Source organism: Gossypium arboreum, chromosome 10 (assembly GCF_025698485.1).
Source record: "Gossypium arboreum isolate Shixiya-1 chromosome 10, ASM2569848v2, whole genome shotgun sequence".
Classification (NCBI taxonomy): domain Eukaryota; kingdom Viridiplantae; phylum Streptophyta; class Magnoliopsida; order Malvales; family Malvaceae; genus Gossypium; species Gossypium arboreum.
In genome coordinates this window covers 86,052,418-86,124,506 of record NC_069079.1, presented here as the reverse complement: position 1 = coordinate 86,124,506, position 72,089 = coordinate 86,052,418, and the positions used below count along the sequence as shown (strand labels likewise).

The 72,089-nt window shown below is 36.0% G+C and overlaps 1 protein-coding gene and 1 non-coding gene across 2 annotated transcripts; both read right to left on the bottom strand.

Annotated features, from left to right (window-relative positions):
- Positions 1 to 19,544: 19,544 nt before the first annotated feature.
- On the bottom strand, positions 19,545 to 21,591 carry LOC108487310 (uncharacterized). The gene is made up of 5 exons (XM_017791619.2): positions 21,316 to 21,591; positions 20,309 to 20,423; positions 20,128 to 20,217; positions 19,935 to 20,033; positions 19,545 to 19,846 (listed from the first exon to the last, which is right to left on the bottom strand). The coding sequence occupies exons 1-5, from the start codon at positions 21,381 to 21,383 to the stop codon at positions 19,745 to 19,747; spliced, it is 474 nt and encodes a 157-aa protein (XP_017647108.1). The 5' UTR covers positions 21,384 to 21,591; the 3' UTR covers positions 19,545 to 19,744.
- An 8,036-nt stretch (positions 21,592 to 29,627) lies between these two features.
- Positions 29,628 to 29,734, bottom strand: LOC128283082 (small nucleolar RNA R71). The gene has a single exon (XR_008273424.1). It is a non-coding gene; the product is annotated as a small nucleolar RNA R71 (small nucleolar RNA).
- Positions 29,735 to 72,089: the final 42,355 nt, after the last annotated feature.

Sequence of the window (72,089 nt, the reverse complement as noted above, 5' to 3'; positions counted from 1 at the left end):
GAGCAGGAGTGAAGTAGGCTAAACATACAGATCTTATCTTTACTGAGCAGGAGTAAAGCAGATCAAATTACAGCAGATCACATATCCGTGAAGCAGCAACGGAGCGTTTTGAAACAATAAAGCGCGGTGGGTTGCGGCAAGGAAGACAAGACTCAGCTGGCCCAGGCAAATTTGGCCCTTCTAAAATCTTTGCTCTGTTCTCGTTACACGACAATGAGCAAAGAGGGGCGGCTGTAGGACCAAATACATGCCATGATCCAATACAAGAAAAATAGGCACAAAAATAGACCCAAACAAGGCCCAAACGAACAGAGACTCAAAGTTGTTGCATGAGTCCTCGCGCCGCACGCCTCTCACCAGCGTCCCACTCCGCCACGCCTCGATTTGAGATTTTCGCACTATATCTTCAACAGAAAACAACAAGAAGCATAGTAACAGAGAAGACTTGTTTTTCCTTATTTTATTTCTAGGCTATAAAAAGCCATTGAAAATACTTGTAAAGGGAGTTTTTTTCAGGGAATCAAGAGAAATACAGAGAAATATACCAGATTTCGAGTAAACTTTAATACCATCCAATAGAATCAAAGGTGATTATAGTTTTTTTTTTCCAAGGTTTTTAGCCTTTGTTGTGCATCTACATTTTTTTCCTTTCTCTTTTTTTCCTTATTTTGAAAATAATCAAACAAAGTTTTAAAAGAGAAAGGAGGGCTTACCTGGTCTTGATCCGTGAACCGTGGTGGGGTGGAGGTGCGTGGCACCGATGATCCTCCAGGTGGCGCAAGCTAGATTGAATTCCTAGCAAAGAAAGATGGAAAGGGAGCAGGGAAGAAGAAGCATTCTGCTTCTTTTTGTTTGAAAAACAATAGGAATAAGAAATAAAATGGGTCCTGCAGAACCATTCAATAGCTTTTAAAGTGGCGGGGCCCACGTGTTTTGCCCTTAAGGGGTCAATTTGTGCATCGTGTCCTGTACATTTTCTTGCTGCCCAAATCGCTTCACTTTTGTTTTTGAATTTCACCCAACAATTTTGTGCAACTTTTAATTTGGTCCATATTAAATGCTAGGTTCGAAATTTGGGTAAATTACATTTTAAACCCCTTGTTCCACGCGCCTTCAATGAGGTCCTCCTTTCCCTTTTATTTGTGCTTTATCCTAGAACTTCCGTTTTGATCTCAATTAAGCCCTATTTTGCTTATTTTAAACACTTTTATCACAAAATTAAATTCTTTTGGTACTATTATTATTAATCTATTGCTATTTTATTTAACTATTTTAGGTTATTTTCCTATTATTTATTGTATTATTTTTTACACTATTATTTATTATACTTATTATATTATTTTCGTTATTTTTTCTTTCATTTAATTTAGTCAATTTGAGTTATGTTTCACATTATTATATTATTTATTTATTTTTATATTTGTTATATGCTTTGTATACATTTTTTAAGTAAAACTAATTATTTTATGTATAACTTGTCATTATATGTATTACATTATTTGGCGTATCATTTTTTCTTTTGCTAATAATCATTTTTTTCCTGTTATTTCTTTTTATATATATATTTTATAATAATTTTAAATATAGTTTATTATACTTATTATATTTTATTCATCATATTTTATTTATTTTTTCCTACCGCTTACTACTATTATTTTACTATCATTATTTATAATTTTTATATGTATATATTCTTCGTTAAAGTTTTTTTTTATAATTTTAATAAACCTACTTTATTATTTTATTATTTTTATATACCATAGTTTTTTCATTGATTTTTTATATACTAAATTATTATTATTTATTTATTTATTTTTCTTTTCGCCTTCTTTGTTTGTTTTGAATATCAAAATATCCCTTTATCGGTTCACTCTCAAAATTTTTCAAAACATAGGCAATGTTCGATATTTAAAGAATTCAAAGGATCGTGCCTTAACGTATTGGGTTTCGCTTTCTTGGTCTGCTTTGAATGTTCGAATACCCTCTTAAAGCTAAAAACGCACGTTTTAAAGGCAAGATCACATCCGAGGGTCAAAAATATTGTGTCCTAACGTACTGGATGTAATGTTTTACCTCAAGGTGAGATGGTCTTTAATACACATTTGACTTACCTAAATGTTTTAAAAGCCAATAAAAGGAGGATCGCGTTTGAACTCTGTCCAAATCTTTAATTTTCGACATTGAGATACTAAATAATCAATCAAGTACCAATTTTGGGCGTGTCGAGGGTGCTAATCCTTCCTCGTACGTAACTGACTCCCGAACCAATTTTTTAGTTTCGCAGACCAAAATCGTCGTTTTAAAAAATTTATTTATTTATTAAAAACGACCGTGTTTTGAGGTGAACCAATCACACCCTATTAAAAACGATTGGTGGCGACTCCCAACTTTTCATTTTCAAAGTCAATTTCCCGTTTTCAAAAAATGGTTTCGACAATTATAATACAATTTTTTACATAAAACATACAATGAAAATAAGTTACTTTTTACATAAAATAAAAGTTTCTTTTACACAAAATAAAATTATATCATGTAAAGAAGTCTAAATATACTTTTTCAACGTTTACTCAACATTTACTTACCTAGATTTATTCATATTCTAGACTGAACTCATACTTTTTATTTATCAAAATTTACCTGTATTCTCACCCTTCAAAATTCTTTTTCAACAGAATTTTATACATATCATCATAACATTTATTTCCTCTTTACTATACTCATACACTTATTTTCATAGATACTATCATCCTTTATTTATTTTATGTACTTCTTTTTGAATAGTATACATAAGAGAGTTAGGATAAAGACTCACATGATACTCACCTACTGCATTTCTAAGCTCCAGACTTAGATATCCTTCTCAAACCAACAGCAACATCCAAAGATAAAATAACCACTCATTAGCTAAAAACCATAGCTTCCAACTTAACGAGGAAGAGATACAATTAGACTTGAGAAAAAGAATCAGAAAGTAGCATTGAAGGAAGAAGAAGGGCCCTTTTCAGAACCCTTCTCACACATATACATGACCCATCCTACTTAGTGAAACTTAATAAGTGTTACAACTTTAGAATTTGACCTTCTTAATCGTCTACAGTTTTTTAGAGAAATATAAATGAGAATTATTTATTATACATATCAAACTAGTCATCTAGTTGGTTCCTAACCAGGTTATTTTACTACCTAATTAGAACAGTACTTCAGACAAACAAAGTGTACTATATCTTTGGTGTTAACCAATACCATAATTAACTTTTCACTTAACCAAATATTTCTCTTTAAATAACAGAATAATCTAAAATAAATATATTCACTTACTCATACGGCAGTTACTATACGCCCACACCTATGCGCCAAAAGAAACATATAGGCAGATTACACTTCACGAAACAGATTATTTTGCCACTATACGCCAAAATCTTAGATCCACGGGACTGAGGGTGTGGCAATAGCTGTCCAGATTCAATGTTTGATCAGTCACCTGATCAGCCAAGACATGATTAGTCAAGGCATTGGGACAACCTGGGTATTTTATTGGCTTATTTGACTTGGAATTTTTTCTTGTGATGTTTCCATAACCAGATAGACTTCTAGGATGTGATTTAAGGATGAGATTTATAGCGCATCATAGTCATGCTCAAAATTGGAGTTTTAAATATGTTGAGATCGACTTAGCTTTGTGTATAAGGCTTGTGCTTAACTTTTATCCTTATTTTAGCAAATTTATGGGCTGATTTTAAGGAGATTAATCTTACTTTATCTTGGAATAAGATTGATGGCTATTTATCCTAATTATTATATTGAAGAAGAAGAGTTTATCTTGGACTATGTTGATCAAATATGTTGCCATATTAATCCTATAAATAGGCATCTAATAACACAAGGAAGATGCATCTTTTAAAGGAAGTGTTGTGTTGATTTGATTAAGTTATCTTAGTTATTTTCCCTTGTATTTCTGCACTCTATTGGTGGGCATTCTTTGTGAGAGATTGAACCTTTGTATGTGATGTTTTGGGTGAGTGGTTGTAACAAATTGAGACTAGCTATTAGGGCTATAATTATTTCTTTGTGTAATGGTAGAGTGAGTTTTAGTTAATAGGTGGTTGGATCCATTGTGGAATGAAATCATTTACTGAGTGAGGCTTTGCAGACTGTGGCGGAGCCAAGGGGGCTGGCAAGGACCTGACCCCCCATAAAATAGAAAATTTTCCATTTAGACCCTTTATAATTTATAAAATATTAAATTAGTAATAGTGAATTTGACACTTTGCCCCCAAAAAATAATAAAAAATTAATTTAATCATTTAAAAATTATAAAGATATAGACTATTAAAATGGTGAAATTACATTTTTACTATCGTAAAAATATACAATTTAATTCTGATACCCCAGAAAATTTTCTAACTCTGCCACTATCCGCAGAGTAAGATTATTTCTAAACTGCGTTAAAAACTGATTGTGTGCAAAATCTCTTTACTTTTTTTTTTTTCGTTTATATTTCACTGTATGTTCAATATCGTGACTGAATACGTATCAAATTAAATTTATATCAAACTTACTAGTTTTCTCAAAAAATGGATCAACATTATGAACTAACCTCTGAGTTATTGGAAGGCAGCAAATGGAGGGACAATTGCCCCTACTTGACTGAAGATGGAAGCAATTAATGGAAAGACAAAAAGAAATAATAACAATTAAAGATTAAAAAAAGAAAAGGAAATATTGCAAGCAGTAGCAAACGGTGGTAACGAAGGAATGCCAACAATTAAATGGAATTTAAAAGCTGGTGGTAAGGTTTTGAAACAATTAAAAAGCAAAAAACAAAAGAAGCTGAATTTTTTAAAGGGAATTCTACAACTCAACATGAATTGGTGCTAAAAAAAAGTTCAGAGTAATCGGCTTTTGGGCCTTTGGGCAAATAACAGCATAAAACCTCTCCATTCTTTTCTTGTTCAAATTAATCCCTAAACTATTAAAACTTCTAATTATCCTATTCTTCTGTATTAATCCTTACCTCAAATTAATACCCAACAATATCTAAAAATCCAATAAAATTATTAACACCAAAAATAATTTCTAACTCCAAAATCAGAACTCTAATTATTCCAAAAATACTTCTAACTAATAATAATAATAATAATAATAATAATAATAATAATAATAATAAACCAAACAAGCCATTTTTTCTTTTAAAGAAAAAAAACCAAAAATGATTAATTGCAAGAGTAGTCCCTCATTAGTAGATGAAAATTTAATTTAATCCTTAAAAGAAAATCGAACTTCAATTTAATTTTGAATTTTAAACTAAAAATTCAGATAACCCGATGACTCAAAAATATTAAAAATCTAAATTTTATTCTTTCGTCAAAATTTTCTAAAATAGTTTATTATAAAAAAATTTACCGAACTTATCTCGATTAGAAATGAAATTCGCAACAAAAATTTTTAAAGGGTTGCAGGTTAAGGCCTCCTTTGGTTTGGCTTTTAAGGCCAGTGAGGTGCAGTTGGAATAGGTTTATGCTACCAATCTCATCTTCATGTCTTTGTTTGATTCAAAGATTGCGATTCAAATGAAAATTCATTTCAACCTCATCTTTGTCTTGAAAAGGAACTGGAGGTTTCAGCAGCAATTAAGGGCATTGGGGCAGTGGGTATTTTTAACAGACAAAAATACCCATACTTTTATTTATTATTTTACCATTTTATCCTTCAAAGTTCAACTAATTTCTTTCCCAACCTTATTTGTTTTACCATTCTATGGTGTTTGTGCAGGTTCTTCTCTTTCATCTTTGCGATTTCTTTTTCTTTTTCTCTTCAGTTATCAGCCACCACCGTGTCCACGATTTTTTGCCGGATCTGATTTGTATCCCGTGTCGGAATCCGTCGAAACTGCCGAGTCCAAGTAACAAATTAGTTCTTTCCTCTTTCTTTGAGATTGGTATAATCTATGAGTATAAAATGAAGCCTTTGTAACGAAAGAGATATGTGACTCGGGCTTACCCCACGGTAAAGATAGTCCCATAAGATAACTAGTCTTTTCCGATCAGTGACTTGGGCTTGTCCTTTGTTTCCTTTTTCATCATCGAGCTGTAGTAAGAGAAACTTTAGTTTCTGTACCTCTAACTGCAACTGCCCAATCTTCTCAGACCCTCTTTGAGCTTGTTCTGATACTCTTTGTTTCCTAACACTACCGCTCTCCTCTTCATCTCGACCATGATATCATTGTTTTTTTGTTTTGAATTATTTTCCACTACTTCGATCCATTTCCTCTCCTTCCAGAACAAATTAAATGGAGGTGTCTATGGGGAAGGTCATCATAGGCCAAGCTACTTACCCATCTCCACCTTTTATAAGCTACGACCCCCACAAACCTACACCAACATATTCTGAGCTTGAACCTCATGCTCATTTCTTTGTATGATGACGCCAATCCTACAGTTCTTTTTTTGTAAGATCGCTCATCTGCTCTGCAGCCTTACTACTCCACGATCTCAATTTTCAAACTTTTAGAACCATTCCACCATAATGTTCACAACTGTTAAACCATCACTTAACTTTAGTAAACTATTCTCATCCGTTTTCATTTCAAGTGCAGATTCACAGTAGCTCACCACTATGATTCCATACGTTTGTCTTAAAGATTAAAGAATTTGAAAGAGTATTCCAAATTCATTTGAACTATTACCAGCCACAACATAACTGTTTGTAGCGTAAAAGAAGATGGGGGGTGAGCTAGTATGAGTAGGCCTGGTGGTGAGATAGTCTGCATTAATTTTGAGTATACAAATGTATGACTTTACGGTTACTGGTTTTTCAAGTGAATGCACTGCTGGCTTTTGTTCTGCTAATCTGTTGAGTAGATTTTAGTGTAGGGGTTTGCTGGGATTATGCTACTGTTAGGTTGTGTGTTTGATTTTGGGTATGGTTGGGCTGTTAAAGTTTGTTGCATTAGGCAGTGGCTACTGTTTCTGCATTTTTGTAATACTTTTACTGAGAAAAAAAGAAGAAGATGGAGAGTAATTAAAAAAGAGCTTAAAAGGAATTTACCGTAACTGAAACCGTAAGTAGCCATTAAGGCTTTATTGACAATAATAATTCCAACAGAAGTGACAACATTGAACATCCAAGCAGCCACATCTACAACTGCTTTTCTTTCAGCCTTATTAGTTGGATCCATCTTATATCTTTTTGAAAGTGATAACCCTTTGTCACTCAACGTTATTCAAGTAATCCATCCATGTTGATAGGTTGTCCAAGAGTTTCCAAAAATGTTAGCAACAAATTCTACAAAAAATAATATCAACAAATAAGAAAGAAAAAACCCAAAAAACAACAAATCGATTGAAATCACAAATAAAAATGCTAGTAAAAATGTTCAAAGACATGCTGAAAAGACACTCCTATAAATAACATGAATGTAATAAAAATACGAGTTTGTAACTCAGACCAGCTAATGATTTTTGTGACGATGATGGCTAAACACGAAATCAACTCAACTCCAATTGTTTATTTTTGAGTTATACAATAATATTTGTTTTACTTACCATCTCATATTAATTTCTTGAACTATAAATTCAACTTAGCAAACCCTTTTTTTCTTTTTGCAGAAAATGATAAGTACATGCATGCACATGCAATTCCTTTTTCTAATAAAAATGTTTTTCTTGTACAATATTAACACTGCTTCAACACTACCGAATCTTATTCATGTTTCTCCCTAGCTGAATGCTTAATTTGATTCATCAAGTCTTTTCATGATTTCTCAAACTCATTTATTACCTTCCAAAATTTTTAGAGCTGATCCGATTTAAGTAAGCAAGGAGGAAATTAGAATTAATAAATATTCTTTTGAAAAAAAAGAAACCAAAGAGTATCGTAACTTGTAATTGTAGTGATCATATGTTGCTAAATCTATTATTGTTACATGGTACATCTGTTAGTGATTCTTGTCTCTTCTTTATTTATCCTAATGTTTCCCCTTTTTGATTTTAATGTCTGCAGCGACAAGAGCAACTATCTAAATCCATCCAAAAGCAATAGATAATTTAATGTCTCTAAAAATGCCTTTATTCATTTTAAAAAGATAGTCATAATCAATTATCATTTCTATATCCTCGTTATTGTTTACCATGGATCTTTGAGAATTTTTTCTTTAGTGTTCATCTTATGGCTTTCATCCATTCGTGATGTATTATTCTTATTTTTTATGAAACTATATTATTATATCTAATTATATATTTATGGTTTTATGTCGATTGACGTTTAAAATCAAAATAATAATAATAGATGACAAAGACACGAAATTTTATGGAGGGAGATAGTACCTTAGCAACAAAAGCTATTTGGGATGATGAGCTGGCATTGATATTTTGTGAACTTTGCTTGAATTAAGTCAATGCTGGTAATAGACCGACAACTCATCTAAACTCAAAAGGATGGGAAAATGTCATTACTCTTTTTCAAGCAAAAACACAAAAAAATTATGGAAAACCTCAATTGAAAAATAAGTGGGATACATTAAAAAAGGAATAGAGGTTATGGAGGGAGTTGCTTAAGGAATCTACAGGTATTGGATGGTGTCCATCTAAGAAGACGGTTGATGCTACCGAAGAATGGTGGGCTGAAAAAATACAGGTTAGTATTAAATTTATCATTATTTTAATGCATAAAGTTTATTGAAATTAATAATTTAGAATTTATAAAAATCTTAGTATAACATTTAACATTTAACATGTTATGTAGGAAAATCCTGATTTTAAAGGATTTAAGAAGAAAGGAATTGAACCACGATTGAATGAGTTAATGTGGCAAATGTTTGGTGGCATTGTGGCAAATGTCTGGTATTCTTCCAAGTGGGGTTCCTATGGGAGATGATACACCTAATGAGACATTTGGTGATTCAGATGAACATAGTAATGAGAATGAAGGTATTCATCCTAATGAGGTACCATCAAACCTTTCTCAAGAAACTCCTAATCAAAGAAAGCAAACACTTGGGGTTGTACACGGTAAAGGAAAAAAATCAAGTTCAAGTAGAAAATCATCAAAAAATATATTAACTACTCAGATTGAGAAATTGTGTGACAGTATGGCTAGTCCAAGGAAGTCAGTGAATGAAATTATTTTTCCTCACTCTCAATATACTATTTCAAATGCAATGGATACTTTGCGTGCTTTGAGAGATGAAATTCTAAAAAAAGATGAGCTGTACTATTTTGCCATCAAAATGTTCCAAATACCGGTGAAACAAGAAGTGTTTTTGAACTTAGATCCAGATGTTAGGGTTTGGTGGCTTCGACGTGAGTATGCTGAACAAAATCCTATTGCATCATTATCATCCTTGGTAGCAACATCCTCATTTCCCTTCCAACCATACCATCAACCACCTCCACCATAAGCTCCTTAGAATTATTATTGTAATATAACTATACTACTTTTTTATATGTAAAACTAATGTATGATAATTTTTTATGTTTGGTATTTTTATGCTATGCTTTTATTCAAGTTTCTGTGTTGTATAGAATGTCACAAAATATTAATTTATTTTCATTTGATTACTTTTTCAGGTTATGGATGAATTTAACAATATGTATAATAGTTTTTATATGAATTATGATACCCCTGAATTAAGTGAAGAAGCTCAACGAAGAATAGCCACAGTTCTTACCCAAGTTGAGAACAACAATTATCATGAAGAAGAAGAATATATGTTAAGCAGTGTATTGGTACATCATGAAACTTATTTCACTATGCAACCGCGTATGAATTCAAATTATACAGGTCAAATGTGGGTGGACGAAGTATTAAATGGGCATGATGATCGTTGCATGAATAGTTTTAGGATGCCAAAAAATATATTTCACAACTTGTTGCATGATTTGCAAACAAATTATGGCTTAAAGTATGGGAAAGTATCAGCGACGGAGAAATTAGCATTATCATTGTACATTCTTGGAAATAGAGAATTAAATTCAAATGCAACAGAGCGATTTCAACAATTTGGGAAAACTGTTAGTCGAATTTTTACTGATATGTTACATATATTTGCTCAAATGGGAATAGACACGATTAAACCCACTGAAGATCAATTCAAGGAAGTACCAAACCATATTGACATGATACAAGATATTGGCCTCACTTTAAGGTAAAATTTACACAATCTTTATATATTTAAAATATAAATTATTTCTAACTTTTATCTCATTTTTTAAAGGATTGTATTGGGCCATAGATGGAACACACATAAAAGCATGCATTTCGCCTTCTTGTCAAATACCTTATATCGGACGGAAAGGTGAACCAACTCAAAATATTATGGCAGTTTGTGACTTCAACATGTGCTTTATTTTTGCATTTCCTGGTTGGGAAGGAACAACACATGATAGTAGAATTTTTTTGCAAGTACTTATAAAACAAGAGTTAAAGTTTCTACACCCTCCACCAAGTTGAACTTTAATTTTTTAATTAATCTTTACATAAAAAAATTAAAATTTTTAATTTATTTTTAAACTTGATATTATGTTTTACTTTTTTGTAGGAAAATATTATCTTGTGGATTCAAGATATCCACAAATGGCAGGTTTTCTAGGTCCATATAGGGGGGAACGATATCATTTACCTGATTTTCGTCGAGGTAATCATCAAGTATCTGGAAAAAAAGAAATCTTTAATCATGCCCATTCTTCATTACGCTCTGTGATTGAACGAACATTTGGAGTGTGGAAAAAAAATAGCCAATATTAAGAGATATTTCAAGTTACTCATTCAACAAGCAAGTTTTAATAGTTATTGCAACAATGGTTTTGCATAATTACATTCGAAGACATGCTTGGTCAAATGATGAAGATTTTTGAGAATTTGAGAATATACCCGACATGCCAGTCTCTTCAGGCCATTTTGATAGAGGTGAATCGAGTTCTTCTAACAGTGAAAGTGACCTTGAAATCGCGACGTTAGGGGAAACCATTGCAACAAGTTTAATGAATTCATATTTGTAAAAATATTTTGTATCATAAGCTAATTTCTAGTAATAACGAAACTTGTTATGTCTTATGTTACTATATTTTTTTAATTAAAAATCATCCGTTTAGATACTTCAAAATTTGATCCAAGTATAATGTTACTATTTGTGAAAATGATATTTATCATTGTTATAAAAGAATATTTAACTATAAAAATTAAAAATAATTATCATTTTATCTAATAAATAATTTAAATTGATTATATAATTCATTAAAATATTTATAATAAAATATTAGAAGATACATTTTAATATTTTATTAAATGAATTTATAAATTCACATATTTTAATAATTTTAAAAAAGTAAAATAATTTAAAAAACTTCTATTATATATCAATTCTAATATGATGTCCTTAATAGTCATTTTTTATTCTCATCTCACCGCTACAGCTACGTTTGAATCCAAACACACACTCCACCATTGTTTCTAATCTCACCGCTACAGTAACTAATCTCACCGCCACCGCTGTTTTTAACCTCACCAGAGGTAAACACACCGCCCATCCAAACTAAGCCTAACTCAATAGAATATCTTTTTCAATATTCTAATTGGTATTTATAATTGATAGAAACTCCAATTTTGGTTGTGATCCAACACGTAAATAACAGATTAGTGTTTTCAAATTTTTTTTGAATTATTATTATATTTTTAAAAAATATTTATGTACTTTTATATATATATTGTAGGGCCCAATTTTAGCTCGGGGCCCAATAAACAATAGTCCAAACTTAAAGACCCAAAATATACAAGGCAGCCCAACAGGCTCAAAACACAACCCTAGCCCAAACTAAAACACTAAATGTAAAATAGGAAGCAAGACAACCTTGGACCACTCCGCATGTTCGCTTGGTAGCCTCAAGATCCTGTTGCTCCACGTTCGCACCCACGTATCACGTCAGTGCCCACGTCTACCACGCCACCCATAACTTGCAATGGTTTAAAGTGTCATAATTTAGGCTATATAAAGCCATAGTCAACACTGTAAAAGGGGGACGGATGTTACGAATATACAAACAGATACAAAATCATAAAATATAGAGAAGTTTTTAAAAGGTAAATTTTTTTCCTACATTTGGCTTTTGATTTCTATTTGTTTTATTTTATTTGTTACCCGTACTTAACAAAAATAAGAAAAAGGGAAAAGTCCCTTACCTTAAGCTGAAGAGTTTAATATTGTGGGTCAGAAGAGGACGTCACCGCTGATGAACAGTGACGAAGCCCATTTTCCGTCTTTGTTTTTCAAAAAAATTACAAGGCCCTAAAATACAAATGTTTTTGGTTCGTTTTTGAAAGACTTTCAATTTTTTTTCCAAAATGGACACTAGATCCGGGTTCTAAGTTTAAAAAAGGAGAAAAATAAGGGTTTTGAAACTCCGACCACCTCGCACGGTGGTCGTCGGTGACAGACCAGCGGTGGTCGGTGACTGGCCTTTGGGTTTGTTAGAGAGAAAAGGAGAGAAGGCCATTCTTTTTTTTTTTTTGAAACAAAAGAAAGAAATGAGAGAAAAATAAAAATTTTCAAGTCTTATAATGGGGTAAAACGGTGTGTTTAGCACCCCCCTAAGTGCTCCATACGGCGCCGTTTTACCCCATATACCCCCAATCTGTTTGACCTGATCCGATACCTAGGAGGACCCGCTTGTTTTGTTAAAAGGGGTTATTTGCACAGTCAGTCCCTCCCTTTTGCGTTGCTGTTTGATTAGGCCCATGTGCATTCCTTTTTTCTGTTTTAAATTTTGGCCCAGGGGTTTTGTGTCAGATTTGTTTTGACCCACGATTAAATGTTGCGTTTTGGTAACTGGGGATATTTTCTTTTTGAATCCTCCTTTGTTTACGCGCATTATATTTTAATCCTTGATTATGTTTTAATGGTTTATTTATTTAGGAATTATCTTTTTTATTTTGTTTTTGTTTCAATTGAATCCTTTCTCCTTTTAAATGTCGGCTTTTGTATATATATTTTTTTATTTGAAGTTCTTTGTTATCCTTGTTTTATATTATTCATTTTGTAAATTATTCCATGTTATCCTCCTTTTAGAAAAAGCTTTGATTTAATATATCTTATTTGAATTATTTTATATACATTACTTATTTAACGTGGTTTAAGGTGGTTTTATTTATTTATTTTGAACTCTTTTATATATCTCAGTATATGTTTTTGCCCTCTTTGATTGTTTTATTATTATAAACTTTTATACGCTATTTATTTTTAAACTTTTGTGTACATTTTTTTTACTATTTATTTTGAACCTTTTTGTACTTTCCATTTGTTATTTTCTTTAATTTACTTTACATATTATTAGCTAGATATTTTTGTACATATTATTTATTTGAAATTCATATATATTTTATCTATTTTAAATCTATATATGTATATCCTTTGGTTTATGGGATGGAGGCAGTTTTGCCCATTGAAGTCAAAATTCCTTCTCTCCGAGTTTTATGAAAGTTGAAGTTAGACGAAGCAGAATGGTTCCAATCCTGGTATGATCAACTGAACTTGATTGAAGAAAATAGGCTAACAGCTATCCGTCATGGTCAAATGTACCAGAAGCGAATGATGCGAGCTTAAAATAAAAAAGTTCGCCCTAGAGTATTCCATGAGGGGGACTTGGTATGGAAAAAGATCTTCCCTATGCAAAATGATTTCACAGGGAAATGGATGCCAAACTGGGAATGACCTTATGTGGTAAAGAAGGCTTTTTCTAGAGGAGCGTTGATATTAATTGAAATGGATGGTAAGAGCCTGCCTAACCTAGTAAATTCGGATTCAGTTAAAAGGTAATTCACTTAAAATGTGGTTAAGGTGAAAACCCGCAAAGGGCGCCTAAAAAACAAGAAAAAGGAGAGGCCGAGGTGAAAACCCACAAAGGGCGCATTGAGACCAAAAGGGCTTTGAATTGAAAACCCGAAAAGGGCAATTCAAATTTTGATCGAAGAAGAGGCATGTGGTAGTCTCGCACTGCTTGAATTAACGAAGAGGAAGTATGCTACATCTTGGGGCATCGACAAAGTACTTTAGATCTTCTAGGCACATGATAAGCTCAAAATGGTCCTCGAAGAGTTTGTACAGAGAAGCTCAGGCTGCAATATCTGGGGCATTTATTTGTTTCCTTTACTTATCTTTGTATTACGACAATGTTTGCTTTCTTTGATTAATCCATGCTTTTCAGATTTTGTTCCTAATAAATTTCAATTTTATCCATCTTTATAATCTTTTTTAAGCGTTTCGTATTGAAATAATGATTAACCACTTTCACAAAAGGAGTTTTGCATATTACTCTAGAAGTTTCTAAACAGTGTAAGAACCTGAAACAGGACTATTGTTTAAAACTTACTCGACTTAAAGGTTGGAGATATTTGAGTCCAAATTGAGATTATCTCTTTGAATTTCCGGTCAAAGATATCGGTTGAACAAGAAGACAATATATCACGTCAATAACGGAAACAAGCGATGTCAACCCAAGCATAAGAGAGGATCATTCTCTAGAAAAGAAAAATGATATTCCTCATTCATGTAAATATCAGGTGTACACATCTGGTCATGACACTCGGGGAATGGCTTAATAGACCAAATTGGTGAAAGATTGGTGAAAGATTCAGATCCTATACTCCTGAGTTGCAGAGGAGGGTTTAAAGATGGTACAAACCATAGGTCCCAGAGGTACAGTGAAACGGACCCTTACGTTACAATGGGGCAAACCAGTTGAGCAAAATGGGTTGTATTATGAGTTTTCTACCGTAAAATCCTAGCCGAGCAAAAAGGCAGCATAATACGTCAGTGATAAAACTCTGATGAATAACGAGTGATGAAACTTTAAGCATTTAAAAATGAAACATTCTCATGACATTTCTACATTCATATCATCCATAGCGCCTTTGGTTAGGAACATCTGATTTATTCTGATCATAGCATCCTAATCGTTTGGCATAAACATAGGCATATGAAACTAAGTCTACAGGACATGTCCCTCAGAGGACGGTATAGCAACACTAGTGAATTTACAGATCTTATCTCCCTAAGCAGTAGTGGAGCAAATCGAATACGGCGAATCTTATCTTCATGTAGCGGCAATAGAGCAGATTTAAACTACCAGTCTTATCTCCCTAAAGTTTTAGTGGAGCAGGTTTAAGATACAAGCCTTATCTCCCTGAAGTGGTAGTGGAGTAGACTAAAAATTGTAGATCTTTTCTCCCTAAGCAGTAGTGGAGCAGATCGAAGATAGCGAATCTTATATCTATGTAGCGGCAATGGAGCAGATTTAAGCCACCAGCCTAATCTCCCTGAAGTTGCAGTGGAGTAGGTTCAAGATACAAGTCTTATCTCCCTGAGGTTACAGTGGAGCAGACTGAAAATTACAGATCTTATTTCCCTAAGCAGTAGTGGAGCAGATCGAAGACGACGAATCTTATCTCCGTGTAGCGGCAATGGAGCAGATTTAAGCCACCAGCCTAATCTCCCTGAAGTTGCAGTGAAGCAGGTTCAAGATACAAGTCTTATCTCCCTGAGGTTGCAGTGGAGCAAACTAAAAATTGCAGATCTTATCTCCTTAAGCAGTAGTAGAGCAGATCAAAAACGGCGAATCTTATCTTCATGTAGCAGCAATGGAGCAGATTTAAGCCACCAGCCTAATCTCTCTGAAGTTGCAGTGGAGCAGGTTCAAGATACAAGTCTTATCTCCCTGAGGTTGCAGTGGAGCAGACTGAAAATTGTAGATCTTATCTCCCTAAGCAGCAGTGAAGCAGATCGAAAATGGCGAATTTTATCTTCCCAAGGTAACAGGGAGTAGATTTAAGCCACTAGCCTTATCTCCTTGAGCAATAGTAGAGTAGGCTGAAGATTGCGAATCTTGTCTCTCTAAGTAGTAGTGGAGAAAATCGAAGATGGCAAATCTTATTTTCCAGAGGTAATAGGGAAGCAGATTGAAGCCATCAGCCTTATCCCCCTAAAGTTGCAGCGGAGCAGACTGAAGATAATGACTCTTATTTTCTATAAGTTTCAGTGGAGCAGATTGCAATTACAAATCTTTTTTCCCCGAAATTACATTTGAATGGCTAGAAGCAACAATTTCTATACCCTTGAAGATACAGTAGGTTAAAGCGAGGCTATCTGAAGAAAAGAAGCATCAAGAGGGCAAGACTCAGCAAGATCGGGCAAAATTGGCCCTTTTTAAGTCTTTGCTCCATTCTCGTTACACGACAATGGGAAAAGAGGGGTAGTTGTAGGGCTCAATTTTAGCCCGGTCCAAACTTAAAGACCCAAAATATACAAGGCAGCCCAATAGGCTCAAAACATAACCCTAGCCTAAACTAAAACACTAAACAGAAAATAGGGAAGCAACACACCCCTTGGACCAGCCCCGCATGTTCGTCGGCCACTTTGCATCCCGCTCCTCCACGTTCTCACCCACGTACCACGTCAGTGCCCACGTCCACTACGCCACCCATAACCTGCAATGGTTTAAAGTGTTATAATTTAGGCTATATAAAGCCATAGTCAACACTGTAAAAGGGGGACGGATATTACAAATATACAAACAGGTACAAAATCATAAAATATAGAGAAGTTTTTAAAAGGTGATTTTTTTCCTACATTTGGCTTTTGATTTCAATTTGTTTTATTTTATTTCTTACCTGTGCTTAACAAAAACAAGCGAAGGGAAAGGAGTCCCTTACCTTAAGTTGAAGAGTTTAATATTGTGGGTCAGAAGAGGACGTCATCGCCGATGAACAGTGATGAAGCCTGTTTTCCGTCTTTGTTTTTCAAAAAAAATACAAGGCCTTAAAATACGAATGTTTTTGGTTCGTTTTTGAAAGACTTTCAATTTTTTTTCCAAAATGGACACTAGATCAGGGTTCTGAGTTTAAAAAATGAGAAAAAAGAGGGTTTTAGAACTCTGACCACTGCACACGGTAGTCGTCGGTGACAGACCAGCGATGGTCGGTGGCTGGCCTTTGGGTTTGTTAGAGAGAAAAAGAGAGAAGGCCATCCTTTTTTTTGAAACAAAAGAAAGAAATAAGAGAAAAATAAAATTTTTCAAGTCTTATAATGGGGTAAAACGGTACGTTTAGCACCCCCCTAAGTGCTTCTTACGACGCCGTTTTACCCCATATATCCCCAATCCATTTGACCCGATCCGATACCCAGGAGGACCCACTTGTTTTGTTAAAAGGGGTTATTTGCGCAGTCAGTCCCTCCCCTTTGCGTTGCTATTTGATTAGGCCCATGTGCATTCCTTTTTTCTGTTTTAAATTTTGGCCCAGGAGTTTTGTGTCAGTTTTGTTTTGACCCACAATTAAATGTTGCATTTTGGTAACAGGGGATATTTTCTTTTTGAATCCTCCTTTGTTTGCGCGCATTATATTTTAGTCCTTGATTCTTTTTTAATGGTTTATTTATTTAAGAATTATCTTTTTATTTTGTTTTTGTTTCAATTGAATCCTTTCTCCTTTTAAATGTCGGCTTTTGTATATATATATTTTTATTTGAAGTTATTTGTTATCCTTGTTTTATATTATTCATTTTGTAAATTATTCCATGTTATCCTCCTTTTAGAAAAAACTTTGATTTAATATATCTTATTTGAATTATTTTATATACATTACTTATTTAATGTGGTTTAACGTGGCTTTATTTATTTATTTTGAACTCTTTTATATATCTGTATATATTTTTGCCCTCTTTGATTGTTTTATTATTATAAACTTTTATACGCTATTTATTTTAAACTTTTGTGTACATTTTTTTACTATTTATTTTGAACCTTTTTGTACTTTCAATTTGTTATTTGTTTTAATTTGCTTTACATATTATTAGCTAGATATTTTTGTACATATTATTTATTTGAAATTCATATATATTTTATCTATTTTAAATCTATATATGTGTATCCTTTGGTTTAAAATGTCTTATATGTTATTTTCTATTTTATTTTTTTATACCATCTATTTTAACTTCTTACATAATGCTCATCTCAAATTTTTATACATTAATTACTTTAATACTTTCATATATTATGTATTGTAAACTCTTTTTCACACATTATATATTATTTTTAAAGAGTTTTACATATTATTTTATCTTGAATGGATTCTAATTTTTTAAAATTATTTTATAAACTTTAGATCGCTTTTATAACATCCATTTGAATCCTTTTTATTTATTATTTGCTTAGAATTGTTTTATATTTTATTTTAGATCTTCCTTCTTTGTATTCATCTCATTATTTGTGATTCATTATTATAACATTTTGTTTATGAATTATTACTTTGCATTGTACATTATTATTTTATCGCATTTTATTCGCTTAAAAGGTCACATTTTAATATCGTTTAAGTTTTAAAATCATTTTATTTAAAAGTTTTCAAAATAAGGCAATATTCGGTATTTGGCATCTTCGAAAAGATTATGCCCTGACTTATTGGGTTCCAATTTTCCTCGTTGAATCTAAGTTACTGAGTACCCTTTTTCAATCAAAACGAATAAGTTTCAAATAAAATTTTATTCTCAGGAATTCGAGGTGTTGTGTCCTAACTCATTGGATATGACATTTTGTGTCTCGAGATAAGGATTTCTAAAAAATAAAAGCAATATTCTATGTTTGGAATTTTGAGAAACCGTACCCTAACTTACTGGGTTCTGATTTCTCATTTGACCCAAATAATTGAATATCTTTTTTAAACTTCACTGCATGAGTTTTAAATGATTAAAAGATAAGCTTAATTTCGAAAATGTGAAATGTCGTATCCTAACTCACTGGGTATAACATTTTATTTCTTCAAAATAAGGTGTTAGCATACAATTTAACTTATTCAAGTGTTCTTTTTAAATGAAAGGATCGTATTTTAAAATCTTTTCAAATTTTTGAAATTAAGACATTAATTAATCAATTAGGTACCAATTTTGGGCACTACGAGGGTGCTAACTCTTTCTCGTGCGTAGCCAGCTCCCAAACTCTTTTTTCTTGAATTTCATAAACTCAAAATCATTGTTTTAATAAATCAAAATATTTTATTAAAATAATCAATCTCAAGGTGATGCGATCACTCCTCGAAAAAAAATCGATGACAACTCTATTTTTACTTTTTAAGTCGACACCCGTTTTTCAAATTAAAAATGGTTTCGACATATATATTTTTTGAGTCTTTTAGAATTAGATCAAATTGAGATTATTTGTAAGTTTGAGGCAAATCTTCAATCATGTTCCTTTTGAATTGCAATGTATTTTGAATCACCTGAATGCTCAAAATTATTTGCGTTATTTGTCCATTGTTCTACGCTTCCTCGCATCACGTCTGGTGTGGGTAAAGCGTATTCGCGCAACGTTCTCTGAACCATTGGGACTTCTTCTCGATTTTGTCCCTGTTCTCCTGGCTCTTCGAATAACGAATTTTCCCGGCACCTATTATCTAACACAATGTCCATTCTCATAACACCACCAAGCACCATGATTTCATAACTAAACATTCCATGAAAACGGTCAAAACTAAATTAAAATAAAACATTAAAATCAAAATCAAAATGATAAAATTCTCTCAAACTCAATTAAATCAGCATCAACTTAGTAGTTAACAGTATCATAATGAAAGTAGTATGCCCTTTTCCCCACCTAATATTGAAGAACAAAGCCTTGATACAAAGCATACAAAAAATAAATCTGGGTTGACTAAGGAAAACGTAGAGATTGAACAATAGACCCTTGGTTTACCAGATGTTCCTCCTTCAAACTGTTTTGGTTTTAGGAGCCTTTTTCTTGAGTTGTCTCCTGGGGATTGAGTTCTTCATGCCGATGAAGAAGAGTAATGCCCCCAGCAATGCCAAGTTCTAACAAGTACAGGGAATTTAGTTAAGAAACAGAAACACCAATCAACACTTATTCCTTAATGAAATATGAATACTATCAACAACTAACCTGTGAGAACTTTGAAAAGAGTAGCCCAAATTCTTTCTTTTCCGTGTCATAGTTGTAGAAGTCGTACAATATGGTAGTAACAATTACCTGTTGCAAAGCCTACAAGAAAGGAAAATTGCAACATTTATCAGTTCACTTGGTTCATAATCGAAACTACTAATGCACAACAACACATAAAAACATAAAAACGAACCAGAAGATAAGCACCGATAGTGCTGCCAAAGATAAAAAGGATACCCCCAACACCCTTGAAGGCTACAGCAGCAGCAACTAGAACCTTAATCTGTAAATAACAACAGTTTGAGACATTAGAAAAACCTGATATCTTAACAGAGAAAAATAGGCTTTATCTCAGTGGCAACATATATTCTTACATCAAATTCTGGTACTTCCACCCCTGTATGAGCTGTCACAGTCTTTGAGAAGACATTGAATTTTGGTTTGAGTGCCTTAGCTGCAGGCCCTCCATCAACACCAAATTCATTGAAGCTATACACATGAGCACATAACATAGGATTAGAGACAAGCATGACAGAACCTATGGTAGTCCAGATTTACAAAATACAATAAATATAAGCTTAAGGTAGAAAACAGCTCACTTGTGATTAAAAAGAAAAAAAAAATAAAAAGCCAGTTCTACAACTCTTTAATACATATGTTTTAGCTAATGTATGTTACATGGGAAAAGATAGATAGATAGATAGATATTTCCTTCAGCACAATAATAATGCTAAAAATTTACACCATAGCCTCCGCAAGCCCCTACGCAAATGAGTAGAACTAAGGATTTTCATTCTTTAAAAGACTGGCAATTCAACTTCAAAACCCCACATGCGACTGTGAATAATTTTCATGCATAATTAGATAAACAGATACCATTTATACAACATATTAACTGCCAACCAACAACCATTATAAATTTATGATATTCATGAGATCTAGAACTTAAATAAAAGATTTATTATATCATAAACACTTATATCCTATACATATAGCAGCCCCAAGAATTAAACATCTAAGCAATTCTAGCAAGCCAGATCAGCAATACATATTTAAAATTTTACTCTTAACACCACCTTAATTTGCACTGGCTCTCTAAATAAAGCTAGCAACATTATTAAAAACAAGATCTGTTTAAATAAAACGCCACAGTTAATCATCCTCTTCTTTAATGAGAGAGAACGAGCAATAAATCATCATTAATTAAAGTTCAAACAAACCTTTAGACATTCATAAGAGCTCTCAAGTTCCAAAATCCGCATTCAGATCCAGGCTATACATCATATTGTTACTTCTTTTTTCAATAGAACAAAACAGGTTCTATTATTTTAAAAAATAACAAAGAAGAAAGGATAAAGTGCAGATCTGAAGAAAGGCTTACTCTTGCCAAGCAGAGAGGATGAACACTGAAGCGAAAAGAACCCTCCCGACGAATGAAACTAACGCCATTTTTTTCGATTAAACACTTCAAAAATTCCAAGAAAAAAAAAAGGAAATTACTGTTTAAAACGAGACAAAAATGAAGCGAAACGAATCTACGAAACCAAAAACCCCAATAGCCGGAGGTTTTTTTATAAAGATAGAGAGAGAGAGAGATCAGTGTAAAAACGATGTTGGAGAGCAAGTAGGAGGCTGTCTTTATACTCGCGGAATTAGGGATGGAACACGTCCTTTTGACCAATCAAATTCGTTGGTTTTAGACTCGGAAGGCGCGTGACGTGACGTGGACGAGAGTAGAAAGCGAGTTGAATCTTCTTTTTTAGTTTATGTACGGAAATTTCCCTGTGGTTCGTTGTAATTTACGATCGTTGCCATCCTGAGACGTGTTTTTAACTTTTTAAAGTCCTTCAAATTTGCCGCCGGTCCTGTTTTGGGGTCCATTTTGTGAAATTTGAATGTGAATTGAGTGAATGTGGTTTTGGGAAAAGCCAAAAGGAAATTCTCGGTGTTAAAAAAAAGGTCTAATTAGGTGAGATTGATCTATAATTAATGTTTTAATCTTAGATTTGAAGTTGTCATTTGGAGGAATTATCTTTCCTTTCAGAAAAGGTTTCCTTTTTCTAATACCTCGGCTTTCTAATCAATATTTGCAAAACTGTTTAATGAAGAGTAAATTTCATACCATTTAATTTAACAATTTTGATAAAAGTTAATCAATCATAAAATTATATATGAATATGTGAGTGTCTTGTATTAATGTTTTTGAAGAAAAATGTGTATTAATAATATAATATTCTATGTAAATATATGTTTAGTATGCTTCTATATTTTTTTTATAAGAGTTATATTTAATATATGTATGGTATGTACAAGTGTGCCTAGATCGAGCAGTTCTCAAAGAGCTCTCATATCATTTCTAAATGAGGTGTTGGGAAAGGAGTTAGCACATTTGGTGCTTTAAAAGGTGGTATGTTAGGGATTTTTCCAAGGTATGGTACTTGCTCCGATGAGTGGGCCTAGTTTCCGAGGAGTGGCACTCTGGGGTATTCTACGAGGTGTTGGCATTAATCCTCGATGGGTGATGCTCGAGAGGTTGGGGGTATAAAAATTGCCATCTAGTCCAAAGAGAGGTTATAAAGTAACTTGCCTCTAGACATTGCCATGTGTCAACTAAGTTCAAAATGTTCGCTGGGATTTTTTTAAATTTGAATCATTTTGGCTTTAGTGCGTGTAACATACATGTAGTCTACATTGTCTCTCATTTATACACATGAATGCACTTTCATTTATTACCATGTGTACAACCCATTCTCAGGAAATCATGGGGTTTGTTTCCATTGTAATATGTCATTTTCGCTAGACACTATTAGGAAATGTGTCCATATTCTAATAAACATGTAACTATTTTTTATTTATTTGAACAATGAATAAATAAATTTGTAACACCTCATACCCGTATCCTACGCTGGGACGCAATATGAGGCGTTACCTAACTTAAACTCGTACTTACGACCAATTTCGAGTCTGTAAGACTTGGACAAATTTAAATCTTTCTCAAGCTTATCAACATGTCTTTAATATGGGCCTACGAGGCCCAAAATACACATCGAAAATCATTCGGAATCAACTGAAGTTCTTTAGTCAACTTTAGAAAAATGACACTTGACACAGGGCCACACACCCGTGTGGGAAGGGCAATATGCCTGTGTGGCCAAATAGACATGGTCGTGCTGTTGGCTTGTGTGACTCACACAACCTAATCAATACAGGGAACACCCGTGTCCCTCACCCGTGTGGAATTAATTCTAAATTCACACCTACAGAAGTTTTCACACAGCCTGGCACACGCCCATGTCCCTGGCCCGTGTCTTTCACACAGCTATGACATGCCCGTGTCCTAGCTCGTGTGCAAAAACCTGGACATTTTGTTTCTGATGTCAGCAATTCTTAAGGGTCACATGGCTAAGGCACACGTCCGTGTGCTAGGCCGTGCCCTTCACACAGCTGAGACACATGGCCGTGTCTCTGCTCGTGTGTTTACTATCATGCATACTAACTTGCAAACTTTACGTGCAGGGAACATACGGCCGGACAACACACCCATGGGGCTAGCCGTATGTCACAAATGGCCTAGACACAAGCCCGTGTGCCTACCTGTGTTGACAAAATAAGGCTATTTACCAAGCCTCTTTGCCACCCTTACTTACATTACCTGCATAAGATCACTCTATACCAATACAAGGGCACATCATATGGTCAAATCAACCATAATAGACAACATTTCAATTGTGCAAATTTACCCATCCATAAAAAGTAAAATCTACTATACAATATCAAAATGAATATTGACCATTACCCATGGCCTTATACAAAATGAAAGGATTTAACCCAAGCCACACATTTGGCTAATTTCTCAAGGACACAAAACAATAAAGTCTAAGCCATATACATGCCATACTAAAAAATAAGAAGTCTAACTATACCGAGTGCTTCAGATGATAGTGTGATTGTAGCCTTCAACGTCCATTGAATCCTTGAGCTATTTAAGCGACACTATAAAAAAATGGGAAAAGAGAGAAAGTAAGGATAAAGCTTAGTAAGTTGCACATAAATAAATATACGACAACAATTTTACCATTCATCAACATGCTCATCACACATAAATGGGCATAAGCACAACTTACTCATCACTATCCATATAAATCTCCTAGCATATATCGAGCTCATATCTCATGCATGTCAAATAAGTACCTGTACCACTCACAAAACGGTTATACCTTACTCGTTAGCTTAAAATGCATCTCTCACCATTGAACCGTTAGAAACTTTACTAGATATTCGATAAGCCTCAAACGTGGGTTAGGGTGCCGATGCCATATCCTAGACATGGTCTTACATTGACTATTATCTCGTAGTCGATGCATGTCCTAGACATGTCTTACACTAGCTTATGTCTTGAGGCCGATGCATGTCCCGGACATGTCTTACACTAGCACTCATTTCGATGTCGATGCCATGTCCCAGACATGGTTTTACACAGGCTCTCATAATCTGGCAGATGCATGTCCCAGACATGTCTTACACTAGCCCACAATAACCCATATGTCATGGCATGAATATCCGATTTATTTCCTAGGTTCAAACAGGAACTCTACTATCTCTATTATCATCATACTTTCTCAATTCCACAATCAACCAATTCATGCTATGTTAATTCAAATACAAATCAACACACACATTAGCAATGTAGTTGTATTATTTACATACAACTTACGTTGGATTACAAAATGTAGCGATTAATCGATTTAGTCGATTTGCTTGGCTTTCCCCCGATCTAGGTTCAAATTTGATATTTCTTAATCTATAATAGCAAAATGTATTTATTTAGTCACTAAATAAAATTTGGTAATTGAAAATTTACATATTCGGTAAAATGACCATTTTGCCCTAGACCCAAAAATTGATTTTTAACGAATTTCTTCATATCTTAAGCCTAGCCGAACTCCTTTTTCTCTTATAGTAACCCTAAATTCTCACTATTTCACACATATATAATCTATTTTACAACTTATGCAAAATAGTCCTTTTAGGTGTTTTCATGCTAACACCTTTTACAAAAGTTGTTTATAACACACCCAAGACTCATTTTCTTTCATAAAAACTTAGCAAACATTACAAATCCTTTCATGACAAAACCCTAAACTCTTAATCATTTTTCAAAATAGTACCCTCATTTGAAAGCTCATGTTTGAAGGGTCTCAAAAGTACAATAATATTCAAGAAAAGCCATTAAAATCACTTACTTGCAAGAGGAATGAGTTGCTAAAATTTTTGAAGCTCAAAACACCTAAAAATGGCTAAAAAATAAGAGGAAATGAAGAAAGAATGAAAGAAAAAGATGATAGCTAGGCTTAGGGTATTATTATATCATACATTATGTCATCAAATTACCTAATGTTGACTTTTCAACATTTTTATTTCTGATGGCCAGCCAGCTAAGATTTAAGGGTCTTTTTGCCCTTTAAAGACCCTCAAATTAAGGTTCATAACAATTTAACACCCTTAGCTATCAATTTAAGACTTTTGCACTTTATGCGATTTAGTCATTTTTCGAAATTAAGTAAGCAAACGCTAAAATTATTTCACCAAATTTTCCATGCACTAATATAAACTTATTATAAGTCTAAAATATTAATAAAATATTTTCCCTAACTTCGGATTGGTGGTCCCTAAACCACTGTTCCGACTAGGCCCAAAATCGAGCTGTTACAATTCTCCCCTTAGAGATTTTCGTCCCCGAAAATCTTACCGGTGAATAAGTTCGGGTATTAATCTCTCATGGTTTCCTCAAGTTCCCATGTGGCTTCCTTGACTCCATGTATATGCCACAAAAATTTCACGAGTGATATACTCTTATTCCTCAATTTTTTGGCTTCTCAAGCCAAAATCTTGACTGGCTCTTCGCCATAAGTCATGTCCGGATGAATCTCAACCTCTGTTGGTGCAATCACATGCGAAGGGTCTGATCTATATCAACGCAACATGGACACATGAAACATATCGTGAATCTTTTCCAATTCTAAAGGTAAAGCTAATCAATAGGCCACAGGCCCTACTCTTTCGATAACCTCATAAGGTCCTATGAAACGAGGACTCAACTTGCCTCTTCTACCAAATATGAGAACTTTTCTCCATGGGGATACTTTCAAAAACACTCGATCACCAACTTGAAATTTGATCTTTTTCCGTTTCAAATCCTCGTAGGATTTCTACCTATCCGAGGCGGTCTTCAAACAATCATGAATCACTTTAACTTTCTCTTCAATCTCCTTGACTAAATCGACCCCATGAATTTGACTCTCTTTGAGCTCGGTCTAATATAAGGGCGTTCGACACTTTTGCCCATATAAAGCCTCATAAGTCACCATTTTCACACTTGACTGATAACTATTGTTGTAGGTGAATTCAACCAATGGTAAGTACCTTTCCCAACTACCTTGAAACTCGAGAACACAACACCGCAACATGTCTTCTAAAATCTGAATCACTCTTCCTGACTGACTGTCGGTTTGCAGGTGAAATGCCGTGCTAAAGCTCATCTTTGTTCCCAATGCTTCTTGTAACTTTTTTCAAAACCTTGAGGTAAATATTGGTTCCCTATCCGAAATAATCGATAAGGGCACCCCGTGTAGTCTCACAATCTCAGAAACGTATAAGTCAGCCAATCTCTCAAGGGAGTAGTCGGTACGCACTGGTATAAAATGTGCCAACTTTGTTAGCCTATCTACAATAACCTAAACAACATCCTTTTTCTTCGAGGTTATCGACAAACCCGTCACAAAATCTATAGTAATCTGATCCCACTTCCATTCGGGGACCGTGATAGGCTGAAGTAGACCCGAAGGCACTTGGTGTTCAGCCTTCACTTTCTAACACACAAGACACTTGGAAATGAAGTCTGAAATGTCTCTTTTCATTCCCGACCACCAGTACATTTTCTTCAGGTCGTTGTACATTTTTACACTACCTGGGTGGATAGACAAGAAACTACTATATGCCTCTCGTAAAATCTTTTGAATAACCTCATTGTCCTTGGGTACACAAACTCTACCGCTGAACATTATACACCCATTGGTACTAATACGAAATTCAGATTCTTTTCTCGTCTCGTAGTAAGCCATCTTAGCTTGCAACTCCTTATCACCTTTCTAAGCTTCACGGTTCTCTTGTAGAAATGTCAGTCTAGCTCTCAACTCTGATAGAATCGAACCATCATTAGACACAGTCAACTGAGTATTCATGACTCTCAAGGCAAACAATGACTTTCTACTCAAAGTGCCGGTAACTACATTTGACTTTCCCGGGTGATAGTTAATTATCAACTCATAGTCCTTTATTAGCTTTAACCATCGTCGTTGTCGTAGGTTCAACTTCTTCTGAGTCATCAAATATTTGAGACTTTTATGATCGGTAAATACTCGACATTTCTCGCCATACAAATGATGTCTCCAAATTTTCAATGCAAACACGATGGCGGCCAACTCTAAATCGTGCGTCGAGTAGTTTTTCTCATGAGGCTTTAACTGTCTCGAAGCGTAAGCTATAACCTTACTTTCTTGCTTAAGTACATACCCTAAACCATTTAAGGAGGCGTCTCTATATATCACATATTTGATAAACTGTAATTCATACATATTTTTATCCCATGCTTAGCACATTTTATAGATGATTTTTCCGTAAAATTGGTGAATTGATGCTTCTAATGCCTTAACTCCATGTTTTATACTTAGGTGAGCATAGGAGAGTGAAAAGAACGAGAAAGGGCCAAAAATGGAGAAAATGGGCCAACATATGAAATCAACACGGCTTGGACCTCCTCACACGGGCAGACCACACGGCTGTGTCAATTTGGCAGAATTGAAGCACGACTCACACGGGTGGACCACACGCCCGTGCCTATTTAACAGGCTTGACCACGGCCTTAAACAATTACACACGGGCGTGTTCCTACCAAGCCCAAGTTTAGTCCAATTTGGAAAAAGGCCAATTTTGAGGGTTCTTAGGCATTCTAAAGTCTATAAATACCCTAGAGGAGGAGGAAAAGGAAACACGGAGGAGGAAGCAGGGAACTGCTCAAGGAAAGTCGATTGATCCATCTCAAAAGCTGGATTCATGATCAAGACAGAAGATCTCCCATCAATTTCCCTTCAAGAGTTTTGGGTTTTTCTTTATGTTTTGTATTCATTATTCTTCTGAGATGTTTACCTTTTTAGTTATTAACTAAAACCCCTAAATACCTAAAGGGAATGAAACCTAAGACAAATCTTGTTATTATTATCTGAATTGTATGATAAATATTTGACTTGTTCTTAATTATGTGTTCTTAATTCTTGTTTTGATATTCCAGGATATTGATTCAAGTTAAGCTCTTATTCAGAGGAGGAATAGACCCTGTCTAAGAGTACATTTTTCATAATTAAGCGGAGTTGGTTGTGCGCCTAGAGATAGGGTGACAAGATTTTGCCGGATTAGGGTGAAACCTAATAAGGGGATCTATAGATCGAGTTAATGCAACCCTAGGGAGTTAATTAGAAAGAGATTTCAATTATTCAACCTAGGGTCAGACGTTGTTAGTCTCGAGAGGGATAATAATATAACTTAGGGATTTCTACGGATCAAGTCAAATGAATAAATCGTCCGATTCAGAGTTAAATAATAAGTGAAGTCTAGGGGATTTTTCCTTAGGTATTGTCTTAATTCAATCGTTTTTCCAAAAGTAATTCCCCAATTCTATTTTCTGTGAATCCTTAGTTTAGTTAATTAGTTAGTTAAAACAAACCCCATTATTCTTAGGCTAGATAATAAAAAGACAGTCATTACTAGTACTTTTACTTTCTTTGGGTTTGACAATTCGGTCTTACTAAAACTATACTACTATTTGATAGATACACTTGCCTCCATCGTGATAATAGTTAGTTTCAAGAACAATTCATTATAAATATTTAAAACCTGTCACGAATACCACACATCAAGTTTTTGGTACCGTTGCCGGGGAACTAAGATATTAGGAACACTCGATTTTTATTACTTTAGCCATTTTACTTTTATTGCAATTTAAATTTTTACTTTATTTTCTAATTCTTCATTTATTTTTTTCTGGCAGGTTTTTTTTATAGTTTATGACTAGAAGAAACCCGTCAGGACTATTATTTTTTGACAGTGAGATTGATCGTACAGTTCACAGAAACCGAAGAGAAATAAGGTGAAGCTTAAGATACAAAGAGAACGAGTAAGAGGACGATATTCAAATTCCAACCGAGGAGATGGCTGAAAACTAAGAAAATCTGCTACCTCCTGCAATTGCTGTTAATCAAAATCATGCTCCACGCACTATGTATGATTGTGCTAAACCTAATTTAACAAGAACTGAGTCAAGTATAGTTAGACCTGCTATTGCTGCAAACAATTTTGAACTGAAACCTAACACAATTCAAATGATACAACAGTTTGTTCAGTTTTATGGTTTGAAGGACAAGGATCCCAATGCTCACTTGGAAAATTTCCTAGAATTTTGCGATACATTTAAAATCAATGGCCTTTCTGATGATGCCATTCACCTTCGGTTGTTTCCCTTTTAGTTAAGAAATAAGGCTAAATAATGGTTGAACTTGTTACCACGAGGGGCAATCATTACTTGGGAACAAATGACCAAAAAATTTTTATTAAAATATTTTCCACCGGCTAAACACAGCCAAATTACGTAATGATATCTCTACTTTTGTGCAGATGGATTTAGAAACACTCTACGATGCATGGGAGAGATACAAGGACCTTTTGAGAAGATGCCCTCACCATGGGTTAGCGCTTTTGCTACAGGTTCAAACGTTTCATAATGGCCTGAATCCTTCGACTCGGCAGATGATTGATGCAGCCGCTGGAGGAACTATCAATAATAAAAAACCTAAGGTGGCTTACAAATTTATTAAGGAGATGTCACTGAATAACTATCAGTGGCAAGTTATGAGAAAAAGTCGATGAAAGCAGCAGGTGTTTTCAACCTCGACGCGGTTACTATACTATCTAACCAAGTAGAACTCTTAAATAAAAAGATTGATGGTTTGTGTGGTTCTACTCAGGTACATCCAGTGATGAGGTGTGATTCGAATGGAGGAGGAGCATGCACAGAGTATCAACCCTTCAACCCTAGCATCGAGGAGGAACAAGTCCAATATATGGGTAACAATAACTCTAGATCCCAAAATAACCCATATAGTAACACTTATAATGCAGGTTGGAGGAACCATCCCAATTTCTCGTGGGGCGGTCAAGGAAATCAAAGGCCACAACATCCTCCAGGCTTTCAACAACCACCTTACCAGCAAGAAAAGAAGCTGAACCTTGAGGAGATGCTAACCAAATTCATCTTGGTGTCAAAAACTCGTTTTCAGAATACTGAGGTAACACTCAAAAATCAACAAGCATCGATCCAAGGGCTCGAAACTCAGATTGGACAGCTTGCCAAATTGATTTTTGATTGACCACAAGGTAGCTTGCCAAGCAATATAGAATCTAACCTAAGGGAGCAACTCAACGTGATTACTAGTCAAGATGAGGAAGGGTTAGTCACACCTGAACCAGAACCAACACAAGAAACTGAGATAAGCAAAGGTAAAGGTGAGGTAGACCATAATGAGCAAAAATCGGTAGGTATAGAATACAAACCTCGTGTGCCATACCCTAATGTGACAAGGAAAGACCATTCAGATGAACAATTTGGTAAATTCTTTAAACTCTTAAAAAAATTACATATTAACTTACCGTTTATTGAAGCTCTATCGCAGATGCCAAATGCAATAAAATTTTTAAAGGAGTTTTTAGCAAATAAGCGAAAGTTGGATGAGGCTTCACATGTGAAGCTAAATGCAGTTTGCTCAGCTATTCTATAGAATAAACTACCCAACAAATTGAAAGATCCAGGGAGTTTTACAATTCCTTGCTTAATTGGTAGTTTAGATGTTAATAAAGCATTAGTTGATTTAGGGGCTAGTATTAACGTCATGCCTTACAAAATGTTTAAACAACTAGGTCTTGAGAAACCCAAATAGACTAGGATGAGCATTCAATTAGCAGATAAAACTATAAGATTTCCTAAAGGTATTATTGAATATGTGCTAGTTAAAATCAATAAATTTATATTTTCTGTTGACTTCGTTGTTCTAGACATAGAGGAGGATAGCAACACTCCTTTGATTTTAAGAAGGCCCTTTTTAGCGACTGCTAGAACGATTATTCATGTTGGCACATGTGAGCTCACACTTCGTGTGGAAGACAAAACAATCACCCTTCAAGCTCGCAATTCCGGCAACACATCAAAAATTGAAGGTGATTGTCTAAACCATTCTACTAAAACTAACAATATGGTGTAACCTACTTTGCAGGAAATGAGTTCGAAGAAAGTACATGAGCTATTTTCAAGCAATAGTAGAGGACCTATTCATGAAGAATGAAGGCTACGAATCGAGAAGTTAGATGAATGGCGGACACATAAACCGAGAACACACGATAAACCAAAACTACGCCAGAACAAGTTCAATACCTTTTCAAATCAACTTAAGGTTGGAGATACAGTTTTATTACATACCGTAGATCCTCACATTGTCACTACCAAACTGAATGAAGAAATCCCTCTTACGGTACTTAGCATTTTCCCATTCAGTACAGTCGAGATAATTCATCCCAAGTTTGGCACTTTTAAGGTAAACAATAGCCGCCTAAAACCTTATTTTGATGAGATTCACAGCAAGAATGAGGAGTATAAATTCCTCGAACCACCATGACCATTTAATGGAGAGGTAAGTCGAGCTTAGACTATAAATAAGCGCTTCTCGGGAGGCAACCCGAGCACTAACTGTATTAACTTCTTTAAATTTTAGTGTTTAACACCTAACTTACTAACGGAGCTCTTGAATACAGGTTTACCACATAGACACGGCCAAGCACATGGGCGTGCTTAGAACCGTGTGGAAACAGGGCAAAGATTTTCCCCAGCACGGGCTACGATAAATTACCACAGCCATACGACATGGCCGTGGGCGAACCTGCCAAAACAATACGGACGTGTGACACGCCTGTGCCTGGAAATCGTGGCCGAACCTGTCAAATTAACACGGGCGTGGGCCTATGTACACAGGCTTGGGAGAAGCCAACGAAGACAGACACGACCGTGTGCACCCACACACCCAAGGAACACGGGCATGGGTAACATGTCAGAAGCGCCCAAATTCAAAATTCGCGAATCACATGGGCAAAAATTGGGGAACATGGGCATGTCCCCTAGCCGTGTGTCCCAAAATCTATAAATACCCTTCACTATTCATCATCTTCTTCACCCAAAATCCCTAACCCTAGCCGCTGCAAGTCCACACGGCCTCCCTGCCACGCCCATGCATCGCTTCCAACTCCATTTTTGACGTCCATTCTCATCTTTTTAGCATTTTTTTACTCTTTTCTCTTTTATTTTACTTAGTTCTAATGCTAGTTATCATGTTAATCTTCATTTATCCCACACTATTTCCATTTTGCTATCATTCAAGTTCCATTTTTAGATTAGCTACCATTTATTTCATGTGTCATTTTTCTTTTTTACTTCATGATTTCTCAAGCCTCATTTACGTATTCTAAGTTAATATTCATTTGCTTATTATTCTTTTCCATTATAATCCATGCATTGTGATACATTCATACTTTTTACATACATTCATGCTTTTTACATTTCCATCAAGCTCTTTGTCATTTTGATTTTCCTATTAATACCATGACATTATGCCATAAAATTTATTGTTTTGGTTAGGTCTGTTAGTATTAGTAGTTGTGCCTGAAATTATTTATGACCTTTTCCTTGTTTAATTTGTCTACATTTTACCTTTTCCAATCATCAAAATGAATTTATGGTTTTGCTTGCAGGTATACCATATCAAGCTCACGTGGGAAGAAAACCATAGCCCCCACTTCGAAAAAATGGAAAGGGGCATCATCTTCTTCAGGCCCCACTTCGGAAATTCGACACCCCTTCCTCTAATTTCCACCAGGTAATCAGGAGGAATTGTTTCAGATTCTACGGGCCCGACCTTTAGGTGTGGGCCACTGAATTGACTGGACCACGCTTGAACAAGTCCAGTTGGCTAACGATGTATGAGTACTCTTGAAAACCAATCCATGAGACCTCTTCTTTGTGATTATTGAACCGACGTACCTTGAGCTCACACTTGAACTTTTCTCGACATTCCATGTTCGAGACGTCATGACCAACTTTGATGATCCTGGAACAGTCCAGTTTCATCTCAGCAGTTTAGTCCGCCAGTTGAATGTTCTCGAGTTCGGTATTACTTTGGGTCTATATACAGAGGAGTTTAGGGATGAGAACGACCTCGACGCTTTCCACTGCCACATCCACCGCTCTCCCTCAAAGTGCTGGGACGCCTTGGTCCCTGGTTCGGCCACCTACGATTCTAGCCATTCCAAGGCATCGACTCTCTCTCCATCCTTGAGGTACTTACACGCCATCTTGGCCTACACATTGACAGGCCAGCGAGAGAGCACCAGCATCGTCAATACTCACGACGCCTACTTTCTATGGAGCATGGCAAACGGGCACGTCTTCAACCTTGCCTACTTTATTGCCCTCGTCATTCGCCACTAGACGGAGCGGCATCGGACGGGGGTCATCTCTATTGGCCCCTACGTGACTCGACTAGCACGTCACTTCGGGCTCCTCAACACAGCGGCCCTATCATCCTCCGTCACTCTCATTGGCCAGATGTCTCCACAAGGCATCTCGAGCATGTTACATATGAGGATGATCGAGAAGCCTAGAGGAATCCACCCTCCTCAGTATCGCCTCGCCCAATTAGCCGAGGAGGAGGCCCTTGAGGACATTACTGATGATGTCCCTCCATGTCACGAGGACCTACCGTCTCAGCCACCACCGCCCTCTTGTCCAGTTCATGCGGCGACTTTATACGCTGACATCTCTGAGCGCCTAACTCGATTCGAGCAGCAATGTTTTCAGCGCTTTGATCACATTGATGCTACACTACACCAGATTTGTCAGCACTTCCACATCTCATCGCCACCCCTACCTCGCGAACCATCTAACGATGAAGATGTTTAAAAAATTTTGTTTATTATTTTATGTTTTTACTTTTATTCTACTTTAGGACTACTTTTTATTTTTCTTTAAGCTTATTTTTATTAGGTTTTATAATTTTTATTTAACAATTTTGAATTTCAGCTATTTCCTATCGAGTAATTATTCTTCCTTATATATATTCTAAAAGTGTTCCTGATTCTATCATAGTTATAAAGAGCTCCAAAGCTCATTATTACTCAGGGACTCGAAACTCCACTAGAACGGTTCTCTACGACTACCATGTCCTGCTCGACCATGACCATAACCAACTTCAGATATAATATTCTTTTGGCGCAGGACTTATGGACTAATGATCCCCTACCACCGCCGGAGTATCCTCCTCCACCCTCACGCCTATTATTCTCCAAAACTCCAGTTCAAGGAAATCCATTCATCACTCAGGAAGTTTCACTTCTCTCCCTTTCTTATATTTATATTCTTTTCTACATATCTATCTTTGTACATTGAGGGCAATGTACATCTTAAGTGTAGGGGGTATTCATTTCACTATCAGAAAAATCCCTGAATGATTGCCTTGTTCTCTTGAAAAGCTCTCATGTCATGCTTAGGACAAACTTTGATTGATTTATGACTTTTATTGATATATCTTGAATTAAAACTTAGGCATTTATGCATTGAGGGTTCAAACTTTAAGACATTAGGGAATCAAGCATGATAAGTTGATTTTTGAAAAATAAAAAACTTTTAGGTTGTTTCCCTAAGCTTAGGTATTATCTTGAGTTGGAATTCACAAGTTTAAACATCAACAAGCCATAATTTTTGTGAGATTTTGAGCCTTTAGAGCATCTATTATTTCTTTCATGCTCACTTTCATTATGAGTGCGTCAGTATTGAATTGTTATTCTAGAACTTGCTTGATTATGCATGTCAAGACCACACTATTTGATTTGATATGTCAAAATGATAAAGACACTTAGGTTTAACTCATTCACTCCATAAAAGCCTACCTTCACAATTAACCCTTAGTGAACCCCCTTGAGCCTAACAACCCATTCATTGATTTACCCTCGATATTAACCCATAACTCATTATTGTTGATATCCCCTAAATTAATTTGATCCCTATTTTTGTCAAGATTTGAGTTGGAATAATTGCTTAGCTATGTTTTATTCTTTTTTGTAATTTGACTTGTTCTTAAAAAAAATACATGTTTATATATTAGTAGTAGTGATCTTTTGAGCTAAAGAAGTTGAATTTCATATTCTAAGAAAAAGCTCTGTTGTACGCAATTGATGACTAGTCATTTTTCTAGTTAGGCAATTTTTCAATTCAATCTCGATTCTAACCCTTTCTTTCAGCTTGTGACCACACCCTTTAACCAAAGCCACGTTACAACCCTCTAAAGACCTTTTGATTGATGTTTCATCTCAATTAATAGTGGTGGAGATTTGATTTTCATGCAAGCTTATGGTAATGACTCTTCATTATTGACTATTGAGTGCTTTATTTATTGTCCTTAAACACCTCGAGTGATTTGAGTGAATCTTTAGTGAGGATGTGAAACTTTGTGATATTTTGAATTAAAGGTAATTACATAAATTAGAGGAGACACCTATGTTTTCATGATAAAATGCTCAATTTGGAATGTTTGAAACTTTGATATTCTTTCAGTTGAATTTTCAATGTATGATTACCTATGAATTATTTTGAGATATTATCGATAAAAATTATAAGTTGAGAAGAATTTATTTTGATTGTGAGTTGAGGACTTTGCTTGAGGATAAGCAAATGCTTAAGTGTAGGGGTATTTGATAAACCGTAATTCATACATATTTTTATCCCATGCTTAGCACATTTTATGGATAATTTTTCCTTAAAATTGGTGAATTCGATGCTTCTAATGCCTTAATTTCCTATTTTATACTTAGGTGAGCATAGGAGAGTGAAAAGAACGAGAAACGGGCCAAAAACAGAGAAAGTGGGCCAACGTACAAAATTAACATGGCCTGGACCTCCTCACATGGGTAGACCACACGGTCATGTCAATTTGGCAGAATCGAAGCACGTCTTACACGGGTGGACTACACGCCTGTGCCTATTTAACAGGCTTGACTATGGCGTTAAGCAATCACACACGGGCGTGTTCCTACTGAGCCCAAGTTTAGTCCAATTCAGAAAAAGGCCAATTTTGAGGGTTCTTAGGCATTCTAAAGCCTATAAATACACCCTAGTGGAGGAGGAAAATGAGACACGGAGGAGGAAGTAGAGAACTGCTCAAGGAAAGCCGATTGATCCATCTCAGAAACTGGATTCATCATTAAGACTGAAGATCTCCCCTCAATTTCCCTTCAAGATTTTGGGTTTTTCTTTATGTTTTGTATTCATTATTCTTCTGAGATGTTTACCTTTTTAGTTATGAGCTAAAGCCCCTAAATACATAAGGGGAATGAAACCTAAGATAGATCTTGTTATTATTATCTGAATTGTATGATAAATATTTGACTTGTTCTTAATTATGTGTTCTTAATTCTTGTTTTGATATTCCAGGATATTGATTCAAGTTAAGCTCTTATTCAGAGGAGGAATAGACCCTGTCTAAGAGTACATTTTTCATAATTAAGCGGAGTTGGTTGCGCGCCTAGAGATAGGGTGACAAGATTTTGCCAGATTAGGGTGAAACCTAATAGGGGGATCTATAGATCGAGTTAATGCAACCCTAGGGAGTTAATTAGAAAGAGATTTCAATTATTCAACCTAGGGTTAGACGTTGTTAGTCTCTAGAAGGATAATAATATAACTTAGGGATTTCTACGGATCAAGTCAAATGAATAAATCGTCCGATTCAGAGTCAAATAATAAGTGAAGTCTAGGTGGATTTTTCCTTAGGTATTGTCTTAATTCAATCTTTTTTCCAAAAGTAATTCCCCAATTCTATTTTCTGTGAATCCTTAGTTTAGTTAATTAGTTAGTTAAAACAAACCCCATTATTCTTAGGCTAGATAATAAAAAGACAGTCGTTACTAGTACTTTTAGTTTCTTTGGGTTCGACAATTCGGTCTTGCTAAAACTATACTACTGTTTGATAGGTACACTTGCCTTCATCGTGATAATAGTTAGTTTCAAGAATGATTCATTATAAATATTTAAAACCTGTCACGAATATCACGCATCAATATTCCTTGCACTAACACTGGGGCTTCAATCAACAAAGCCTTTAATTTCTCAAAACTCTGCTGGCAGTTTTTTATCCATTTGAACTTGACATCTTTTTGCAGTAGCCTTGTCATTGGAGTAGCTATCATAGAGAATCCATTTACAAACCGTCTATCGTATCTGACCAAACCCAAAAAGCATCGAACCTCTGTCACATTCCTCAGCGGTTTCCACTCAACAATATCTGAGATCTTGCATGGGTCAACTCTAATCCCATCTCCCGACACGATATGTCCTAAGAACCCAACCTCTCTAAGCCAAAATTCACTCTTACTGAATTTGGCGTATAGCTACTTATCTCTCGAAGTTTGTAAAATCGTGGTAAGATGCTCCGCATGTTCACCCTCATCACGCGAGTAAATCAGTATGTCGTCGATAAAGACCACTACAAACTTATCCAAATACGACCAAAAAATACGGTTCGTCAAATCCATAAACACCGCCGGCACATTGTCAAACCAAAAGGCACGACGAGGAACTTATTATGCCCGTACCTCATCCGAAATGCAGTCTTCGGTACATCTTGCTCCTTAACTCTTAATTGATAGTAGCTAGACCTCAAATCAAGCATAGAAAACATGGTGGCTCCCTTCAACTGATCGAACAAATCATCGATCCTTAGCAAAGGATACTTGTTTTTCACAGTTACCTTGTTCAGCTGTCTATAGTTGATACATAACCTCATCGATCCGTTTTTCTTTTTCTCAAAAAGTACCAGCGGACCCCACAGTGAATAGCTCAATCTCGCAAAGCCCTTATCTGTTAACTCTTGCAGCTGTACCTTCAACTCTTTCAATTCTGTTGGAGCCATCCTATACGGAGCGATCGAGATAGGTATTACACTAGGGACCAACTCAATGCCAAATTCAACTTCCTTAGTTGGAGGTAATTCGGGTAACTCCTCTGGAAACACATCTATAAACTCACAAACCACTGGTACCGATTCAATCTTCGACTCAGACACTTGAGTATTTAACACAAAAACGAAATACGCCTCATATCCTTTTCTCAAATATTTCTCAACAGTCAAATACGACATCATTACAGACAATTTATCCGATTCATCTGGTCCAACCCGAAGAACATTCCCATCTGCACATTTCAACTCAATAACTTTCCTCCCACAGTCCACTACAACACTATGAGAGGTCAACCAATCCATCCCAAGGATTACATCAAATTCATTAAACGACAATAACATCAAGTTAGCCGGAAAACAATGACCTTTAATCGTTAAAGGATAATTTCTACACACTTGGTCAACAAGCACATGTCTGCCTAAAGGGTTGGACACTTTTATCACAATTTTAGTGGACTCTACTAGCATGTTCATACGGGATATCAATTCCATAAAAATATAAGAGTGGGTAGACCTCGGTTCAATTAAAGCAACAACAGACATATCATGGATAGAGAAGGTACCCATAATCTTGTCAAGAGACTCTGCCTCTTCACGGGCACAAATAGTATAAGTCCTTGCAGGCGCTCTACCCTCGGACCTCACTGCAGCATCTCTTGACACACCTCTGCTGGTAGCCCCGCTTCCAAGGTTTTTTTTTGGTCTACCCTTCAAAGTAGCACTACTTGCTCTCACTTCTTGCTTTTTATCTTTTTCATCTAGCTTGGGACAGTCTCGAATGAAATGATCCAGTGACCCACATTGGAAGCACCCTTTTTGTTTACCTCGGCACTCACCGAAATGGTGCCTACCATATTGCGAACATTCTGGCCTATTTGGTCGAGCACTGCCGACATTCGCGACAGAAGTGGTCTGAGCTCTAGAGGCCGTGTTCTACTGGTTCTTGTTTCTATTCTAGAACTCCACCAAAGCATTTGATCGAGTAGTGAATTCCTTAGATTTCTTAGATGAGTACTAATGCGATTTCCCCATCTATCTTTTCATTGAATCACGCGACTCAATAGTCGCTTTTCTCCTCTATTTAATTAACTCTTTTGCTTTGCATGCTCTCTCAACGAGTACCACGAATTCCCTTAACTCTAAAATGCCAAAAAGTACTCAGATATCATCATTAAGACCATCCTCAAACGTCTTACACATGGTGGCTTCTGAGGACACGGACTCCCGCGCATACTTACTGAGTCTCACAAACTCATGTTCCTATTCCTTCACTGTCTTACTGCCTTATTTCAGCTCTAAAAATTTCTTCCTTTTCTAGTCTATGAATCTCTGGCTAATGTACTTCTTTCAAAACTCTTCCTGGAAGAATTCTCAAGTTACTCTCTCTCTCGGTACAACAGACACGAGAGTATTCTACCATTGATAGGCTGAGTCTTGTAGAAGTGACACCGTACACTTCACGCATTCTTCTAGTGTGCACGACAGTTCATCAAATACTCTGATGATATTCTCCAACCAAAACTCTGCTCTCTCCGAGTCGTCATCTATTTTGGCCCAAAATTCCTCGGCCTCTTACTTCTGAATCTTGTCTACTAAAGGCTTTTTCCTCCTCAACAAGTCTGTTCCTTGCAGAGCTGCAAGGGCATACTGAGGAATCGGAGGAGGTGGGGAGGTAGAGTGTTCGGATTCGTACGAACAAACTTCATGTGCCAAGCATCCATCATTCGGAGATAGACTTCTCTAGCCCTTCCACCTTGGCCCATAGTCACGGGCTCACTCTCGACTGGCACAGTCTTTTCAACGGGAACTGGTGCATTACTCTCCACGTTGTCTGCTTTAGCTTTATCGGGATCCATTTACTATATGAAGATACAATTTATAATTGTCAGAAGTTGTCACACTATCAATATACAGTTATGGCATGTATAGCTAGACTCGTACTCATGCTAGGTTAGTTCTAGAATCGACTAAACCATAGCTATGATACCACTAACTGTAACACCCCATACCCATATCCTACGCCCGGATAGAATACGAGGCGTTGCCTAACTTAAACTCATACTTACCACCAATTTTGAGTCTCCAAGACTTGGACAAATTTAAAGCTTTCTCAATCTTATCAACACATCCTTAATATGGGCCTACGAGGCCCAAAACACACATTAGAAATCATTCAGAATCAACTCGGATTCTTTAGTCAACTTTAGAAAAATGACACTTGACATAGGGGCACACCCCCGTGAGGGAAGGGTAACACGCCCGTGTGACCAAATCAACATGGTCGTGCTGTTGGCTCGTGTGACTCACACGGCCTAAGCAATACAGGGACACGCCCATGTCCCTCACCCGTGTAGAATTAATTCTAAATTCACACCTACAAAGGTTTTCACATGGCCTGGGACACGCCCGTGTCCCTAGCCCATGTCCTTCACACGGCCATGACACGCTCGTGTCCTTGCTCGTGTGCAAAAACTTGGACATTCTATTTTTGATGTTAGCAATTCTTAAGGGTTACACGGCCAAGGCACACACTCATGTCTTAGGCCGTGCCCTTCACACGACTGAGGCACACGGTCGTGTCTCTGCCCGTGTGTTTACTATCAGGCATACTGACTTGCAAACTTTACATGTAGGGAACACACAGCTGGACAACACGCCCATGGAGTTGGCGTGTGTCACACACGACCTAGACACATGCCCATGTACCTACCTGTGTGGACAAAATAAGGCTACTTAGTAAGCCTCTTTGCGACCCTTATTTACATAACCTGCATAAGATCACTCTATACCAGTACAAGGGCACATGATATGGTCAAATTAACCACAATAGACAACATTTGAATTGTGCAAATTTACCCATCCATAAAAAGTAACATTTACTATACAATATCAAAATGAATATTGACCATTACCTATGGCCTTATACAAAATGAAAGGATTTAACCCAAGCCACACATTTGGCTAATTTCTCAAGGACACAAAACAATAAAGTCTAAGCCATATATATGCCATACTAAAAAATAAGAAGTCTAGCTATACCGAGTGCTTCGGATGATAGTGTGATCGTAGCCTCCAACATCCGTTGAATCCTCGAACTATTTAAGCGTCACTATAAGAAAATGGGAAAAGAGAGGGAGTAAGCATAAAGCTTAGTAATTTGCATGTAAATAAATATATGACAGTAAGTTTACCATTCATCAACATGCTCATCACACAAAAATGGGCATAAGCACAACTTACTCATCACTATCCATATAAATCTCATAGCATATATCGAGCTCATATCTCATGCATGTCAAATAAGTACCTATACCACTCACAACACAACTATACCTTACTCGTTAGCTTAAACTGCATCTCTAACCATTGAACCGTTTGAAACTTTACCAAATATTCTATAAGCCTCAAACGTGGGGTAGGGTGCCGATGCCATATTCCAAACATGGTCTTACACTGACTATCATCTCGTAGCCGATGCATGTTCCAGACATGTTTTACACTGGCTTACGTCTCGAGGCTGATGCATGTCCCAAATATGTCTTACACTAGCACTCGTCTCGATGCCGATGCCATGTCTCAGACATGTCTTACACAGGCTCTCATAATGTGGCCGAAGCATGTCTCAAACATGTCTTACACTAGCCCACAATATCCCATATGTCATGACATGGATATCCAATTTATTTCCTAGGTTCAAACGGGAAGTCTACTATCTCTATTATCATCATACTTTCTCAATTCCACAATCAAGCAATTCATGCTATATTAATTCAAATACAAATCAACACACACATTAGCAATGTAGTTGTATTATTTATATACAACTTACCTCGGATTACAAAATGTGGCGACTAGTAGATTTTGTTGATTTGCTTAGCTTTCCCCCGATCTAAGTTGGGATTTGGTATTTCTTGATCTATAATAGCAAAGTATATTTATTTAGTCACTAAATAAAATTTGGCAATCAAAAATTCACATCTTCGGTAAAATGACCATTTTTCCCCTAGACTCGAAAATCAATTTTTATCAAACTTCTTCATATCTTAAGCCAAGTCGACCTCCTTTTCCTCTTATAGTAACCCCAAATTCTCACTATTTCACACATATATCATCTATTTTACAACTTATGCAAAATAATCCTTTTAGATGTTTTCATGCTAACACCTTTTACAAAAGTTGTTTATAACACACCCAAGACTCATTTTCTTTCATAAAAAATTAGCAAACATTACAAATTCTTTCATGAAAAAACCCTAAACTCTTAATCATTTTGCAAAATAGTACCCTCATTTGAAAGCTTATGCTTCAAGGGTCTCAAAACTACATTAATATTCAAGAAAAGTCATTAAAATCACTTACTTGCAAGAGGAATAAATTGATGAAATTTTTGAAGCTCAAAACCCCTAACAATGGCTGAAAAATTGGTGGAAACAAAGAAAGAATGAAAGAAAAAGATGATAGCTAGGCTTAGGGCATTATTATATCATACATTATGTCATCAAATTACCTAATGTTGACTTTTTAACATTTTTATCTCCCATGGCCAGCCAGCTAAGATTTAAGGGTCTTTTTTCCCTTTAAAGACTCCCAAATTAATGGTCATAACAATTTAACACCCTTGGCTATCAATTTAAGACTTTTGCACTTTATGCGATTTAGTCATTTTTCGAAATTAAGCAAGCAAATGCTAAAATTATTTCACCAAATTTTAATGCACTAGTATAAACTTATTATAAGTCTAGAATATTAATAAAGTGTTTTCTTTAACTTCGGATTGGTGGTCTTGAAACCACTGTTCCGACTAGGGCCAAAATCGGGCTGTTACAAAATTAATTTCACACTTCACTATTATGTCTTTTGTATTTCTTTCTTTTATTTTTTGCATGTATAGCGAAATTGTGACAAACAAATATTAGCTTATTGATTGTCTAAGTTCAAACAGAAGATAAATGGTATTGTAAGAATGTTTACATTGCGAGAAAGACAACTTACTTCAGTAGATAATCTAAATGAGTCCATAATCCTTAAAATAATCGAAGTGAACATTTGATTCAAATACCGAGAAAGATTATTATGTCATCTACAATTCCAATTTGGGAGATGACAAGTCTTGGCTATCATAGCAGATGACTCCATGAATAGAGACATAGATGTATTCATTGGTAGAATAATACTCTAGACTGGACCCAAGGTGAAATAATTCTAAATTCGTTTGTGAAATAATTCACTTGTGAGTTAGTCATTAACAATGCATATGCAACTCATGTGCTTTGATATAAGTGACGGCTTATGCTCTAAAAATGATCTAGCACATAGCCGGTATGTTGGGTACATAACTTGTGTATGATATGGCTTTACTAGCAATATTGGAATTCATAGTGCAATTAAAGAGTTAATGATATCCTCTCATTGACATTGTGTGGATTGATAAATATGAAACTTGGCCACTGGTTGTTTGTTCTCGAATGAGAAATTTATCATAGTTATTTGTTGACAATGATTATATTAATCATTAAGAAGACACAACGATGATAGTGAGATAAAATAGGATTGAATTGAGTGAACGAATCTAACTTAAAGGATTCAATGAGATAATATCAGGGTAACATATACATAACGAGGTCATTGGACAAAACAATTAGATGAATTGCTTTCATAATGAGTATACGTGATATGAACTCATTTTGATGATGATTCGAGTCGTAATGTTGCCCAATCGTGAATTTGAGTCAATCTGAACGGTTGACAAAAAGTGGTTTGAAATTATGAACGATAGGCTCAAATGGAATGGTTTCAAAATGGTTATGGAATTAAAGAATAGGATTCGACTAAGGCTTAGGAGTGAACCAACAATTATTGGATTGTTGACCCTAAACTTAGGCAAGCACTTAGGTTGAAATAGGTGGAAATGATAAGGGATAGTTTCATAAAAACCTTGACCCACTATCTATGCAAGATAGGAACCAGAGGTAAGGTTGAACGCCACACTTAGAAAAGTGATAAGTTTGGTTAACAAGGAAAGGATAGACGCCACAAGCAAAGCTTGATAAGTCAGATCAGTTCCAAAAGAATAAAGAGAATTGGATAACTCGCAAAACTCAAATATAGCATAAATTCAGCAAAAGGTTCTTTTCAATTGACTGATTACACATATTTATAATACCAAAGACATCTAGTGAATGGTCACATATGATCATCTTAATGAGCTAATAATGAGCTGAAATAAAGCTCAAAAACTCTTGGAATGCCGAACTAAATAACTCCAACCTTTAATACACTTCAATTCAGCTGAATCAATGGTCTTGAATTCTTAGGAAAAACCTTTGAAATCTCCTTGGTCAGCCGAATGGACACCAGCAACTTTAATGAAAAATTAACTCATGAAGTGATCACTTTAATCAACAACCGGTTACGGAAGATGAAAGAGGCTACTGCCAAATTTAAGGATGTATAATGCTCCCTTTAATGGATGATAACAACTCTTTTTAATGAAGAATAATGCTTCCCCTTGAATGTAACCGAAATTCACTCAAAAGGTCTTTTTAATCAATTTGTAATAGCCCTTTAATGTAACGGTTTCCAGTTGAAAAGACACCTGCAATTAACACATTAAAAATAGGCATATTAAACACATTTAAATACATAAAACACTCAACTTAAATAAATGAACTTAAAACTTAAAAACACATGCATCTTAAATTATTCCAGCAACTAGATAATTTAAGAGAAGCATAACTTAAACAAGTTCATTAACTCAATTATTTAAACTAATATGAGTTAAATTAAAATCCAGCAACTCATTTATTACTCTAAGATGAGTTTATTAAAAATCAAACTGAACTTGCAATAAATTGCAAGTGACATCTATTGGGCTAGTCCAAGCATGACTATTGGATTCGGCTTCTTGCTCTTCCCAAGCTCGATCCACATAGCTTGCTAATGCATCTTGAAATTTCTTAGCTCGTGACCGAGTTATAGGCCCTCGTGGTAGCTCAATGGGTTCGGTAGTGACTTTTCGAGCTAAGGTCACATCATTCCCCTATTCAAGGCGATTTGTCCCCAAATCGTCACCTACATCAAAAAGGGATAAATCAACAACATTAAAAGTAGCACTAACCCCATACTCACCAGGTAAGTCTACTTATAGGCATTATCATTAATCCTTTCCAAGACTTGAAAAGGTTTATCTCCTCATGGCAAAAGTTTGGATTGCCGTTGAACAGGGAATCTCTCCTTGCGCATGTGAATCCAAACCCACTCACCGGGTTCAAATATCACTCGTCTATGACCTTTGTTAAATTGATGAGCATATTGCTCCGTTCTTCGTTCAATATTATCCTAACTCGCTGATGCAATTATTTTACAAAATCTGCCTTTTTCTTTCCATCTACATGCACCAACTTATTAGAAGGCAAAGGTAACAAATCCAATGGAGTTAAGGGATTAAATCCATACACTACCTTAAATGAAGAATACTTAGTAGCCGAGTGTACCAATCGATTGTATGCAAATTCAATGTGGGGTAGACACTCCTCCCAAGTCTTCAAATTCTTTCGTATAATTGCACGTAGTAGTGTTGACAAAACATGATTAACGACCTCCGTTTGGCTGTTAGTTTGGGGATGGCCTATTGTTGAAAATAACAGCTTAGTTCCAAGTTTCCCCCATAAGGTCCTCCAAAAATGACTTAAAAACTTAGTGTGTCGATCCGAAACGATTGTCCTCGGAACACCATGTAAATGCACGATCTCCTTAAAAAACAAATTAGCGGCATTTAGAGCATCGTCAGTTTTGTTACATGCAATAAAATCTGCCATTTTTAAAAACCTATCAGCTACGACAAAAATAGAATCTTTTCCATTCTTTGTTCTAGGAAGGCCTAAAACAAAATCCATTGAAATATCCACCCATGGGGCTTCCAGAATTGGTAATGGTTTATAAAGTCTATGTGGCTGAATCCTTGATTTTGCCTTATTGCATGCAATACAGCGATCACACACTCTAGCCACATCTCTTTCATCTTCGGCCAATGGAAATGTTCTTGAAGAACAGACAGAGTTTTGGCAATGCCGAAATGTCCCATTAAACCCCCACTATGTGCTTCATGAACCAGCATGTTTCTAGTTGATCCTTGGGGAATACACAACTTATTTTCTCAAAATAGGAATCCATCTTACCGATAGTACCTATCATATGCACATTATACATAGAACTTATAAATTTCTCCAAAGTTAGAATCATCAGGATATAATTCCTTTATATAAGTAAAACCAAGTAATTTAACATCCAAACAATTTAATAGAGCATACCTTCGTGATAAAGCATCCACAAAAATATTTTCATTACCTTGCTTGTATTTAATGACTTATGGAAAGGATTCTAGGAACTCAACCCATTTTACGTGACGTTTTTTTAAATTGGTTTCCTCTCAAATGCTTCAAAGCCTCATGATCTGTATGTATAATGAATTCTTTAGGCCAAAGATAATGCTGCCATGTTTCTAATGCACGTATCAATGCGTATATTTCCTTGTCATAGTAGGATAATTAAGTGTAGCTCCATTCAATTTCTCACTAAAATAAGCCACCGGTCACCCATCTTGCGTTAAAACCGCACCTATTCCTATACCAGACGCATCACATTCCACCTCAAAAATTTTGTTAAAATCTGGAAAACATAAAAGTGGAGGATTAGTTAAACACTATTTGATTCTAACAAAAGCAGATTCTTGTTCATCAGACCAAATAAAAGGGGAATTCTTTTTGATAATTCTAGTTAATGGGGCAGTAAATATGCTAAAGTTTGGCACAAATCTCCTATAGAAACTTGCAAGGCCATGAAAGCTTCTAACTTGGCTGATGTTAGTCGGTCGTGGCCATTCTTGTATTGTTATAATCTTGTCTTGATCCACCTCGAAACCATTTTCACTCACAACAAAATCTATAAAAACAGCTTTATTAGTACAAAATTTACATTTCTTAAGGTTTGCATATAAAACTTCCTAGCATAAAACTTCCAAAACAGAACGTAGATGTTCAAGATGATCAGATAAAGATTTACATAAACTAAAATATCGTCAAAATAAAATACACAAAAATGACCAATGAAAGACCTTAAAACGTGGTTCATCAACCTCATGAAAGTGCTTGGAGCATTGGTGAGGCCAAATGGCATCACTAGCCACTTATGCAAATTGTATTTGGTTTTGAACGCGGTCTTCCACTCGTCCCCCTTCCACATGCGAATTTGATGGTAGCCGCTTTTCAAATCGATCTTAGAGAACAATTTTGCACCACTAAGCTTATCCAACATTTCATCAAGTCTAGGTATTGGATGACGGTATTTGACAATAATTTTGTTGATAGCTCAACAATCTACACACATTCTCCACGAGCCATCTTTTTTAGGTACCAACAGAACGGGCACTGAACATGGACTTAAACTCTCCCGATGTATCCTTTCTCCATTAAATCAGCAACTTGTCATTGTAACTCCTTAGTTTCTTTGGGATTACTTCGATAGGCTGGTCAATTCGGAATTGTAGCCCCGGGAATAAAATCAATTTGGTGTTCAATATTTCGAATAGGAGATAGCCCACTAGAATCTTCTTCCAGAAAAATGTCTTCAAATTCCTGAAGCAATGAAACAACAGACAAAGCTAAAGAGTTATCAAGTTCGTTAGCATTGAAAAAGTAGCCTTTGCACATAAAGACAAACACAGGCTAGCGCATCAACAAGGACTTTCGAATTTCTTTTTCCCTCGCAAACACACTCATTTTTCCACTCTCATTTTCTTTTTAACTTTCTTCTTCCTCTCATATTTTTACCTCCTCTCTCTCACTTTTTCCTTTCTTTTTTTCATTTTTCTTATCTTTCACTTTTTCAATCTTTTTTTCTTGTACTTTTTCTTTCAATTTCAATTGGTCGTGATACACTTGTTTTGGAGTCAACGGGGCTAAAGTAACATTTTTGCCTTGATACTTGAATGTGTACCAATTTGTGTAATCGTTAGAGATCACGCGCCTATCAAACTGCCATGGATGCCCCAAAAAGAGATGACCCACATGCATGGAAACTACATCGCACACCACTTCGTCTTGGTACTTCCTGATGGAAAATGTTACCATAACTTGCTTAGTTACTTTAAGCTTTCCTCCATCATTCAACCATTATAGTTTGTATGGAGTTGGATGTTTGGCTGTGGCCAAACCGTGCTTTTCCACCAGCATGTTGCTAGCTACATTAGTACAACTTCCACCGTCAATAATTAAACTACATACCTTGCATTGGATGTAGCATCGGGTGTGGAAAATGTTCTCCCTTTGTTCATCAGTTTCAATAGTTTGGACGTTAAGGCTTCACTTCACCACAAGGATTTCTCCTTCAACCGGTAATTTTACTTCTTCTTCTTCATCATTGGATGGTACTTCAGAATCATTTTCATTCTCCTCATCGGACTCGATTTCACCTTGGCCCTTACCACCATAACACGTCGATTAGGATATTGGCTTTCTATGTACCCTCGACCTTGCAATTGAAACATTTTATGTCTCTTGTGCAATTTGGCACTTGCTCGTTTTTGTTTCGACTCAACTTACCAATGGGCTGATTGGATTTAGTTGCTACAACCAACTCCTTTGTTCGAACAGGGGTTTTGTTCACTCCTTGGCTCCATTTATTAGTAGTAGGATTGGCATAGGATCGACTAACTCCTTTTCTCTTGAGTTGTCTCTCAAATTTAATCTCCATATGGACCATGTCCATCACTTCAACATAGTGTTTTAATTCAACTATGTTGACGATGTCCCGGTTTAAACATGCAAGGAACCTCACCATTGTTGCTTCTCGATCGTCCTTGATATCAACTTGGATCATTACTTTCTCCATCTTTTTATAATAATCTTCAATGCTTCTATTACTTTAAGTAGGTTTTGGAGTCATTGATAAAGATCTCGGTGGTAATATAAAGGAATAAATCGTTTTCGTATGATTGATTTCATTTCACCCTAAGTAGAAATAGGTCTTTCACCATTTCTCCTTTGACTCGTTACAAGCTGGTCCCACTATACAATTACATAATCAAAAAACTCAAGAGCCGCAAGCTTCACCCTTTTACTCTTCGAATAGTTGTGGCATTCAAAAATAAGCTCAATCTTCTTTTCCCACTCCAAATAGGCTTCAGGATCATTCTTACCTTAGAATGGTGGAATTGTCATCTTGATATTTTTAAAATTTTCATTTGGATGATCACGATATCTAGGAGCCCGATGTCGTTGGCAGCCATATTGTCGTACACTTCAGATAGATTAGTTATCACTTTCTTGCTCACTTTCTTCATTATGCCCTCGTCTTGCCCCTTCTGGAGTTGCCTCACATTGTTCTCGTGTCTTGACTTGATATAACAGATCTTTGATTGGTTCGAGTCTTCGATCAAATAACCACTCCATCTCTCGTATAAGTGCTTGAAGGGTAAGCTCTGGCACACCTCCTCCAACGTTTCTTATAGGACGGAACCCACCTTCTATATTTGGATTTTTTTTTGGACTTCGTGACATTTTTTTTAAGAACTCACAACAAAAAATCTCACAATCCACTCAAAAAAAATCACATACATTTGGCTTTTATCCTCTCGAATAGACTCACTACTCTCTTGACTTTTTCCACTCACTTCCTCCTCTCTAAGTTCTTAAGAAACTATTTTAAACTTAAAAAGCCATTGTTGTGGGTCGGCTTGCAAGATTAATGTTCGGGCTGATAGGGAATGTTGTAGGACTAAGGTAGGCTTGAAATAAGAAAAGAAAAGAATAAGTGTGGTCAGATGGTAAGATGTTGATTGGGTATTTCAGGCCAGCGAATAGAATTTTAGGATAAATTCGGCAATGAAGAACTTGAAAAATTTTTCACTTGCAAAGATAAATATTCACTCCTTGGATTTTTGAATGGAGACTAAAAAATATTTTTTTTTACAAATTTTTTTCAAGAGAAATACTATACCATAATATCGGGAACATCGATTCTTACTCTAAATTTGCTAGCTCTGATACCAATTTGATATGAACTCGTTTCGATGATGATTCGAGTTGTAATGTTGCCCAATCATGAATTTGAGTAAATATGAATGGTTGACAAAAAGTGGTTTGAAATTATGAAAGATAGGCTCAAATGGAATGGTTTCAAAATGGTTATGGAATTAAAGAATAGGATTCAGCTAAGGCTTAAGAGTGAACCAATAATTATTGGATTGTTGACCCTAAACTTAGACATGCACTTAGGTTGAAATTGATGGAAATGATAACGATTAGTTTCATAAAAACCTTGACCCACTATCTATACAAGATAGAAACCAGAGGTAAGGTTGAACGCCACACTTAGAAAATTTATAAGTTCGGTTATCAAGGAAAGGATAGATACCACAAGCAAGCTTGATAAGTCAGATCAGTTCCAAAAGAACAAAGAGAATTGGATTGTAACAACCCGATTTTGAGGCTAGTCGGAATAGTGATTTCGGAACCACTAAACCAAGGTCGAGGAAATTATTTTAAATATTATTTTATGTATTGTAGCATGGTTAGATAAGTACATGAAAATTTTGGTGAATTAATTTTAGCGATTACTTGCCTAATTGTGAAAAAAGACTAAATCGCATAAAGTGCAAAAGTCCTATTTTGCTAGATAAGAGTGTGAATTAGCTAAAGAACCTAATTTGGGGGCCTTAAAGAGCAATTAGACCCCTTAATTCTTAGGTTGGCTGGCCATAGGGGACAAATTGATGGGAATGTCAAAATTAGGTGGTGTTTGGTCACCAATTTGACTAATTTGAATAAAATAAACAACAAAAGGTTTCATCTTTTTCACTCTATCTTCTTCCACCAAAAAATTGGCCATTAGAGGGATTTTTGAAGCTCAAAAATTTTAGCTACCTTAAGCCTTCATAAGTAAATGGTTTTCATGACTTTTTTATGGTTTTTACATTTTTGGACTCCTTAAAGCAATAGCTTTTAAGTGAGGGGACTATTTTGCAAAATGGTTGAAAGTATAAGGTTTTTCCATGAGAGCATTTAGGTTGTTTTCTAAATTTTTATGGAATAATATGATCTTTTGGCGAGTAATAAACAACTTTTGTGAAGGGATTTCTCATAAAAACCCTAATAGGGACTATTTTGCATTAGTTGTAAAATAGATGATAAATGTGTGAAATAATGGAAATTTTGGATTGTTTCTAGTATATAAAGTAATCAACTAGGTTTATAATATGAAGAAATTCAATCAAAATTGATTTTCAAGCATAGGGGTAAAATGGTCATTTTGTGAAAGTCTAGGGACAAAATAGTCAATTTTCCCAATTATGAACTTTCGGGCGTTTAAATTGATATGCTAATGAAACAACTGAATTTTATTAATTTAGATTAAGAGAAACGTGATTCGGGTCTTGATCGGGGTAAGAACAAAGTTTACGGGGATTAAGCTCGTTTTCATCATTTGTATCGAGGTAAGTACATATGTAAATAATGTGTTATCGAAGTTTAATTTGGTATATTTTAATAATAATCATGTATAAAAAGCTTACTATTGTTATGTACTTAAATTCTAATTATCGCCATGAATGTTTAAATGACATGTTATGCGAGTAAATTTCAATGTGAGCAAATGCAATGCTATTCGATTAGATATGAAGCCCTTTTGAACCATAGACATAGCATAGGATACAAAGGAGCGTGTTATGAAAATTATGTGGTCTAAACTCATAAGTTGAGTCTGAGTTCATGAGATAAATGCTATAGGTAACGTAGGTCCAGTTACTGACTTTGTGTATAGACCCATGAGTGGCTCAATAAACATACGTTACATGATAGCTATGGGGTCCGGGCTTGACTTGATAAAAAGGCCCGTGAATAGCTCAAATGTGAGCATTTCATAGCACGAGGTAGCCCTGATTTCTTATATGGCATTTAGACACAAATTCCTTGCGTATCCATATTTATTTTGAGAGTTCTACGGGTAATCCGAAGATTTAGTTGGTGAATACTTTGATGAGGTATGTATACTGAACTCATGGTTAGGACCTAAGTATAGAACTAGGTGTATTAAGTATACATGAATGAAAAGAAGAGTAAGATTGAGACGTTAAGTGATTTTTAGCTTTTAAGTATGACAAGCTACCGTTGGGTGAATATGACTTTCTTATAATTACACTTCATTTGCATATATGTACTTACTAAGCTCCCACGCTTACCCTCCTTTCTTTTATTTCCTTATAGTGCCGCCAAGCTAGCATCGGGGATCTAATGACATCAAAAGATTTGATCACACTATCACTCAAGACCTTGGTATAACTAGTTTCCTTGTTTTGTTTTCTAGCATGTATAGGGCCTCGAGTCTTTGTTTAATGTTTTGTTAGTTAGCCATAATGTGTTGGCTCATATGATGAATACGATACTCATTTTGTATAAGGTCATGGATGATGGTCAATACTTATTTTAATTTATAAATAGAAGATGATATTTTCATGGATGAGTGAATTGCATGAATGAAATGTTGTCCATTGTGGTTATTTTGGCTATGTGATGTGCCCTTATGTTAGCATAGAGTGATTTCTGTACAGGTTACATAGGAAAGGGTGACAAAAAGGCTTGGAAAATAAACTTATTTTGTCCACATGGGTAGGCACACGGGCGTGTGTCTAGGCCGTGTGTGAAACACGGTTTACCATATGGGCGTGTGATATGGTCGTGTGTCCCCTGCACGTAAGAATTGTAAGTCAGTATGCATGGTAGTAAACACACGGGTAGAGACACGACCGTGTGTCTCAACCGTGTGAAGGGCACGACCTAGCATACAGGCGTGTGCCTTGGCCCGTGTGTCCCTTAAGGATTGCTGACGTCAGAAACAGAATGTCCAAGTTTTTGCACCCGGACGTGTCATGGCCGTGTGAAGGACACAGGCCAGAGACATAGGCGTGTTCCAGGTCGTGTGAAAACCCCTGTATGTGTGCATTTAGAATTAATTCTACACTGGTATAGGACACGGGTGTGTCCCTGTATTGCTTAGGTCGTGTGAGCCACACGGGGCCAATAGCACAACCATGTTGATATGTCACATGGGCGTGTTGCCCCTTCCACACGGGCATGTGCCCCTGTGTTAAGAGTTATTTTCAGAGTTCTTTAAAGGACTCAGATTGTTTCCAAATGGGTTTTAATGGATGTTTTGGGCTTAGTAGGCTCTTATTAAGGAGTTTATAAATAAAATTGAAAAAGTTTTAATTTGACCATGTTTTGGTGTTATGAAAATGTCTATATGCATAAGTTTAAGTTAGGTAATGCCTCATATTTTGACCCAGCGTGGTGCACGGGTGTGGGGTGTTAAATTTAGTGGTATCAAAGCTACGGTTTAGTCAGTTCTCAGACTAACGAGCGTGTGTACGATTCTAGCTATACATGTTATAAATTAATTGTGATAGTGTGACGACCCTTGATCTTTTAAATTGTGTTTTCATATAGTAATGGATCCCGATCGAACTATGGCGGACGACGTAGAAAGTAATGCGCCACCCCCACTGAAGGGGCAGTGCCTTCCGATAATCGACCTGCCACAGGTAGTCAAGGAGGAGGAGAAGGGGCTCGAGAGGCCTTTCTACACAAGTTGAATGTGTGGTACACAGAGTTCATCCGAGAAAACCCGAATGCTCTACCCCCTCTACCCCCACCTATCCCTCAACCTGTCCCCGTAGTACCCTAGGGTATGGACCTTGAGAGGCGGAATAGACTTCCAGTGGATAAGATCCAGAAGCATAGAGCTGAGGAGTTTCGTGCTAATAAAGATGATGACCTTGAAAGGGCAGAATTCTGGCTTGAGAATACCATCAGGGTATTTGATGAATTATCTTGCACTTCTGAAAAATGCTTGAAGTGTGCCATATCCTTGTTGAGGGACTCTGCATACTACTGGTGAAAGACGTTAGTTTCGATGGTGCCTTAGGAAAGGGTCACATGGAAATTCTTTCAAGAGGAATTCCAGAAGAAATACATCAGTGAAAGATTTATGGATCAAAAGCGTAAGGAATCCTTGACTTGAGACAATGCCGCATGACGGTCAATGAATATGAAAGAGAGTTCGTTTGACTTAGTAAATATGCTCGAGAGTGTGTATCCTCCGAGGCCAAGATATGTAGAAGGTTCGAAGACAGACTTAATCAGGACATTAGACTGTCAGTGGGGGTCCTTGAGTTGAAAGAGTTCGTAGTACTCATTGATCGGGCCTGTAAAGTTGAGGAATTAATTAAGGAAAAGAAGAAAACCGAAGTAGAAACTAGAGATGTAAGGAAGAGACATGCGAGCAAGTCATTTCCATCACAGTCCAAGAAATCTAGAGACACCTACTATTGTTCTCATGCATCAGCTAGACATTCGTACCGAGATTGTAATAAACATGATTTAAATTTTAAGTTTCAGGCTACATCAGTGGCTAGCGTGGGCAATTTCAGATCTTCCAAACTAGAATGCCAGCATTGTGGTCGAAATTATTTCGGCAAGTGTAGAATGAACGATGGATCTTGTTTTTGGTGTGGTTTTCAAGACCACTTTATTAAGGATTGCCTTGAGATGAATGATAAAGAAAAATTTTAGAGTACAAGGCCAATTGGCACCAATTTTAAAGGAAGACCTCAGAAGAATGATAAAGTTAGGGCTGGTAGTTAGAATGTGACGAAAGAAACTATCGTAAGGTCTGAAGCTAGAGATTCGGCTAGGACCTATGCCATACATGTACGTGAAGATGCATCCTCTCCTGATGTGATCACCGGTACATTCTCTTTGTATTTGACCCTGGTTCTACTCATTCGTATGTGTGCATAAAGTTGGTGTCTAGCACAAATATGCCTGTTGAGTCTATGGAATTTATGATTAAAGTGTCGATAAAGTATGTAAGAAATGTCCTTTAGTAGTTAAAGGTCATTATTTTCCTATCGATTTGATGCTGTTACCATTCGATAAGTTTGATATCATATTGGGCATGGACTGGTTGACATTCCATGATGCTGTAGTAAATTGTAGACAAAAGGCTATTAAATTAAAATGTGAAAAATGGTGAAACCCTTTGGATTGAATTAGGTGAGCCAGGGAACTTGCCTACAGTGATATCCTCCATGTCTACCCAGAAATGTTTAAGGAAAGGATGTAAAGCTTATTTGGATTTTGCAATGAATACTAAGGAATCAGAGTTGAAGGTTGAGTCAGTGCCGGTTGTAAGTGAATATGTGGATGTATTCTCGGAAGAATTGCCTGGGTTACCCCCTAATAGAGAGGTTGAATCTGGTATAGAGCTAATGTCAGGGACCACACCTATTTCGATTGCTTCGTATCAGATGGCCCCAACTTAGCTAAAAGAACTGAAGTCACAATTGCAAGAATTGACCAACAAAGGTTTCGTGAGATCAAGTTTTTCACCTTAGGGTGCTCCGGTGTTATTTATGAAAAAGAAAGATGGATCTATAAGGTTGTGCATAGATTACCGGTAGTTAAATAAGAGGACGATCAAGAAAACATACATGTTGCCGCGAATTGACGACTTGATTGACCAACTGAAGGGAGCAGCATGGTTTTCTAAGATTGAATTCAGACTGGCTACTATCAACTATGAGTTAAATAAGTAAATGTGCCTAAAACTGCTTTTAGGACGCGGTATGACCATTATGAGTTTCTCGTCATGCCTTTTGGCTTAACAAATGCTCCCGCTGTGTTTATGGATTTACTGAATAGAGTATTTCAGCCATATCTAGATAAGTTTGTAGTTGTGTTCATCGATGACATCCTGATATACTCTAGAGATAGGATAGAACATGCCGAACACTTGAGAACCATTTTGCAGACTCTGAGGGACAGTCAGTTGTATGCCAAATTTAGTAAAAGTGAGTTTTGGCTTTGAGAAGTCGGCTTTTTGGGTCATATTGTCTCGTGTAATGGTATCAAGGTCGATCCCAGCAAGGTTTTTGCTATTGTTGAATAAAAGCCACCAAAAAGTGTGATTGAGGTTAGAAGCTTTTTAGGGTTGGCCAGTTATTACAGATGATTTGTAAAGGACTTCTCTATGATTGCGGCTCCCATGACAAGGTTGCTTCAAAAAGGAGTTAAGTTTAAATGGTCGGATAAGTGTCAGCAGAGTTTCAAGAAGTTGAAGATGTTGTTGACTGAGGCTTCCGTACTAGTACAACCCGAATTAGGAAAATAGTTAGTGATTTATAGCGATGCTTCTTTAAATGGGTTGGGATGTGTACTTATGCAAGAGGGCAAAGTTGTGGCTTATGCCTCGAGACAATTGAAACCTCATGAGAATAACTATCCGACACACGACCTAGAGTTGGCTGCCATAGTATTTGCTCTGAAGATCTGGCAACATTCTTTGTTCAGAGAGATATGCCATGTATACTCTGATCATAAAAGTCTTAAGTACTTGATGACCCAAAAGGATTTAAATTTGAGACAACGTAGATGGTTGGAACTATTAAAAGATTATGACTTGATTATAGATTACCATTTGGGAAAAGCGAACGTGGTCGCCGATGCATTAAGTAGAAAATCATTGTTTGATTTGAGAGAAATGAATGCCCGATTGACCTTGTCAGAGGATGGTTCGGTTCTAGCAAAGGTAAAAGCTAGACCAACATTTCTTCAAGAAATTTTTGAGGCTCAGAAGAGTGATAGCGAATTACTATCCAAGAAAGCCCTGTGCAAATTGAATGTTGAATTAGATTTTCGGATCGGTTCCGATGGTTTGCTTGAGATTCTGGGAAAGGATTTGTGTTCCTAAGGACATCAAATTGATTCAGAAAATCTTAGATGAGGCACATAGTGGTTAGTTATTAGTACACCCAGGGAGTACGAAAATGTATAATGATTTGAAGAAAATGAATTGGTGGCCGGGAATGAAAAGAGACATCTCAGAGTTCGTTTCCAAGTGTCTTGTTTGTCAACAAGTGAAGGCTGCACACCAAGTACCTTCGGGTCTACTTCAGCCTATCATGGTCCCTAAGTGAAAGTGGGATCGGATTACTATGGATTTCGTGATGGGTTTGCCGATAACCCTAAAGAAAAAAGAAGCTGTTTGAGTTATTGTGGATAGGCTAGCAAAGTCGGAACATTTTATACCAGTGCATACTGACTACTCCCTTCAGAGATTGGCTGATTTGTATGTTTCTGAAAATGTGAGACTACACGGGGTGCCCTTATCGATTATTTCAGATAGGGACCCGAGATTTACCTCGAGGTTTTGGAAAAAGTTACAAAAGGCATTGGGAACAAAGTTAAATTTCAGCACGACATTTCACCCGCAAACCGCAGTCAGTCGGAAAGAGCGATTCAAATTTTAGAAGACATATTACGGTGTTGTATTCTCCAATTTCATGGTAGTTGGGAAAGATACTTATCATTGGTTGAATTCGCATACAATAATAGCTATCAATCGAGTTTGAAGATGGCGCCTTATGAGGCTTTGTATGGGTGAAAGTGTCGAACGCCCTTATATTGGACCGAGCTCAGAGAAAGTCAGATTCACGAGGTCGATTTAATTAAGGAGATTGAAGAGAAAGTTAAAGTGATTTGCGACTGTTTGAAGGCCACCTCGGATAGGAAAAAATCCTATGCAGATTTGAAACGGAAAGAGATCGAATTTCAAGTTGGCGATCGAGTGTTTTTGAAAGTACCCCCTAGAGAAAAGTTCTCAGATTTGGTAGAAGAGGCAAGTTGAGTCCTCGTTTCATGAGACCCTATGAGGTTACCGACAGAGTAGGGCCAGTTCCTATTGATTGGCCTTACCACCAGAATTGGAAAAGATTCACAACGTGTTTCATGTGTCCATGTTACGTAGATATAGATCAGACCCTTCGCATGTGATTACGCTAACAGAAGTTTAGATTCATCTAGATATATCTTATGGTGAGGAACCTGTTAAGATCCTAGCTCGAGAGGTTAAGCAACTAAGCAATAAGAACGTTCCTCTTGTGAAAGTGTTATGGTAGAAACATGGGGTTGAAGAGGCCACATAGGTGCCCGAAGAGATCATGAAAAGCCAATACCCAAACCTTTTTACCGGTAAGATTTTCGAGGACGAAAATCCCTAAAGAGGGGAGAATTGTAATAACCTGATTTTGGGACTAGTCAGAATAGTGAATTCAAAACCATTAAATCGAAGTCGAGGAAATTATTTTAAATATTATTTTATGTATTGTAGCATGGTTAGATAAGTACATGAAAATTTTGGTGAATTAATTTTAGCGATTACTTGCCTAATTGTGAAAAAGGACTAAATCGCATAAGGTGCAAAAGTACTATTTTGCTAGATAAGAGTGTCAATTAGCTAAAGAACCTAATTTGGGGGCCTTAAACACCAATTAGACCCCCCTAATTCTTAGTTTGGCTGGCCATAGGGGACAAATTGATGGGAAAATCAAAATTAGGTGGTGTTTGGTCACCAATTTTGACTAGTTTGAATAAAATAAACAACAAAAGGTTTCATCTTTTTCACTCTTTCTTCTTCAACCAAAAAATTGGCCATTAGAGGGGTTTTTGAAGCTTGAAAATTTCAGCTACCTTAAGCCTTCACAAGTAAGCGGTTTTCATGACTTTTTTTTTGATGATTTTTACATTTTTGGACCCCTTAAAGCAAGAGCTTTTAAATGAGGGGACTATTTTGCAAAATGGTTGAAAGTCTAGGGTTTTTCCATGAGAGCATTTAGGTTGTTTTCTAAATTTTTTTGGAAGAATATGATCTTTTGGTGAGTAATAAACAACTTTTGTGAAGGGATTTCTCATGAAAACCCTAATAGAGACGATTTTGCATGAGTTGTAAAATAGATAATAAATGTGTGAAATAATGGAAATTTTGGATTGCTTCTAGTATATAAAGTAATCAGCTAGGTTTATAATATGAAGAAATTAGATAAAAATTAATTTTGGAGCATAGAGGTAAAATGGTCATTTTGTGAAAGTCTAGGGACAAAATAGTCAATTTGCCTAATTATGAACTTCCGTGCGTTTAAATCGATATGCTGATGAAATAAATGAATTTTATTAATTTAGATAAAGAGAAATGTGATTCGAATCTTAATCAGGGCAAGAACAAAGTTTACGGGGATTAAGCTCGTCTTCATCATTTGTATCGAGGTAAGTACATATGTAAATAATGTGTTATCAAAGTTTACTTTGGTATATTTTAATAATACTCATGCATAACTAGCTTATTGTTGTTATGCACTTAAATTCTAATTGTCGCCATGAATGTTTAAATGACATGTTATGCAAGTAAATTTCAATGTGAGCAAATGTGATACTATTCGATTAGATATGAAGCCCCGTTGAACCTTAGACATAGCATAGGATACAAAGGAGCATGCTATGATAATTATGTGGTCTGAACTTATGAGTTGAGTCTGAGTTCATGAGATAAATGCTATAGGTAACGTGGGTCCGATTACTGACTTTGTGTACAGACTCATGAGTGGCTCAATGGGCATACGTTACATGATAGCTATGGGATTCGGGTATTGACTTGATAAAAAGTCCCGTGAGTAGCTCAAATGTGAGTGTTTCATAGCACGAGGTAGCCCTAATTTCTTACATGGCATTTAGACGCATATTCCTCGCGTATCGATATGTATTTTGAGATTTCTACGGGTAACCCAAAGATTTAGTTGGTAAATACTTTGATGAGGCATGTATACCGAACTCATGGTTAGGACCTGAGTATAGAACTAGGTGTATTAAGTATACATGAATGAAAAGAAGAGTAAGATAGAGACGTTAAGTGATATTTATCTTTTAAGTATGACAAGCTACCGTTGGGTGAATATGACTTTCTTATAATTACAATTCATTTGCATATATGTACTTACTAAGCTCTCACGCTTACCTTTCTTTCTTTTCTTTCCTTATACTGCCGCCAAGCTAGCATCGGGGATCTAGTGGCATCAAAAGCTTCAATCACACTATCACTCAAGACCTTGGTATAGCTAGTTTCCTTGTTTTGTTTTCTAGCATGCATAGGGACTCAAGTCTTTGTTTAGTGTTTTGTTAGTTAGCCATAATGTGTTGGCTCATATGATGAATACGATACTCATTTTGTATAAGGCCATGGATAATAGTCAATACTCATTTTGATTTATAAATAGAAGATGATATTTCATGGATGAGTGAATTGCATGAATGAAATGTTGTCCATTGTGGTTATTTTGGCTATGTGATGTGCCCTTATGTTAGTATAGAGCGATTTTTGTACAGGTTACATAAGAAAGGGTGACAAAAAGGCTTGGTAAATAGCCTTATTTTGTCTACACGGGTAGGCACATGGGCGTGTGTCTAGGCCATGTGTGACACACGGTTTACCATATAGGCGTGTGATATGGCCGTGTGTCCCCTACACGTAAGAATTGTAAGTCAGTATGCATGGTAGTAAACACACGGGCAGAGACATGGCCGTGTGTCTCAGCCGTGTGAAGGGCACGGTCTAGCACAAGAGCATGTGCCTTGGCCCGTGTGTCCCTTAAGGATTGCTGACGTCAGAAATAGAATGTCCAAGTTTTTGCACACGGGCTAGGACATAGGTGTGTCATGGCCATGTAAAGGACACGGACCATAGTCACAGGCGTGTTCTAGGCCATGTAAAAACCCTTGTAGGTGTGCATTTAGAATTAATTCCATACTTGTATAGGACACGGGTATGTCCCCGTATTACTTAGGTCGTGTGAGCCACACGGGCCAATAGCATGACCATGTTGATATGTCACACGAGCATCTTGCCCGTCCCACCAGCGTGTGCCCCTGTGTCAAGAGTTATTTTTAGAGTTCTTTAAAAGACTCAGATTGTTTCCGAATGGGTTCCAATGGATGTTTTGGGCTTAGTAGGCTCTTATTAAGGAGTTTATAAATAAAATTGAAAAAGTTTTAATTTGACCATGTTTTGGTGTTATGAAAATGTCTATATGCATAAGTTTAAGTTAGGTAATGCCTCATACTCTGACCCGGCGTGGGGCACGAGTGTGGGGTGTTACATGGATAACTCACAAAACTCGAATATAACATAAATTCAGCAAAAGGTTCTTTTCAATAGACCGATTACACATATTTATAGTACCAAAGATGTCTAGCCGAATGGTCACATATAATCATCTTAATGAGCTATTAATGAGCTGAAAGAAAGCTCAAAAGCTCTTGAAAAGACGAACTAAATAACTCTAACCTACAATACACTTCAATTCAGCTAAATCAATGGTCTTGAATGCTTAGGAAAAACCTTTGAAGTCTCCTTGGTCAGCCGAATGGACACTAGTAACTTTAATGAAAAATTAACTCATGAAGTGCTCACTTTAATCAACAATCAGTTATGGAAGATGAAAGAGGCTGTTGCCGAATTTAAGGATTTATAATGCTCCCTTTAATGGATGATAACAGCTCCTTTTAATGAAGAATAATGCTTCCCCTTGAATGTAACCGAAATTCACTTGAAAAGTCTCTTTAATCAATTTGTAACAGTCCTTTAATGTAACGGTTTCCAGGTGAAAAGACACCTGCAATTAACACATTAAAAACAGGCATATTAAACACATTTAAACACATAAAACACTCAACTTAAATAAATGAACTTAAAACTTAAAAAACACATGCATCTTAAATTACTCTAGCAACTAGATAATTTAAGAGAAGCATAAACTTAAACAAGTTCATTAACTCAGTTATTTAAACCAATATGAGTTGAATTAAAATCCAGTAACTCATTTATTAATCTAAGATGAGTTTATTAAAAATCAAAGTCAACTTGCATTAAATTGCAAGTGACGCCTATTGGGCTAGTCCAAGCATGACTATTGGATTTGGCTTCTTGCTCTTCCCAAGCTCGATCCACATAGTTTGCTAATGTATCTTGAAATTTCTTAGCTCGTGACTGAGTTATAGGCCCTCGTGGCAGCTCAATGGATTTGGTAGTGACTTCTCGAGCTAAGGTTGCATCAATACGATAAGAAGTTTTAAATCATGGTACTTCTTGTGGACTGACTTCATGATTAAGTAATTGCAAATTATCAGAATTATGCTTCTGGACATAATTGCAATTATTAGATCCTAATTTTATATGTTTGATTGGTCCCTCTGCTAGCTCAACAAAAGCTCGATCAAACTACATTTGAATCAGAAGAAAATTCTACGATTTTGGAAATAATTTATTTGATGTGGAATTAAATTAGATGGTCATGAGAATTGTTGAACTAGAAATTTTGATTAAAGAATTTCTTGAAAAATTAATTTGGAAAATCTAAGTGATTTTTGGAAATATTAATTTTGATCAAGTAAAATTAAATTAATCAAATTAATTAAAAGTAATATGATATTTTTGGAAATTAATTTTCAAGTCAGACAAAATGCTTTTAGGTGGTTGTATGAGTTGATGTTGGAAATGGCTTGATTTTGGCCAAATTCATGTCCACACAACCTTAGACACGGGCATGTGTCCCCTGTAGGTTTTATTGCATATAAGTCAAGTCGTTACACGGCCTAGCACATAGCACACGAGCATGTGACACGGCCGTGTGACCCAACTCAGAGAGCTACATGGAGGAGGACACAAACTGGGATACAACCGTGTGTCCCTATTTCGATTGTTACATGGCCTGAGACACAGGTGTGTGTCTTACCTGTGTGACCCTTGCAGTCTAATTTTTCTAACTTTTTCTTATACTTTTTGATTGTTTCCAATTTGGTCTCAAATTGTTTCTAAGATATTTCTAGGGCATCGAGGGCTCGATTAAGAGACGTTATGTATATGATTGAATGTATTTAGATTATGTTTGCAATGATGTATGAAATGAATGTTTTAATGTTCTGTTTGTACGGTAATGCTCTGTAACCCTATTTCGGCAACGGATACGGGTTAAAGGTGTTAAAATCAATCCTTAACTTATACTCTATCATTAACTATGTGCCTGAGCTATTCGCCAAAAGCATCAATTGGGCGAATAGGATCCCGCCACACAGATTGTTCCTGTTTACTTACCAACTCGAGACCCGCCAAAACTGGTTGTTACAATGTTGGTGTATAAGTTTTAAGTGCAAATTTCATTAAAATAATGTTTTATTAATTTAATTTATATGTTAAAACATTTAAAAAATTATTGTCATCTTCCTTACCACTTGTTTTCCACGGTTTGAAATAGAAAAGAAAATAGGAAGCCATAGTTAAACTCTTCAAGCTTTCCAATCGTGCATGTAAGATCTCCAAACACCAATTTTTAATAATTTTTATGTTTTTGAGATTGTTGCAACGAGGTCCAACTAACTCGTATCTCTATTTTCAAAACTATTAAAGATTTCTAAAGTTGCATTCAAACAACGGTTTTATATAATAATTTTGAAAGCTCAGTTTTACTGCAAGCGTATAGTGTCAGTTGTAATATTTATAGTTTCGATTGAACACAAAGTATTCCAAGGGGTTAATCCAAAGGAATAGGCGATTGAGCAATAACTAGCCTACACAATAGAGTTTAAGCGGCTGCTAATACAATTTTATAGTAAGACAATTCATAACAAGATAAGTTTGCAAGAAAATTAAATATTCTATTCTAAGGACTAAATTGAAAATAGTGTAAAAACTAAACGGACTATCTAATAATTAACTAATGGTGGTTGGTGGACTTCGATGTAGCTCACTGAACCTTGAATTACAGACATAAATCGCATAAATTACCAAGTGGATCCATTTTATCTTCCGAACTCAATTTTACGGACTTAAAAGAATTAGGTCTGGTTTATCTTCCAATCTCTCCAGTTAATCAGGGACTAATGAATAGGTGCGCGACAATATTATCTTCTGGTCTCACTTTATCTTGATATTCCCATAGGGGTGTCACTACCTAAGTTTTTAGTTTTATTCAATTTAGTCCAATTTATTACGATTTAGTCCAAAGATTTTAGTTTACCCACATCTCTATCAACCAACCTCCTTTGAGGTTTAGCTACTCATGCTCAAAGTAAAAGAAATAAACATAAACATTGAAAACAAAGCAGCCATGAAAGTAAAGATTGATAAAAATATAAAAGTTGAGATTTTTCTGCAAGAAAACTTAAATAGCATGAAACCAAAAGCATTTAACAAGGAATCTGAAGTAAGAAACATAAGAAGAACAAACTTTAACAGATTTAAAGTAAAATAAATTGAAATGCATTAAACTAAAGTTTAATGAGCCTTGAAAGAAGAGTACAGAGACTGGAAATGTAAATAAACATTAGCTACAGTGTTAACTAACTTAATTAATATAAAAAATAATAAGAACAAGAAGTAAATGCAAAAAATAAAGTCTAATCTAAGGTAGAATAAGAGAAAAACTAAAAACCTTAGAAAAGTGCAGAAAAAACTGAAAACCTAGAGAAAACTAAACCTAAAACTAAGCTAGAATGTGTCTCTCTCCTCCTCAACGATTTTTGGTATTTTAAAGGGTGTTTTGATGACTTTTTGATGCCAAAAATGCCCCTACATGGGACTTGTGTGATTGGTGGACCGAGTAGACAAATGTTGCCTTTTTTGTCCAGGTTTATCCCCCTAGCAAAGGTGATATCGCGATACCTAGAGGATATCGCAATATCGAGGGCAATGTCGAATGTGGGGTCTTCCTTGAAAGGTGGATATCACGATACCACTGAAGGGTCTCATTGGTCTTCTACACTATTGGAGGTATTGCGATTCCAAGGGTTGGATATCGCAATACCCCTGCAATAAATGCCATTCTCACTTGTTTTCGACCTCCAACACGTCTTTAAAGTACTCAAACACACGTTTGGCCTCCAAATGACACTATTGGCCAATTTGGCTAAAAAAAGAGATAAAAATGAGGTATTTTCACTTATTACTAAAAAATATTAAAATAACGAAAATAAGGGAAAACTACGCTAAAAAAATTATTTTGCTTGAGAAAAATCTCCTTAAATGTGTTGAAAATGCCTAATTTGTAATGTCGATTTGTGGTAGATTAACTCTTTCACTCTCAAGTTTTTGCTTGTCCTTAAGCAAACACACAAAACATGCAAAAATACGACTCTTGGACTAAATTAGGTAATTAAGTTACATAACAGTAAAACATCAAACTTGTATGAGAATTACTTCACATGCAACTTAAGAATGATATCTAGCTAATTTACTTATTCATAATGCATACATTATTAGTTTAAAAACCTAAAGTGTTAATAGAGGTAGAGGTAGGGGTAGAGGTAATGTAAATGAACCGATGTACAAATGTTATCCGTAAAAAAAAATTATACGGATTTCTCATAGATATTTAAAAAGAATTGTTCATATTCATTCCAACCAATGCAAGCTATATACAAATTAATGTGTCAGTGACTTATTCGGGTCCTAAAGGTCTTTTAGGCTTTTAAAGTTCTAAGATTGAGGTTGGTATAGTTTTAAAGAAAGTTCATCTCAAAACGATTCTGTGACAGCCCAAAATTGACCCTAGTCGGAAGGTGGTCTCGGGACCACAAAACCGAGGCATAAAAATAATTAAAAATTTATTTTGATGCCTATAATATGTGTGTGCTCATGTATGACATTTTATGATGATTGATTTAGTGTTATAAGGGTGAATTCCACAAGAAAGGACTTAGTAATGAACTTTGAAAGTATGATAGGAAATGTGTGATGACTAATTAAAGCATGCATGCAAAATAATGGACTTGCATGTCAAATTCCCCTTTATAGGTGGTGGCCGGCCATGACAAGGAGGATGGGCTAAACATGTCATGAAACATGTTTTGTTGGTGCATTAGGGTGAAATAATAAACAAAGGTGTATGGGTGATAAAAAATGAAAAAAATGTGTGTGAGTGTGGTAATCCCCCATTGCCGTGAGTTGTAGAGAAGGAAAGAAAAAATTTTGTTCATCCTTTCTTTGAGCCAAAACTAAGGAAGAAGGAGGATTTTTGCTTCATGCTTGGTTTGGAAGAGATCTAGAAGGAGATTTGGCTAAGTTTGCATCAAGATTAAGGTATGTATGAGGTTGTGTTAGGAGTTTCATGCATGTTTTGGTTGCTAACTTGATGTGCATGTTAGCCATGGCTCAAATCTTTGTTAAGCCATGGAAATGGTATTTGGCCAAAGTTGTTATGGTGATAAAGCCATTGCATGCTAAGTGTGAAGCTTGATGATGATGCATGCAATGATGGATTGTCTACTCTTGAGTAAGATTTTGAGCTTTCTTTTTGTTTTATCATGATTGAAGTTGAAAAGGAGCATGATTGTCATATTCGGCCATGATGCATTCATGAGCATGGTTCATGCTTCTTGCATGTTAGTTAAAATTTGTGTTTTGGATGGCTATGGACACCTTGAAATTCGGCCATGCTCATATATGTATATATATGTGTGCACATGATGTTTTGGTTATGAAGGAAGTGATGAATAAGTTTGTTTAAAGAAGAAGATGTTGAAGAATAATTGTGAAATTGTAAGCACATTCGGCCTAGCACACATATGAGTGCTTGATGCTATATTGTAAGTTTTGAGCTACAATATGCAAAGCATTAACTAGTAAAATGCATGCTGTTTTTGTGTGGTATTAAGTGCATAATTGGCCTCAACATGGACAAGTATATTCGGCCTTGGGTAGCCTATTGAAGGCCTTAGCTTTTCCTTGATGCTCGAATAAATTGTATTGAATTGCTTGATGTAGTATAAAATGTGCATGACCATTGTGTATTCAAGCTAAAGGGTGGCCATATGACCATTTAAATTCCTTGTCATATTCGGCCATAAGCTAGCACAATGAGGTTTTGATAAATTGAATTTGTTTGAATTAGCTCAAGAGCTAAGAGGGCCACAATTGGACAAGGGGAAGGAAAAAGTAATCGAATAGCCGTAAAAGCCGTTCGACAACATCCGAGGTAAGTCCTCAAGAAGTGACCCTACTTGAATTATGTAAAATAAAGTATGGATGTGTATTGATTATTGATTATGTATGCATGAGTATTTGAATTCTACCCGGGCTAAGTCCCAAGGCGAATATGCTTGTGACTATAATTGCGTTTGAGCCTTAGTAACGAAAATGAATTATGTATGTCCAATGATAATTGATGTATGTGTTCATGGGAAATTGAATGATATCGGGCTAAATCCGAAGACAATTATGCTGGAAATTATATCCGGGTTAAGACCAAGGCAATTGTGCTAGTGGCTACATCCGGCTAAGACCGAAGGCATTCGTGCGAGTCATTCTATCCGGGCTAAGACCGAAGGCATTTGTGCAAATCGTGATATCCGGGTTAAGTCCGTAGGCCTTGGTGCGGGTTACCATAACCGGGCTATGTCCCAAGGCGATTGATCGAGTAGCGACATCCGGTTAAACTCGAAGGTATGTGATTTGAAAATTATAAGCTTGCTGGAAAATTTCAGCTAATGCACTTGTGAAATTTCCCAATGACAAGGTAAGTGCGGTGTGTGCTTTGCGCTAGGAGTAAGAGCGTGAATATCCGCTCCTATGATGGAACGAGTTATCAGCCTTAATGAAGCCGTTATTTGTGTATGAACATAAGAGTTGGGATGGTGAAGTAAGTATGATTATGTGAATGTGCATTAATGAAATGATGCATTTAACTATGTGAATGTATTGCTGTAATTAGAGTTGATTATATTCCTTGAGACTTACTAAGCATAAAAATGCTTACTCATTGCTTTGGCTCTCAGTTTTCTAGATTTCGCTCGATAGCAATCGGATTCGGGATCGTTGAAGTCGAAGTCATCCACACTATCAAGCCCCCATTTTGGTATAAATTCTTGGTTGAACTTGAAATGGCATGTATAGGACTACCCTTGTTGGTTTAAATATGTTATGATGTATATGTGTACGGCCATGCGAAAATGGCTCGTAATAGTGAAGTATCAACTTAAACTATTTGCGGTTTGTATATATATATATGGTGTCATGATGTGACTATGAATTGGAAATGGGAATGTTGGTCACATGATCAGCCATTGGCATGGTTAAAATGATCATATGTGGACCTATGTAAGGCAAGACTAGTTGGTTCATGGAGACTACAAAATAGGTAAGACCTACCTTAAAACAGATGCTGCCAGCTGCAGTAACGTGAATGTGAAAAATCACCAAAATTTGTAGGAATGGTATTAAATAGTGAATCAGCTTTGTAAATGAACATTGATGAGTCTATTTTCATATGGAAGAAACGAAATGGTCATAGGAGTTACATGTTAAGAGATATTAAAGCTATTGTGAGACAGGGCCAGAACGGTTTCTGGGTTCCCTGTCGCAACTTTAAAATTTACTATAAATTATCCAGAAAGAATTAGGAGACATACCTTATATGTACAGATTCCATTTTGAGTCTAGTTTCATTAGAAGCAAATGGCACCAGCATTAAAGCCCTGTACAGAGAGATATTCAAGTTATACCGCGCGAAGGTCAGAGCAGTCGATCCCTGTAACATGGGTGACTTTAACTAATAAACTGTACCAATTGGCCCGACCAAAAATTCTAGAAATAAATCCATGGATGGATATATGAGTCTAAATTCAGGGAAAATTTACGAAACCAGTTTCCGAGTTTTGAAACTCGAGATATGATTTTTAAGGCGACAGTGACGCAGTTTTTCCAGCCTGACTGGAAATGTCCAATGGATGGGCAAAACAAGTGAACTTGGCTTGCTAACCCCTCGTGTCCGACACCGGCGATGGTCTCGGGTTCGGGGTGTTACAGATTCAAGGACTATAAATAGTATTGCACACGACATTGTTCTCAATTCCCTCTAAATATGATCGTTTCATCTCATCGCCTTATTTCTCCTTCTCTCACCTTTCTTATTTCTCCAAAAATATGGAAGAGGGTGGTTGATATTAACTTGTTTTTGGGCACTATGATTTCGAGACTATTTTATGCTCTTTTCTTTTTCTTTTTTTTTTTTTGAGTATTTTTTTCATTTGTTTGTTCTTTTCTCTCATAATGCTTTGATCCTCACTATTCTTTCTTTCATATTTTCTTTTCTTTTCATGCACAATTTCTAGCAAGAATCAATTATGAGCTAATCAATCTCTCTTCACTAATCACTCAAGTACACTTTTGTAAGAAGCCTCCATAATGTTCCTACCTAACCCTTATGTCCATGGCTTGACGTCCATTCAATAGTGCATTCAAAGTTCAAAGACTATTAAGGGCTGAGTTTCGAACTCAATTTTGGCTTAAGGTTTCAAACATAGAGGCTCATTAAGAAGAGCACTATAAGGCTCAAAATCGAGAACTAGGGATAATGTAGCATTTTAAGGTTGATCCTTTAGGCTCAAGGCTATACAAACAATGCCTAAGGTCCTTTCCGAATTAATCACCTAGAAACAATTCTATTAAGCATACATCTATTTAAACAAACAATTAGCAATTCAAATTTTTTATCTACAAGGATCCGCATATTTTATTCGTCCTATAGTACATTTTATACATTTTCATTTCGGTTATTGCCTCTAGTCTATTATACCTATTAACTAAATGAACTAATTAATCTACAATTAAGAGTAAGAAATTATATAGTATCATTCAAAAAGTACAAGTTTGGCAATTCTATATACTCATTTAATGTGTAGAACTACTAACTTATTACCTACTTATAGTCCAAGCACCATGCAAAAACAAAAAATGAAAACAAGAATTTTTTATTTTTTATTTTTGAATTGTTTTGAAAAATGCATAAAAACTAAATAAACACACAAATAAACATAAAAAGAATGAAACATAAACACACATCAAACTTATGTGCACCCCTACACTTAGACTACACATTATTCGCAATGTGTTCAAAAGAAGGATAGGAGGTTATCGGACTTCCCTAGAACTAGGCATCGGATTAGCTCGGGCATCCACCTCCTCGTTGAAGCTCTAAATGTAGTGTAGTCTTTTAGGTTACTCGTTGCATATAAGAAAACAAAAAAAGAAAAACAATAAAAACAAACAATACCAAACACAAAATAATAACATCCAACAACAAAAGTCAAAAGTGTTTAATAGTTTGCATGCCGCATAAAATTAAAATGCGAAAGCATGTAACTAATCCGAATCATCCTCGAGACTTTCCCTTGGTCCTGCGATTCCTTTCCCTTTTCCTCTTACAGTGGGCCTCCACGGTGGCATCACTAGGCTCTTGAAAGACGGGCCCCCCTCTTGGTTTCCTTGCAAACGCAAAGACACTCTCGAAGTTTCCCTGATAGGATGTGTAGTCGACACCCTTCGTGGCCTCATCATCTATTTATTCATCTTTCTCCTCATGTTGCTCTGTCGCATCTTCATTTCCCTCGGACGAGTCACTCAACCATTCGGGCCATTCCATACTTTGTCTCCCTTGGCTCTTCACAAACATGTCCATGCCTATTTTCATGGACTTCAGGAGCCTTACGTTGTAGCTCACGTTACGGCCTAACCTACGCTCCTATTGTGTAGGCTCATCGGTCTTCTTCGCCTTCACCTTTTTAGATTTCATTGGTGGGGCAAGAGGTATTTCCATTTTATGTTTTCTCCGTTGATTCCATTCTTGTATCTGTTTTTTATGAAGTTCTTGGAATTGGTGCATGAGGGTGTCTCCAATAATGCTAGTGGTAGGACGATGAAATTGTTCTTTAGTCCTCATCACCACTCTAGCATGGTGGCACAAATCAACAATTAGGTGAGGAAAATAAATCCCAACCTTGATTCCATATAAACATTTTCAGATATCTTTGTTGACCCACTTCCCGAGGCTACTCGTTTACACTTCAAGATATAATATAGCAAAACAACTCAAAAACTATTTACCATATTAGTGTTGAGTAATGGTGAGATGCGAGTGAAAATGAATTGTATCCATATTTTAGCAATGGGAAACATTATGGCCTGCTTAAAAGATAAGGGGTAATTGTTATACCCCTCTTGTCTCTATTCTCCCCTCCTTTTAATCAAAAATAGTAAAATGGTATCCAGATCAACATTTTTTAAATTATTTTGATCCATGGCGTGTAAATCATCATTTTCATAATAGGGGGCGCCATAATATTCACTAATAGCTTTAGGGGATATATCAACTTTTTAATGGCAAACATACGCCTTAATTTTTTTTTCGAAAATCTCAAGTTGGAGTAAAGCTCTAAACTACTGGAATTACGGCTGGTGTAGTTGGCACATAATAAGGTTCATCCAACAATGAAAGCGTACCAAGTCTCAAACTTCCACACAATATGAAGCTGGAAGGTCAAAGCCCTATCAAGGATAAAGGTTCATCCTTGACTGTTTGAGAAAAAGGCTTCGATCTCTTTTAATGTAAATTTATCATGGACATACTCCGGTGATGGAGGTGGTTTGGCATGTTTATCAATTCTTAAACAATCTAATTATAATGTAAGGGTTAAACCCGTATTCACAACCAATCAACACTAAAACTCTAATAAAGCGGCAAAAATAATAACAAAAGCAATAATATAAAATGTAAAGCAAAAGAGAAATGAGAAACTTAAACCATGTTATCGGTGCGTTGATAGAATCGGTAGAGGTTTGTGTTTCCCAACGAAAAAATGTAAAACCTACAAGAGAAGAAATAAACAAGAAAAATAAAGCAAAAGGAAGAATGATTTCAAAGAAATTTGGAAAGATTTGAAATAGAGATTGAGGGAAAAATAGAGGAGTGAGTTTTTAGGGATTTAAGGTGAATGCTTTTGGGAAAAATGAGATGAATGGGTTTTGAGGTGTGTGAAGGCTTTTTTAAGCCTCCCAAACACATGGATCCCCATACCTAAAATCAGGCATCGCCTGACCCGACTTGGATATTGCAATACCCAGGGTTGGAGATAACGATATCCCTTGTTTTTGGACTCCTTTCATCCGAGTTTGTCTGAGGTAACACGATGCCACTGTTTGAAATAAAAAAAAAATTGCCTTTAAAATTCCAAGGGTATCATGATATCAAAGACTCGATATCATGATACCCAAAAGATTTTTGGTCCCT

Excerpts from the sequence above, each read along its gene's own strand:
- LOC108487310 (XM_017791619.2), bottom strand. The coding sequence starts at position 21,383 with ATGGCGTTAGTTTCATTCGTCGGGAGGGTTCTTTTCGCTTCAGTGTTC. Across the intron at positions 20,034-20,127 it reads CTATCGGTGCTTATCTTCTG|GCTTTGCAACAGGTAATTGT; the intron begins GTTCGTTTTTAT and ends CCTTTCTTGTAG. Across the intron at positions 19,847-19,934 it reads TCTTTTCAAAGTTCTCACAG|AACTTGGCATTGCTGGGGGC; the intron begins GTTAGTTGTTGA and ends TGTACTTGTTAG.